The sequence below is a fragment of the Pinus tabuliformis genome, chromosome Q (assembly GCF_031772625.1).
Source record: "Pinus tabuliformis cultivar Carrire ecotype Pingquan chromosome Q, CPIR1, whole genome shotgun sequence".
Lineage (NCBI taxonomy): Eukaryota > Viridiplantae > Streptophyta > Pinopsida > Pinales > Pinaceae > Pinus > Pinus tabuliformis.
This window is the reverse complement of record NC_142296.1, coordinates 763,223,838-763,295,926: the sequence shown is the minus strand read 5'-3', so window position 1 is coordinate 763,295,926 and position 72,089 is coordinate 763,223,838. Positions and strand designations below refer to the sequence as shown.

General features: G+C 37.2%; 1 protein-coding gene across 2 annotated transcripts; it reads left to right on the top strand.

Moving 5' to 3' along the window:
- The first annotated feature begins 35,918 nt into the window (after window positions 1-35,918).
- LOC149221726 (uncharacterized) lies at window positions 35,919-42,221 on the top strand. Of its 2 annotated transcripts, none has more exons than XM_089385205.1 (5): window positions 35,919-36,550; window positions 40,175-40,273; window positions 40,466-40,591; window positions 40,793-40,880; window positions 40,980-42,221. In XM_089385205.1, exons 1-4 carry the CDS (start codon window positions 36,030-36,032, stop codon window positions 40,875-40,877), a joined length of 831 nt encoding a protein of 276 aa, XP_089241331.1. In that variant the 5' UTR covers window positions 35,919-36,029; the 3' UTR covers window positions 40,878-40,880; window positions 40,980-42,221. The 2 variants fall into 2 exon arrangements, with proteins under 2 accessions (XP_089241331.1, XP_089241332.1); XM_089385206.1 differs by having other exon boundaries at window positions 40,793-40,886.
- Window positions 42,222-72,089: the final 29,868 nt, after the last annotated feature.

Below are 72,089 nucleotides of genomic sequence, written 5' to 3'. Positions count from 1 at the left end.
ATGTCATAACTTCTTTAGTTTTCCACCAAATTGGATGCAAAAAGAGGCTAGATAGCCATTTTTGGACATTCTGGACTCATTGGAGCAAGTTTCAGAAGCATTTGAGCATTGTAAACACATATTTTTACACTTTTGAGCATAATAGAGAGGCCCAAGCCATTGGAAGCTAGACCAAGGAGACATAACCCAAGAGGGGTGAACTCCTTTATCATGTTCTGTTGTAATGTGTTTTTGATGATGTTTTGTACATGTTTATGATGTTGTTCAGTCTCTTATTTATGTTAAATTTCTCATAAAATTAACATAAAAACTCATCATTTCACTTGCAAAAATTTATGAATCCTTAAGCACAATGAAAGCATTTTGTTTCTAATTTGAGGAGGATCTTATCACAACAATCTAATATTCTAAATCAGATCATTTTGGTATCAGAGCACTAGGTTTGATTTGTGAAAGAAGGATTTAACTGTTTGCAAGTTTATGTCATGCTTACAAGGTTAAAACTCAAAAGAGGAGAAGGGAAGCTAGTTGGAAGCCTTGAAGTTGGGTCAAGGGGAAGGAGAGCAAGGTTGCCACAATATCCAACACCAGTTCAGCCTTGAGTTGCAATTGAGACTCCATAGATCATGTCTCATGAAGGAGAACCTACAAACATGACAGAAGATGAGAAGACCTTCAGAAAGACTTTCTTCGATATGACAGAGATGGTAAAGGTCCTATATGAAGAGAGGAATACCAGGTTAAAGGGGAAAGTTCCAAATATCTTAAAGGAGAAGGCTCTTGAAGAGGAGGTAATGGAAATGAAGACAAACTTCTACCCTCTCCACCATATTCTTCATCTTCTTCTTCACAAGCATCTTCACCCTCTTCCACTGACACAACCCTTACTCATACTCATCGTAATACTTCAAAAGGAACTCGTAAATCACCTTTTTAAAAACTTGATGCTAAATTTGAGCTGCCCATGTATAATGGTGAAGTGAATGCAAAGAATCTTGATAATTGGATTCATCAGTTTGAGGTCTATTGCAAGATTCAAAACTTTCAAGATGATGACATAAAGATTCAGTTAACTTCCTTGAGAATGGAGGGTGCAGCACTGGTATGGTGGGAATCAAAGACCCAAGAGGAGATTAAAAAGCATGGTAAGATCTCAATTTATTGGAATGATTTCATTGCTACAATCAAAATACAATTCTACCTTCTAGCTTATATGCAGAAAGCCATCAGGACTTCGCAGAACTTTAGACAGCTTAAAGGTCAAAATGTGCAAGATTACACCCAACAATTCAGAAAAAGGTCTTTGATGTTAGGTGTAGATTTGCAATCACAGGACACATTGTTGAAGTACATAAGGGTTTTACACAGTTACCTTAGGCATACTATCTTAATGTTTAATCCCAATAATCTAGATGGTGTGTGTGTGCAAGCCACTCATCTTGAGGCAAGAGGGAAAAACACCACAAAAGAAGGTAGTAAAAAGCCATTTAAGAGTAAAGGAAAGGAAAAGGCTTTCAAAGGGAAGGAAAATAAAAATGTGTCTATCAAAAAAGAAGGAGAGAAAGTTACATGCAAACATTGTTCTAGGGAGGGTCACGATGAAGCTCATTGTTGGAAGCTTCATCCCGAAATGAGACCAAAGAGAAACAACAACAAGGGAAAAAAAAGACAACTGCAACCACTCAATAGGATTTTGTATCTGATTCAGGTGATGAAACTAAAATCACAGCCATGGGGTTAAAATCAAAACAATCCATTGCTAGCACTAGTTCTTCAACTCACAAAATGAAACTCCAAATGAAAAGAGGAGAATAGAACTTGTTCACATAAGGGTGATCTCAAAACATAACAAGATTGATACGTTTTTTGATAGTGGCTTCCAAACCAATCTTATCTCTGGAAAAATTGTCAAAACTTTAAACTTGGAAACCATTCCACATCATAAACCATATCTACTTGGATGGGTATGTGACAATGCACAATTGCAGGTTACTAGAAAGTGTAAACTGAAATTCGCCATTACTGCAAATTTCATAGATGAAGTGGAGCTTGATGTTGTGTCGTTAGATATATGTGGCATAGTTTTGGGCAGCCCATACCTTTATGATAGAAAAGATATCTTCCATAGACATGAAAACAAATATCATTTATTCAAAGATGGAGTAGAATATATTGTGAGAGCTCATAGCAAGAAAATAAATCTTTCGCTTGTTAATGCATGGCAGATGAAAAGACTAGTGAATTCGAGCAAGAATTTTGTGCTTCTAATGATCAAACCCAAGAATGATGTTGATAATGAAGCTTTTAAAGGTTGCGATTCAAATTTGAAATCTGAATTGGTTGATGTAGTTAACCAATATGATGAGATGTTTCAGGAACCAAAGGGATTACCTCCCAAGAGAGGAATCCAACATGAGATACAGTTGCAGTAAGATTGTCCTCTTCCTAACATTTGCATGTACAGGATGTTAGTGATGGAAAGCGCAGAAATTAAGAAGAAAATTCAAGAGTTGTTGAATAAAGGGATCATCAGACCATCTTCCTTTCCATGTGGTTCACCTATTGTCTTGGTGCCAAAGAAGGATGGAACATGGCTCATGTGTGTGGACTTTCATGCATTGAACAAAATTACGATAAAGAACCACTACCCACTGCCTAAAATAGATCATTTACTTGATCAATTGAAAGATGCAAAGAATTTTACTAAGTTGGACATAAGAAGTGGCTACAATCAAATTAGAATAGATGAAGCAGACATTTGGAAGACAACATTCAAAACAAAACAAGGATTGCTTGAAAGGCTAGTTATGCCTTTTGGTTTGTGTAATGCTCCTACTACATTCATGTGTATGATGAATGATGTGTTGAGGTCATTTCTTGATGATTTTGTCATAGTATACTTAGATGACATCTTAACTTTCAGTAAATCTCGTGATGAACATGTCATGCATGTAAGAAAAGTACTTGATGTCTTGAAAAAAGAACAGTTGTATCTTAAGATGTCAAAGTGCAAGTTTGGAAAAACTTATTTAGTTTACTTGGGTCACATTGTTGGAGGAGGTGAGTTGAAAATAGATCCCTCCAAGGTTGATTCATTGTGAATTGGCCAAGGCCCAAGATAGTTACTGAGGTAAGAATTTTTTTGAGAGCAGCTCAATATTGGAGGAAATTCGTTGCTAATTTTTCTCTTATAGTCACTCCTTTGCATGTGTTGACAAGTGTGAAAAAGGTTTTTCAGTGGGGAGGCAAACAACAAAAGTCCTTTGATGCATCAAAGGAAAAGATTAGTACAACTCCAGTACTTGCACTTCCAGACTTGAGACAGTCATTTGAGATTCAGACTTATGCTAGTGACTACACCATGGATGCGGTCCTAATGCAACATGGTAAGCCTATATGTTTGCATTCAGAAACTTTTAGTGGTGCAGTGATTAATTATCCTCATGCAACATGATAAGCCTATATGTTTTCATTCAGAAACTGTTATGAAACCAGCTCAAGAAAAGATAGAAAAGATAAATCCACGCCTTAGAATTCAGCCTCTTCGAGGGGGCAACCTCCTTTACATTACATAAATGAACAATTCTTGGATGATACAAATGAAAAAACCTCCTTTCTATATATAGGAGTCTAAGGAGTCACAATATAATCCAGCCGACCTAACAATAATAATATAAAGCCACAAAAATAACAATAGAGGTATTCTAAGGGGCACAGAAATAACAATATGGGGGTAATAGGGGCACAACAATATAAATAAGGGTTATAAATACAAAAGTAATGGGGTAATCACTAGTATTATAGGGACCCAACATGCCCCTCTCCTTCAAAAAAGTGTTGTCCTCAACGCTTGAGTAGTTCTAGATACTTCTGCATAAAATTCTCATCCTCCCATGTGGAATCTTCAGCGGATAAGTTCTTCCACTTGATAAGATACTCTGAAATTGATCGATTTCGTAGCTGTCGAGTTCTTGTTTCTGTGACTGCTTCCGGTTCCAATATAATTTTTCCTTCCTCGTCAAGTTCTGGCAATATTGTTTGAACTGGGAGCTTGTCGCCTATAACCTTCTTTAAACATGAAACATGGAAAACTGGGTGCAATCGAGAAGCTGCAGGAAGCTCCAATTTGTATGCCATAGTACCAATCTTTTCCAACACCTTGTACGGACCATAATACTTTGGTGATAATTTATTATCCTTCTTAGCTTGCTTTAGGGACATTTGCTTATATGGTTGTAGCCGTAGGAATACCCAATCACCTACATCAAAACTTCTTTCACTGCGATGTTGATCTGCCTGTTGTTTCATTCTATTTTGTGCCAACACGAGGTTATCCTTTAAGAGTTGGAGGACTTGTTGTTGATGTTCGATGTGGTGTTCCACTGCCTGAACCTTAGAATTTTCTCTTAAATATGATGTGATTGATGGTGGTTGGTACCCATAAAGTGCCATAAATGGGGTCATTTTTGTTGCTGTATGGAAGGAAGTGTTATACCACCATTCAGCCAGAGGCAACCATTTGACCCATTGTGTATGTTTATCAGATACAAAGCAACGAAGATATCCTTCCAAACATTTGTTTACTATCTCAGTTTGCCCATCAGATTGAGGATGATAAGATGAGCTATGAGCTAACTGAGTACCAAGACAAGAAAATAATTCTGTCCAAAAATTTCCAGTGAAAATGGGATCTCTGTCACTTACAATAATCTTTGGGTTTCCATGTAGCTTTTGAACTGTTTCCATAAATGTAGTAGAAACTGTACTGGCTTTAAATGGATGTGATAAAGCACAAAAGTGTGCATACTTGGTAAGTCTGTCAACTACCACCATGATGACACTCTTTCCCTCGGACTTGGGTAAACCTGTGATAAAATCCATTGAAACCTCCTCCCAACGTTGGCTTGGAATGGATAAAGGTTGTAATAGACCCGGTGTCTTAATTATTTCAACTTTATTTTGTTGGCAAACCAAACATTCCGCCACAAACTTTTGAATATCTGATTTAAGGCCATCCCAAAAAAATTCCTTCTTAACCCTGTGGTAAGTTTTTAAAAATCCCGAGTGCCCTCCTAAGGGAGAAGTGTGCAATTCCATAAGAATCTTTTGTTTTAGCTGGGAATTCTTACAGAGGTACAAGCGATCTTTGTACCATAACGAATCATTTTGCCAGCTAAATGTATCAGAAGTACTGGAATCTTGTTGTAGCTTTTGAATAAGTGCCCACACTTCTTTGTCATTCTTCCATTCCTCCTTTGCTTCGTTTATCCAATCTGGTTGGATAATAGAGATGGCACACAACAATGCTTCCATATCCTCATCCTTTCTTGAGAGTGCATCTGCCACCACATTTTTCTTCCCTTTTTTGTAGATGATTTCAAAGTCATAACCCAACATCTTTGTGACCCACTTTTGTTGCTCTTCAGAGGATAATCTTTGTTCTAAAAAGTATTTAAGGCTATCATGATCCGTTTTTACCTTGAAGTGTCTTCCCATTAGGTAGGGTCGCCATTTCTTAAGTGCATGGAGTATTGCCAACATTTCCTTCTCATAAATAGCTTTGCTTAAAAACTTTCCCTTGATTGGATGACTTTCAAAAGCAATGGGTCTTTCATCTTGCATTAAAACAACACCAATTCCATTTCCTGAAGCATCACATTCCACAATAAAGGTTTTTGTGAAGTTCGGTGTAGCTAAGACCGGTGCTTGGCACATTGCCTCTTTAAGATGTTTAAAGGCCTTTGTTGCTTCCGGAGTCCATGAAAATGAATCTTTCTTCAATAATGTTGTTAGAGGTGCTGCTATTCTCCCATAATTCTTAACAAACTTGCGATAATACCCTGTCAACCCAAGAAATCCTCGCAGATGCTTTATGGATGTGGGAATTTTCCATTCCTTAATGGCTTTAATTTTGCTAGGGTCTACCTTAACTCCTTCATGAGATACAATATGACCCAAATATTCCACCTCCTGGACTCCAAAGAAACATTTGGATCTTTTTGCATATAATTGTTTCTCCTCCAATAGTTGTAGCACCTTGTCAACATGTTCAACATGATCCTTCCAAGACTTGCTGTAGATTAGTATATCATCAAAAAATACTAACACAAATTTTCTAAGGAATGGTTTGAAAATTGAATTCATCAAACCTTGAAATGTTGAAGGTGCATTGGTAAGGCCAAAAGGCATGACCAAAAATTCATAATGACCCTCATGAGTTCTAAATGCCGTTTTCGGAATGTCTTCAATCTTCATTCTGATTTGATGATATCCCGAATGAAGATCCAACTTGGTGAAGTAAATTGATCCATGCAATTCATCCAGTAATTCATCAATGACAGGAATGGGGAACTTATCTTTAATAGTGAGCTTGTTGAGCTCCCTATAATCTGGACACATGCGCCATGATCCATCCTTCTTGTGCACCAATACTACTGGAGCTGAGAAAGAACTTTGACTCGGTTGAATTATACCAACCTCTAGCATTTCTGCAACCATACGTTCAATTTCACTTTTTTGGACATATGGATATCTGTACGGCCTGATGTTTGGAGGCACACTTCCTGGAATCAGATGAATAGCATGATCATGATCACGCATAGGTGGGAGACCTTTGGGAGTCTCAAATACCTTGGAATGATTGTCCAGGACTTTTTGGAGATCTGGAGAAATAGATGATTCCAATGTGGAAACATCTAGCGAACATAATTGTGCAATGACACCTCTTTGCTCCTTTTTTAGAAGCTTTGTCATGCCATTAGAGCTGATTATCTTTCCTGGTTTCCCTGCAATACCCCTTAATTCAACTTCCTTTCCTTCCACAGAAAATTTCATGAAAAGTTCTTGAAAATTAAAAGCTATTGTACCCAAGGATTGTAGCCATTGGACTCCTAGTACAACATCATCACCTCCCATTGGAATGGAAAGCATTGGGCTAGTCAATACATATTCTCCCATGGATAGCTTGATATTATGGCACTTTCCAGAACAATTTATTGTTCCTCCATTTGCAATCATCACTTGACACTCTGGTGCTGGATATAGGAAGCAATTCATTTCTTTTGCTACCCTACAATGAATAAAATTGTGGGTGCTTCCTGAATCAATCAACACTATTACCTTTTTCTTCTTGATTTGTCCTTCTATCTTGATGGTTTGAGGAGTGGTAATTCTCGCCAATGCATTACAAGATATGGTCAGATTTATTTGTTCTTCATATAGGCTTTGTTCCTGGAATATATCCTCTTCTTTTGACCTTTCTTGCTCCTTTTCTTCTTCCTCTTCACAATCTATGTAGAATAATTTCTTCTCAGCACACTTATGACCTTTTGTGTATTTGCTATCACAATTGTAACAAAGCCCTTTTGCTCTTTTTTCTTCCAATTGTTGTGGTGTCAACCTTGTAGGTTGTGGAAGACTATGGGCAACAACACTTCCGTCTTTATAGTTGTGAATGGTATGCTTCCTAGTTGCCATAATTTTGCTTTCCATTTTTCTTGCTAACCTGAATGCCTTCTCTAATGAATCAGGTTCCCAAAGGTGCACATCATGTTGGATATTATCCTTTAAAGACCCTATGAACACATCAATCCTATGCTCCTCTGGAATATCTTTTACCCTTATGTTAAATTTTTGGAACTCCTCAATGTGCTCCATTATTGAACCCTTTTGTTTGAGACTTATCAATTGGCTAAAAAAAGTGTTGCTTTTTGTATCCTCATAATGTGCTATCAATTCTTCCGTAAAAATTTCCCAAGTGATAAATTGTTTACGAGAACAAAGCCATTGATACCATACAAACTGATTTGGTTCCAAATATAAAGTTGCCATACGTACCTTTTGTGTGTTTTGCACATTATTGAGATCGAAGAATTGCTCCATCTGTAATATCCATGTGGCGGGATCCTTGCCATCAAACTTCCTCATATCGATTTTTGGAACATGGTGAGTCTTCGATCCAAAATTAGCGTCTATGGTATCATGATTAACATTTCTTTTGTTCTCATCATGAGTTTCCTTTACTACCTTTTCACCATTAGTGACACTTTCTTGTAGCAACTTCTTCAATTCTTCCATATCTGTCTTCAAATCTATCTTCAAATATGCCATGTCTCTCTTCAAATCTGTCTTCGAATCATCCATCTTAGCTTCCATGCCCTTTATCTTAGATTCCACGCCACTTATCTTAGCTTCTGTTAGCTTTTGTGAGCGTGACATTTGTTGCACTTGTTCTTGTAATTTTGATATATCATGTAGCATTTATTCTTCTTCTTCATGAGTCATGCTAGAGCTTTCAGGTTCCTTACTAGGTGTTTGCATTTTCTTTCCTCGGGGCATCAGTTACCGATAATAATGCTTTACTATGCCCTTTGAATTCCGTTAAACCAAGCTTACACAAAAATTTAAAAAAAACTACACACCTTTTTTCACTTTATAGAAGCCTGATATTGAATCTGATGTATCTCTGTAATTTCAAATCATCCAGTTCTGAAATTGCTACCTGCAGTAGCCTTCTGTGTCCTCTTTCCAATGCCACAAGTCTGAGCCAAATTGGATTCTCCAAGGAAGAGTTATGTGAAATCTCCCACAGTGACTTGCTTTTAGGCTGGTTCAGTAGAGCGAACTTGTACGACGAGCCACGAGTCACTGTTTCAACCTTTGAATCTGAAACACACATACAAGAAACTACAGTCCGTCCTCTTTCTGTACCTTTTTACGAAATTTCAATCCGATCCTCAGAGAGAGAGTTATGACGATTTTCCCCAGGTCACCTGTTTTGAATGTAATTCAGGGGTCTACAAAAAGGCCAACTTCCTCAGATCATATCTCCGAAAATATCGCGCGAAAAGCTCTGAAATTCGGACCCAAGGTTCAGTGCCAATTCTTCTCAAATGGGTTTTTTTTGCGACTTCCGAAACGTCACAGAAAAAAAAGTTATAGTGAAAATGCCACGATGACCTGTTTGGAGCAGCGAAACCCTAGAATCCAAAGCTCTGATACCAAATGTTATGAAACCAGCTCAAGAAAAGATAGAAAAGATAAATCCACGCCTTAGAATTCAGCCTCTTCGAGGGGGCAACCTCCTTTACATTACATAAATGAACAATTCTTGGATGATACAAATGACAAAACCTCCTTTCTATATATAGGAGTCTAAGGAGTCACAATATAATCCAGCCGACCTAACAATAATAATATAAAGCCACAAAAATAACAATAGAGGGATTCTAAGGGGCACAGAAATAACAATATGGGGGTAATAGGGGCACAACAATATAAATAAGGGTTATAAATACAATAGTAATGGGGTAATCACTAGTATTATAGGGACCCAACAGAAACTTTTAATGGTGCAGTGATTAACTATCCTACATATGACAAGGAATTGTATGCATTGGTGCAAAGTGTGAAAAAATGGAAACACTACTTGATGGGTAAGGAAACAATCATTCACACTTATCATCAACCATTGCAATACTTGCAATCATAATCAAAGTTGTAGCAACCAAGGCACTTCTAATGGATGGGTTTTCTTCAATAATTCCACTTGGTAATCAGGTATAAGAAAGGTATCTACAATAAAGTTGTTGATATGCTTTCTAGGCCTATTGTTAGTGCAGCTACTTTACTCAAGCATAATTTTGTTTTACATGAAAGTTATATTGATCAATATTCATTAGATAATGACTTTCAAAAGGTTTATGCAAGCTTGAGTCAATGTAACCAAGTAGAGGAATTGGATTATCATTTGCATGATAACTTGTTGTACCATCTTGGCAAGCTTTGTATTCCACAGGGAGAAAGAGTTAACATCATAAGAGGGGCACATACTTCTCTTATTGTTGGTCATTTCGGTGTAAATAAGACGGTGGCACATCTATAGAGGTGTTGTTATTGGCTTTGTATGCTTGAAAGTGTATCTCAGTTTTTTAAAGGATGTTCTTTATGTGCAATCAATAATCCTAACAATAGGAATTTAGGATTGTACACACCACTTTCGGTTCCTTCACGACTGTGGGAGAGTGTTTCTATGGATTTTGTAGGAGGTATTCCATTGTCAACAAGAGGTCATGATTATTTGTATGTAGTTGTGGATAGGTTCAGCAAAATGTGTATTTTGATGCCATGTAAAAAGAAAGTTACAGCTGAACAAATTGCTCAGTTATTCTTTCAGAATGTTTGGGTGCATTTTGGATTGTCCATATCCATTGTTAGTGATCGAGATTCTTGCTTTGTTGGGAATTTCTGGTCAAGCTTGTGGGGATTCATGGATACCAAATTGAAAAAGAGTACAACTTTTCATCCACAAACAGATGATCAAACAGAAGTGGTGAACAGAACAATGATACATCTTCTCTGTGGGTATTGCAACAAGCATCCTAAGTTGTGGGATGAACATTTTCACTATATTCAACATGCTTACAACCGAGCCAAGCACTCTTCAACTCAAACTTTTCCATTTGAGGCATGCTTGGGATACTTGTGTAAATATCCTTTGGATTTTATTTTTGGCAAAGATGTTGTTATTGAAGGTCATAGCGACATAGACAAAGTAAGAAAGTTCATTGAACAAATCCAATTAGTACACCAAAAGGTTCAAGAACAACTTGAGAAAAGCCAAGGCAAGTACAAAGCAAGGCATGAAAAGCATCATCAAGATCACAAGTTCCAAGTTGGTGATGAAGTTTGGCTTCACATTAACAAAGAGAGGCTCCAAGGAGAAGGTAAAAAGCTAAAACCAATTAGATATGGTCCATTCAGAATTTTGGAAAAGATTGGTAACAATGCCTTCAGGTTGGATTTGCCTTCATATATGAAAATTTATGTTGTTGTTAATGTTGAGAATTTAAGGTTGTATGAGCCTCCTTTGATTGAAGATCAAGGAGAGAATATTCAAATTCCATCTATTGAAGACTTTTCTCCAGAATTCCTTGATGAGCTTCAGCAAGACACTATACTTGACAGAAGAACAAAGATATCAAAAGGGGGAAGTGTTGATTATCTTCAAGTAGGGCTCAAGGGTACAAATTCTTTAAAAGATAAATGGATAGAGGTTAGAAAGGTGAGGGAACTGTACCCTCACCTACTGGACAATTGAAAGTGATCTTTTTGGGTCCAAAAGGCTTCCAGTGGGGAGGAGTGATCAGGTGCTCAAAATTAGGCTCAAAATCAAAGTGGCAGAATCTCGATAAACTTAGCTTCAGATCAAAGTGCTCGTCATCCTGATTCCAACGGTGTGAACGACACTCGAATCCGAGCTCATATGAAGAAGTTAGAGCAAGTCAAAGTTCAGGTTTGACTTGGATAGATGGCAGGAGAAGATGACGTGGCAGGACTCTTTAGCGAATGGGGAAGCGCCAAGTGGCAGGCTGCCATTGGCCCTGCATTTCGCAAATCACATATCAGAGGTGGGTTGACGTTAAAGAATCGGCCCCAGAGCAAGCTAGGGTGTGATGCGATAATTGCAATCGCACATCGCAACAAGGAAGGCATTAAAGAGTTAGCCCCAAAGCAAGTCAGGGTTGCGATGCGATGATCGCAATCACACATCGCAAAAAGGATGTGTTACAGAATTGGCCCCGATAGGATCATGTTGCGATTACGATATCGCAAATTTCAAAGTCCCGTTATATGTATTACCATGGCTCCGCCGATTGCGATATAGTCTGGATGCGATACAGTTATACCGCAATTGATAGTTCCATCGGGTTCGTCACTTATCGCAATCGCATATCACCCACACCGCATTCACAAACCATAAGACCCGCTGGTTCCTGCCGATTGTGATTTGTGATGGAGGTACCAGTGTCAATAGCTTATGGCCGCCGTGCAGTGAAATTTTTGCCCAGTTATCGCTTTTTTGAGAGAAATTGTAGGATCATGCCGGAAATGGTGCAATTTGTGGAGCGAATATTGGGAAACTAGGAGAGATCATAACTTCTTCAGTTTTCCACCAAATTGGATGCAAAAAGAGGCTAGATAGCCATTTTTGGACATTATGGACTCATTGGAGCAATTTTTAGAAGCATTTGAGCATTGCAAACACATCTTTTTACACTTTTGAGCATAATAGAGAGGCCCAAGCCATTGGAAGCTGGACCAAGGAGTCGTAGCCTAGGAGGGGTGAACTCCTTTATCATGTTCCTACTGTAATGTGTTTTTGATGATGTTCTGTACATGTTTATGCTATTGTTCAATCTCTTATTTATGTTAAATAGCTCATAAAATTAACATAAAAACTCATCATTTCACTTGCAAAAATTTATGAATCCTTAAGAAAAATGAAAGCATTTTGTTTCTAATATGAGGAGGATCTTAGCACAACAACCTAATATTCTAAATCAGATCAACTATGCACTTACAAGTTCATTTAAAGATGAAAACACGTGGGTAATCGATAGTGGAGATTCAAGGCATATGACAAGTGAACGTGGACATCTCAAGAACCTATCTAAAGGAAGCTCTTCTCACAAAGTTAAACTTGGAGACAAAAATAGTTATTCAGTCAAAGGGATTAGATCTACTTCCATAAAGCTGGAACATGGTGGGAACATTCATCTCAACAACATCCTCTATGTTCCAAGTTTGAAAAATAATTTGCATTCTATTTCTTGTTTAGAAGATAAAGGAGACATGGTAGCATTTATTGATGGCAGAGTAATTGTTTGGGCTAAGGGATCTAGTATAAAATATGCAAGGACTATTGGGATTCATGAAGGGAGGTTGTATAGAATTATAACTCCTCCTCCTCAAGCTTTGGTACATATGGATATCAACCCATGTTAATTGTGGCATAGAAGGTATGGTCATCTCCATTACAAAATATTTCCATCCTTGAGTCAAATGGTTACAGGTATGCCCCAATTGAAAGAAGAACATGAAGGAGTTTGTAAAGGGCATGCTCTTGGAAAAAAAGCGAAGAAGCCATTTCCTAGCAGTGACTTGAGATCCAAATAAATCTTGGACCTAATCCACTCTGATGTTTGTGGGCCCATGTCGGAAAAGTCACTTGGTGGTCATCAATACTATGTAACATTTATTGATGATAATTCCATAAAGACTTCAATATATTTCTATAAAGTCTAAAGATGAAGTATTTGAAAAGTTCCAACAGTTCAAAGCAAAAGTTGAGAATATGACAAAAAATAAGATCAAGACCTTGAGATAAGATAATGGAGGCGAATATATATCTAAAGAACTTGTGGCCTTTCACAAAGAAGCTAAGATTAAGAGGGAGTTGATAGTTCCTTATAATCCTCAACAAAATGGAGTAGTTGAAAGAAATAATCAATCTATTGAAGAATGTGTAATGGCCATGCTATATGATCAAGATCTTCCCGAATCATTATGGGGAGAAGCCTCTATGACACCAGTCTACATTTAAAATAGAAGTCCTCAAAAAATTATTGACAACACGACTTCAGAAGAAGCATTTACTAGAAAGAAGCCTAATGTTGATCACCTCAAAATTTTTGGATGTCCTATCTACATACATATTCCCAAAAACAAGAGGAAGAAATTGGACCCTGCAGGTATGAAAGGAATCTTCACTGGTGCTAACACCTCATGCAAAGCATATAAAATCTACATTAAGGAACAACGTTGTATTGAAGTAAGCAGAGATGTCACATTCGATGAAATCATTACATATAAAAAGTCCAAGGATATCCCCATTGACTCCTATGAAGAAGACGAGCTTATCTTTTCCAATGAAGAGAGTCCAAGGCAAGTCAATTCTCTAGAACCTAAAATTGATCATCATCAAGAACAAGAAGGACCAACCGAACCTGTATAACCTGTCATCATTCCATAAACTCGAAAAAAAACCAACTTGGCTAAGATCAACTCTAGAATAAGTTGAAGGACATGCAACAACAAAGGTAACATTAAGAGAAAGCAAGAGACCCAAAAGATATTTTGGTTATGCAACATACATGACTAAAATCATCGAATCAGAACTTACTACTTATGAAAAGGCCACAAAACAACAAGTATGGAAGAATGAAATGTTAGAAGAATACCAATCAATAATGAAGAATGTTGTTTGAGAAATCATTCCTAGACCAAAGGACAAATAGGTTGTGACTTCCAAGTGGGTGTACAAAACCAAGCATGCAACTGGGAGTGTTGACAAATATAAGGAAATATTTGTGGCTAGAGGATTCTCTCAACAAGAAGGAATTGATTATGATAAAAAAAATTACTCCTACAACCAGGTACATAATGATTAGATCTCTCATCTCTATTACAACTTCTATGGGATGGAATATACATCAAATGGATGTAAAGACAACTTTTCTAAATGACACAATTGATGAAGAAGTCTACATTGAGAAACCTCAAGGATTTGAAGTGCATGGAAAAGAAACTCATGTTTGTAGGTTAAAGAAGGCTCTATATGGCTTAAAACAAGCCCTTAGAGCATGGTATGCCTGAATGGATGTTTATCTAATAAGACTTGGTTTCATCAAGAGTACTGCAGATCCAAACCTCTACATCAAGGTAGTAAAGAATGAGCCTGTGATCATATTTCTATATGTGGATGACTTCTTGATAACATGAGTGGAGCATTTTATTCGTCAATTCAAGAAGGAGCTAACAACTAAATTTGACATGAAATATCTTGGACTAATGCACTATTACCTGGGACTCGAAGTTTGGTAGAAACTTGGCGACATTTATCTTGGTTAAGGAAAATATGTGATCAAGTTTCTACATAATTTTGGAATGATGGATAGTAAACCCATGAGAACACCTATGATCACCAATATGAAGAAACTAAGGAGTTTGGATTCAAGTTTTGTTGATCCATCATCTTATCGACAACTAATTGGTTCTCTGATATATCTCATGACACCCGACCAGATATATGTTTTGTAGTAAATAACCTTAGCCAGTTTTAGATGGATCTTAGATATGATCATTGGATAACAACAAAACACATCTTAAGATATCTTCGTGGGACCATACATTGTTGTTTGAGATATGTTGCAGGAAGTAAGATTAAGTTATTAGGTTACACTAATTCAGTTTGGGCAGGCAGTGTTGAAGATGGGAAAAGTACTATTGGTGCAGGTTGTTTTTGTTTGGGATTTGTTATGGTTTCATGGATAAGCAAAAAACAAGACTCAGTTGCATTAAGTATTGTTGAAGTTGAATATATGGCAACCAATGAAGTTAGTTGTGAAGCAATTTGGCTCCATAAATTGCTAGCTTATTTGTTTGAAGGACCTTTGGATTCAACCATAATATGTTGTGATAATCAAAGTTGCATAAAGCTATCAGAGAACCCGGTTTATCATGCGAGGATGATGCACATTAATATCAAGTATCACTACATTAGAAGCATGGTGCATGATGGAGCCATGAAGCTACAAGATATCTCCACTGACGAACAAGTAGAAAATGTACTGACGAAGTCCATTCCTAACAAGAAGAATGAGTATCTTTGAGACAAGTTTGGGCTTCTGGATATCTCCTCCCCAGTTGAGAGGGAGTGAGGCTCTCCTTCTTGGCTGAGATGGAGTGAGGATGGACACCTTGTTCTCCATGTGTCACATACTATGGTTAGGACTAACAATCGTAAGCCTAGTGCATGAACATTGGTAGGGATAATGGTGTATTGGATAAGCATTAGGGACACACATTCTTGAGTCATGTATTGTGGTTGACTAGGATTAACATCCTAAGTTAGATACATGGACTTGGAAAATAATGGTCTAAAGGACGCACTTTTCCTTGGATTAGGAAATGGTCCTGTGAGGTCATACCTTGGGAACACCCAGGTGGGGTATGTGCCTTGAGAGGTGGTGGTGTCCAAATTTATGCCTCCCAACATTGTGCTCTAATCTAGTGGAGAGATAGAGCATACTTGTCAAGGCCTTGGTATTTTGACAATGTTGGTTATGATGATGTAATCATCATTGATGCTTATCAATCCAAATCCTTTCTTATATGAATATTTCAACTTGAGAATATCCTGTTGAGTCATTATGAATACCTCCCTAGTTAAGAGGGAGTGTTGAAATTGTAACTAGTGTCAGTCTTCATAATGTAATGTAATTTTATCGTTTATGTATTTATCATATTCATATTCATTATTATTATTTATTTTTTGGTCAAATCATGTTCTTCATGCTTATAGAGTCAAAAGAGTTAAAAATAATTTATTATGAGCAAGAAAGAAAATGTATTTGAGTCAAATCTCATTTAATATTTTGTAAGAAAAGAGTTTAAATTTTATTTTTGAGTAAAAAGTCAACACAAATACCAAGTCTACCCTCCTTGGACAAGTCGGCCTCTGTGGCACCTATTCAACCCTCCTGGACAACTATAAATAAGAGTCAATTTGACCTCTTAGAGAACCATTTATTCATCACATCATCATCTATCTATTTTTGTGATTAGTCAAGAAGAAAGAGAGCCGAAGTCAAAGGAGAGGGGACGATTAAAGGTTTTCTGCCCTAATTTTGTTCACACGTGCAAATTTTTCTTAGGTAATCTCTATGGTATTGCAAGGCCGAATTTTCCTCTATCGTAGGGCTAAAATCTGAAGTTTGACCAGATTTGGAGAAGATTGACCAATGTTGAATTTGAGTACTGGAGGAGACTTGAAGGAGGGTTTGACTTGGAATTTTTGTGGTTGTTTTGGTCTTTGTCTTGAGTCTTGTATATCTCATTTTGATTTGATTCTATAAGAGAAGTATTGTTGGGTTTCCCCCCTTGTGGGGTTTTCCCTTGGCTTGGAGCCTAATTTTTGGTGTTCTTTGTCTCTTTGTGATCTTTATTCTTTGAACATTTGTATAATTGTGTGATGAAGAGAACATAAAAGTAATACGAAGATATCTAAGATTCATAAGTAATTATCAAGAAAGAGAAATCAAGTATTAAACTATCTAGCACTTGCTTTCTCAACACCGCCTACCCTACAACATCAAGCCTTTCAACGATGAGGTATTGTATGATGTTGTTGCCCTTGAAGTTTGTGATGTTCTGTTTGGCCAACCATACTTGTGAAAGTGTCATGTTGTGTATGAGTCTAGACCTCATAGTGTTATTATTACTTTGGGAAAAAAACTATACAATATACTAGAGGTAGCCCTACCTATTTCCATTTCTTTGATCTTTGTTAGGCAATGTAGTAAGGTCATCTCCCATAATAGGAAAAATTTATTCTTCTTGATTCACTCTAAAAGTGAGGAGAAGATTGTGGCCACATCCATGGCCTCCACACAAGGATCCTCCATGCATCAAAGGTGAGTGGATAAGATCGTGGAAGAATATAGAGACATATTCTCCCCACCCACGAAGGTACCTCTACACTGTCAGGTCAAGCATTCAATCGATCTAACACTAGGCACACCTATACCTAATAAGCCAATCTATTGTTGCTCTCTTCTAGAAAATGAGGAAATCAAGTGGCAGATCCAAGATTTGCTACATAAACGGCACATCCGACCAAGTTCCTCACCCCGTGGAAGCCCAATTGTACTCGTGCAGAAGAAAGATGGGACTTGGAGACTCTACATTGATTATTGGGCTTTGAACAAAATCATAGTAAGGAACATACACCTAATTCCTCAGATTGATGACCTTCTTGACCAACTCAAGGGGTCCAAGTACTTTTGTAAGATTGATTTGAATTCTGGTGATCACCAAGTCTAATAGAACCAAATGATGTGTTGAAGACTTCTTTCTGTTAGAAAATTATATATTATAGAGCAATGGAACACATAAAATATATTGCAGAAATATAAACAAAGAAGACACATAAAACAAGAAAGACACAGATATACGTGGTTCACCCAATTCCATGGGAAACAGCCAGTCGTTCCTTTTATATTATCTAGCAAACTGAAGAGATACAACCTACAACAGATCCGCTGTAATTCCCTCTTCACTCTCACACAATCTCCTCTCTCTTTCTCACTCAGAATACAGATCTACATAGACACAATACAATTCCCTCATATATGGTGAGGGGTTGCCTTCTAGGGTAAAAAACCCTAAATTAAACATAACTTCTACCGTCAGATCTCCGCCTAATGAACGACCCAGATTGACTACGAAATTACAACATTTTACAAGGCAATTTTACATCTATTTTTAGCTTTAGGGGCGCTGCCCCACCCTGGACCCCCCTTGCACAAAGGTGGCGTTGCCACCACATTACAAACTGGGGTCCAATGCGGTGATATCTCTGAATAAAGAAGATAATCAGGCTCCACACCCAACAATCTCCCACTTGGAGACTGATTATAGCAACTCCACCGCTGCTTCATTTGTTGGACAATGACTCCACTTTGGACCTAGTTGTTTCTCATCTTCATCATCATACTTGAAGACCAATTGAAACCAAGCAAAATCTCAGTTTCTCCCTGGTTACAACTTTTGTTAACATATCTGTAGGATTCTGGATAGTGTGTATCTTTTCCAGCTTCAACTATCCATCTTCCAACACTGATCGTATGAAATGATACTTGATCTGTATATGTTTTGTCTTGGAATGAAATGCAGAGTTATTTGCAAGATGTATGGCACTCTGGCTGTCACTGTATAACTTGCCCAACTCCTGCTTCTTACCCAATTCATCCAGAAACCTTTGTAACCAAATCATTTCTTTACTAGCCTTTGTAGCAGCAACATACTCTGCTTCCGTTGTTGAGAGTGCAACAACACTTTGCAGTTTTGAAACCCAACTGACAGTTGTTCCACCTACAATAAACACATACCCTGTTGTGCTCCTCCTGTTATCTCTATCACCCGCCATATCTGCATCAACATATCCCTGTAGAGCGATGTTTGAACCACCAAAGCATAATGCTTGATTTGTGGTACCTCTCAAATACCTGAGAATCCACTTCACCACCATCCAATGTTCTTTTCCTGGATTATTCATGTACCTTCTTACAACTCCCATTGCATGTGCAATATCAGGCCTTGTGCAGACCATTGCATACATTAAGCTTCAAACTACTGATGCATATGGAACTTTAGACATATAAGTCATTTCTTCATGAGTCTTTGGACACACCTCCTTACTTAGCTTGAAATGGCTAGCCAAAGGTATACTAACTGTTTCTGTATTCTGCATATTAAATCTTTTCAACGCCTTTTCTATGTACTCACACTGAGATAATGTTAATTTCGATTCTTCTTGTCTCTAGTTATTCTCATACCAAGGATTTGTTTTGCAACACCCAAATCCTTTATTGCAAATGAGTTTTCTAGTTTTCTTTTGAGCACATTTATTTCCTGCATGTTAGAACATGCAACAAACATGTCATCTACATACAATAACAATGTAATATAACTGCTATCATTTTTCCTTTTTAGATAAACACAATGATCAGAGTGACATCTAGTATAACCTTGTTTAGACATAAAGCTGTCAAATTTTAGATACCACTGCCTTGGAGCCTGTTTTAAGCCATACAAGCTCTTCTTCAACTTGCACACTAGTTTCTCCTTCCCTTTTACCTCATATCCTTATGGCTGCTGCATATATATCTCTTCCTCCAAATCCCCATGGAGAAAGGTTGTCTTTACATCTAACTACTCAAGATGCAAATTTTTAGCTGCTACCAGACTTAAAATAGTTCTGATTGAAGTCATTTTAACAACAGGAGAAAATATATCATCAAAGTCTATACCCTTTTTCTATGCAAACCCCTTCACTACAGGTCTAGCTTTATACCTTTTTCTACCTCCATCTTCTTCCTTCAACCTATAAACCCATTTATTCTACAATGTTGTTTTACCCGCAGGAAACCTAACTAAGTCCCAAGTCTGGTTATGTGCTAAGGAGTCCATCTCTTCTTTCATGGCTTGCTCCCACTTCTTCCTGGTTTCTACCTACACTACTTCTTCATAACATTCCGGTTCACCAGAATCAATCAACAATACATAATATAATGAAGGAGACTATCGTTCAGGGGGCCTACTTATCCTAGTAGATCTTCTAACACCACTTTCAGGCGTTTGAGGTGCTTGTTGCTGTTGTGGTTGTTTTTTTGTTATGGCTGTTGATCATTATGATTTTCAAGCACCTTCACTTTTTTCTGTGATCTCATCAAGCATTGTGTATTCTCTATTTTCTTTTTCCTGTTTCTTTTCCTGCAGCTGATCCTTATACAAAACTTTTTCATTGAATATGACATCTTTTCTCCTAATGATTTTGTGTTTTTCATAATCATAAAAGTGATAACCAAAATCATTAACACCATATCCAATAAAGGTACATTTCTTTGATTTTGCCTCAAGCTTTGTTCTATTTTCTTTATTAATGTGGACAAAGGCTTCACAACCAAAAGCCTTTAAAAATGATTAGTTTACCTTTTTACCTATCCACGCCTCCTTTGGAATACCACCATCCAAGGAACTTGAAGGCCCTCTGTTTATTAGATAAACAACAGTATCTACAATGCCCAAAATTGTAAAGGTAGTCCTGCATGCAATCTCATGCACCTTGCACGCTCCATGATTGTCCTATTCATCATTTCTGACACACCATTTTCTTGTGGTGTTCCTGGAACTGCTTTCTCTCTACGAATTCCATTCTTTGAACAGTACCTATCAAACTTTTTGTTGCAATATTCACCTCCATTGTTTGATATGAGACACTTCAACCTTTTTCTTGACTCATTTTCAACCAAAGCTTTCCATTTCTTGAAAGTATCAAATACATAAGATTTATTTCGAATACAATAAATCCAGGTCTTTTGGTTGCATCATCAATAAAAGTAACATAATAACGAGAGCCACCAAGAGATGATACTTGAGCAGGTCCCCATACATCTGTATGCACAAGCTCTAATTTTTCTCTCTTCTTTTCTTTCCCAACTCTGAGGAATCTGACTCTCTTCTGTTTTCCATAAACACAATTCTCACATAATTTTAAATCAACATGCTTCAAACCTGGCAATAAATTTCTTGAGTGAAGAATCTGCATCCCCTTCTCACTCATGTGCCCAAGCCTATGATGCCACAATGTCGTATCTGCTCCTGTAAAGGTTAAAGCATTAACAGAATTAGAAATATCAGTGCATAAATACAATGTACCAACCTTTTCTCCTTTTGCTATTACCAAGGATCCTTTAGTGACCTTCCAAGTTTTATCTGTAAAAGTAGTTACATAGCCTTCACCTCCCAACTGCCCTGTTGAAATTAGATTTTTCTTCGGATCTGGAACATGCCTTACCTCCTTCAATAGCCATTGATTTCCATTCTGTTGTTTTATGAAAAATGTACCCATTCCAACGATTTTACAGGGTGTATCATCACCCAATCGAACCTGTCCAAAATCTCCTTGAACATAATCATGAAAATGTTTCCTATCAGGTGTGGCATGGAATGAGGCCCCTGAATCTACCACCCAGGCATCAATAATATTTTTTAATGAAAGAATCAAAGCATATTGCAACACATCACCTGTCACATTCGCTTCATGATTGTTTTCTTGTTGTGCGTTTCCTTCTTTTCCCTTCCGAGACTTGCAGTCTTGCTTCAGGTGTCCTTTCTTCGCGCATTTCTAGCACACTATCCTCGATCTGGACTTGGATCTGCCTTTCCTTGACTTACTGTGATATCTCAGGCTCTTTCCTCTTTCCATTTTTCTTCCTCTAGTCTCTGCAGTCAAAGCATTACCTGATGTCTCACCGGAGCTTTTCCGTCGCCTTTCCTCGCTAAGGATTTCACCGATAACATCATCAAACTTTAAAGTACTAGATCCAGAGACAGAGTTACTAATGGCCATAACTAAACCATTCCAACTTTATGGTAATGAGCATAGAAATAACAGAGCCCTAACTTCATCATCAAAAGTTACCCCTACAAAACTTAACTGACTGGTAATTGTATTAAATTCGTTTAAATGATCAGCGACAAATCCACCTTCTGACATCTTCATATTAAATAAACGCTTCATAAGAAATACCTTATTTGAGGCCGAGGGTTTTTCATATAGTTTGGCCAATGCCTTCATTAAACCCTCTGTTGTCGTTTCCTTTGAAATATTAAAGGCTACCGATGCCGCTAGGCACAACCGTATTGTTCCAAGTGCCTTTCTGTCGAGAATATCACATTCCGCGTCTATCATACTTGTCGACTTCTTTGTCTTTCCGCTCAATGGTAGGTACAGATCTTTCTGGTACAAATAATCTTCCATCTGCATCTTCTATCTTCTGCCATTGCTCCCACTTGAACCAGGAACCCTTCTCTCCTGCGAGTTTATCAGCCAAATAGACCTTCGGCTCTGATACCAGTTGTTAGAAAATTATATATTACAGAGCAATGGAACACATAAAATATATTGCAGAAATATAAACAAAGAAAACACATAAAACAAGAGAGACACGGATATATGTGGTTCACCCAATTTGGGCTACGTCCACGGGAAACAGCCAGTCCTTCCTTTTATATTATCTAGCAAACTGAAGAGATACAACCTACAGCAGATCCACTGTAATTCCCTCTTTGCTCTCACACAATCTCCTCTCTCTTTCTCACTCAGAATACAGATCTACATAGGCGCAATACAATTCCCTCATATATGATGAGGGGTTGCCTTCTAGGGCAAAAAACCCTAAATTAAACATAACTTCTACCATCAAATTTCCGCCTAATGAATGGCCCAGATTGACTACGAAATTACAACATTTTACAAGGCAATTTTACATCTATTTTTAGTTTCGGAGGTGCTACCCCCCCTTGGACCCCCCTTGCAGCGCAAATATTACGGGCGGCATTGCCACCACATTACGAAATGGGGTCCAATCTGGTGATACCTCTGAATAAAGAAGATAATCAGGCTCCACACCCAACACTTTCAAGTACAAGGAGAGTCTTTTTGAATGGTTGTTCATGCCCTTCGGTTTAACAAATGCCCCAACAACTTTCATGAGGATGATGGATGACATCTTGCCTCATTTCACCAACGCTTTCGTCATTGTATATCTAGATGATATCCTTGTCTTCAACAAGAGTTGGGAAAAGCACTTATAACATATTCAACAAGTCTTTCACGCTTCATGACAACACAAGCTATGTGTTAACTTAGAAAAATGCTCCTTCGGCATGGACAAGGTCCAATATCTAGGTTACATTATTGATGAGAAAAGTGTGCATGTGGATCTAGCCAAGATCTAAGTCATTCAACATTGGCCAACCCCAACGACTCTAACAAAGCTTCAAATCTTCTTGGGCCTTACTAATTTCTACCGAAGATTAGTGTCTGGGTTCTCTTATATCACTTCGCCCTTAAGTCAAGTGACTAAGGGTAGAGAAAAAACAATTTTTTTTTGGTATGAGTCACAATGAAAGGCATTTAATGAACTAAAACACTGCCTTTGCTCTACACTAATCCTCACCCTGAGCCATTTTATATTGAGACAGATGCCTTCGACTATCCTATTGGTGTAGACTTCATTCAACAATGACAAGTGGCCTATCACAATGAGACACCTTTTGATATCATCTGGAGATACCCCATCTATGATAAAGAGATGTATTTCATTGTGTAGGCCTGCTGGTAATGGAAATATTATATTATAGGGAAGGAGACAATCATCCACACATATCACAAGCCTCTTCAATTTATGCAGACACAAGGGAAGTTACAAAACGCTTGCCATAAAAAATGGTCCACATACCTGCAACAATTCCATTTGAACATCAAATACAAGAAGGCTAGCACCAATCATGTCGTAGACTACCTTAGTCGGTTAACGATTGTGGCACTGACCACAATTCTCAACTCTTGTGGGCATGAGACCTCTGGATGGCCGCATCTATACAACAATGACATAGAATTCATTGCCACATAACATATGTTGATGGCAAGCAAGCAAGTTCTCGACTTCCATCTCCAGGATGCACTGTTGTGCTACCTGGGACACCTTTATGTTCCTTCAAGCTAGCATGCCAAGATGATTTGGGAGGCACATTACAATTGGGTAATAGGGAACTTTGGTGTGGAGAAGACACTAACAGTCATGTAGAAGTATTTTTATTTGTCGAAACTTAGATAGGATGTTGACAAGTATATCAGGTCCTGCACCGACTACACCATTGCCAAACTAACCATTAAGATGAAAGGCCTGTACACCCCTTTGCCTACTCCTAATCGGCTTTGGGAATCCATTTCAATGGACTATATATCGGGCCTTCCTTCTACCAAGCATGGTAATGACTAGTGTTTGTGGTCATTGATAGAGTTTCTACGATGGTCATTCTAGCTGCTTGTGAGAAGAGTATCACAGTAGAAGCCACTACCAAGCTCTTCTTCAAATAAGTGTGGGCACATTTTGGGTTCCTGTATACCATCATATTAGATTGGGATAGCAGGTTCCTACACACATTCTAGTCAATCCTTTGGTCATTGTTGGACACCAATCTCACCAAATCAACCGCCTTCCACCCCCAAACTGATGACCATATAGAGGCCATCAACAGGAAAATAATGCACATTTTGCGCATGTACAACTCCAAGCATCCAAGCACATGGGATGAGAGTCTCCCCTATGTTCAACACGAATACAATAGAGCTATCCATGTTAGGGTCTCACCCTAACCCCCTTATTTATGTAGTGGGATCGAGTCATAGTAAAGAGTTAATAAAGCCCATATTAATAATTGTAAGTGGTTAACCCGCAATTAATGATGGGGCCACAGTTAGTTGCAAATGGGCCATGGTATTAGATAGATGGTATTAATAAAACCCATGGTATTGATCCATGGTATTGCATGTATGAGTCATATATAAAGGATAAAGACTCCCTGCGAGGAGTATCGTGTATTATTTTTGTATCGAGCTCTGCTCTATTGGAGGTTGCCCCCTCGAAGAGGCCAGTGAACATTGCTTTCTAAATAATAAAAAAAATTGTTGTTGTCTCTCACTATTCTATGTTCTGGGTATCTTTCTTCTCATATTCTGTATTTGGGTATCTTTTTGCAGGTTAAGAGCATAACAAGTGGTATCAGAGCACTTTCCGGGGCCAGTGGGACCTCCATTTCTTAGCAATTTTTTTTTGGCTAGAGACGTGTTCCGGCATCTTTAAACCACAGGATCTATCGTTGAGCGCATAAACCTGCAGATTTGGGGAGGCATGCACGCAGGAAATACAAGAGGTGGTCACGCTTGTTAGACTCCCTTGTAACGCCTGTGGGTACCCCTTCGAGTAGTAGCGCATTAGACAGAACCGCGTACGGACTGTCTTCCAAGTACCTTCTGGGTATATCGGAAGCCCCTTAGCTCCTTTGCAACCTCGCCATAGATAAACCGTCGGTCGTCTTGCTGCTACAGTACATCGAGAACAACACTCAGAGAGATTACTCGTCGGTACGATAGGGTAGTCGGGTTGTACGGCTAAGGGTACGGTTGATCCTCCTTAGTTAGAGCCCTGAAACATTGGGCCGAGTACTACTGTCAGACCCTTATGTATATTGCGATCTGTAGCACCTGACACTCCTGAGAGACCATAGTTCCCTTTTCTATCTTGGGATCACGCATCATCTCTACCAGATCCGCTCGCGCAAAGGGGTGCAACAGCAGCAGACATCAGTCCCACAGTTCCGACCAGCCATTACGATCTAGTAGATCCATCAGATCCGCAGCAGCAATCTGTTCCGCTGCTCAAAGCTATCTGATCCGCCATTCAGATCTCTCAGATCCATCGAATCTGAGTAGTTGTGTGGGGTTCCTATACCGGGGCATGATTTTCGCAGGACTTTTGGCAGCATTGACATTTTGAGGATTCGGTTACTGCAGTATTCCTAAGGAAGGAATAAAACTCTGTTAGGAGTTTTAAGAAAAAAAAATGGGGCGCTTATTGGTGATCTAGCCCATCAGAATCAGGGCGACGAGCTGAGCACGGTGGTACCATTCAATTCTTAGTGAAATTTTTTTTTTGGCAGTCCCAAATTTCAAGAACATCAGGTCGGTGCATGGTAGAAACTAGAGCTCAAGTTATGGCCAATGGGAGGATGGACAAACTAGAACAAACCTTGCAATCCCTCCAACTTCAGCTTGACAGACTAACTAGCATAATCTTGAAGGGCAAGGAGGAAGCCCATGAGGAGGCGTATATTGGCAATGGACACAGTGAGGGTGAGTCTAGCCACTCTCTTCACCTCTGGGGTCCGCACCAACAATCCCGTCCGCGACCTCCCAAGTTGGATATGCATAAATTTGATGGTTCTCACCCGGCAGCATGGATAGCACAAATGGAGCAGTATTTCAATCTGAATAACATCTTAGATAATGAGACTCAGCTTATGGTCGAGAGCATGTACTTGGACACTGAAAGGTGGCAATGGTGGGAATGGCATCAACGTTGCAATGGACCTTTTATGACTTGGACCACCTTCAAAAAAGCTCTTACAAACCGCTTTGACTAGGAATCTTCTTTTCTGGGTCGTCTTACTAAGCTCCGACAGACTAGCACAATGGATGAATATGTTACAGCCTTTGAAGCCTTAGCCTTCCACACTAGGGGTCTCTCAGATGTGTTCTACACGGAATGTTTTATCAGCGGTCTTAAAGAAGCCATAAAAGCCCACGTCCTACTACACCACCCTCCCACATGGACGGAGGCTTGCAAGGTAGCTCGTAACGTGGAACGTGCGTTAGAAGCCCAGTACAGTCGCCCAAATTTCATAGCTAAGGGTCGCCCCCCACAGGCTCACAACATGACTCAAACACTTAAGGTTCAAAAGGTGTCACCTGCAGAACTGGCCGAAAGAAGAAAGCAAGAATTATGTTACTACTGTGATGAAAAATACTCCCCAGGTCATAAATGCAAGGAGCCCAATTTTTTTCAAATTGATGCCATTGATTACAGCTCATCGGAGGAAGATCCACCACTGGAGGAACATGAGGCGGTAGAAGAGGACAACCAAAAGGACAATGTCCCTAACGAACCCGTTATTTCGCTGCATGCTTTGGCCGGGATTTCTTCACCTCAAACTCTCAAAATCAGAGGTTTTATTAAACATCGCCCAGTAGTAGTCTTGATTGATAGTGGAAGTACACATAATTTCATCCATCAAAAAGTCGTGGAAGCAGTGCATTGTTTTGTACGAGTAGTTTCTAACTTCCAAGTCCAAATTGCGGATGGGGGCACAATGAAATGTGAAGGCCGCTGTGAAAATGTCAAACTTCAAATGGGGGATTATCAGTTGAAGACCCACATGTTTTCCATACACATGGGAGGGTGCGACATTGTCCTCGGTGCTGAATGGCTTCGCACCCTTGGGCCAATCACAATGGATTTCCAGGAGTTATATATGAGTTTTAAGCAGAACAACTCCACACATACCCTCCGTGGACTCCAGGCGGGAGCTCCCTCTATCATCAGCTCGCATAGGATGGAAAAATTGCTAAAAAAGGGCCATCATGGAGTTATAGCTCAATTTAATGCCATCCAGGCAGTCGAAACCAAGTCTCTGCCGATTCATCCTGAGATGCAACAAATTTTAAATAACCATCTGCCGGTCTTTGACAAGCCTCATGAGCTTCCACCCTCGAGAGGGGAACATGATCATAGCATCACCTTGGTTCCAGGGACCCAACCCCCAAATGTGCGCCCATACAGATATCCATTCACCCAAAAGAATGAAATAGAAAAAATAATCAAGGAACTTTTGGAAGCAGGTGTCATTCGTCCCAGCATTAGTCCTTATTCATCACCGGTGGTCATGGTGCTCAAGAAAGATGGGGAGTGGCGGATGTGTCCAGACTTCAGGACCCTCAATAAGTTGACAGTCAAAGATAAATTTCCCATCCCATTGGTTGATGATTTGCTAGATGAACTCAATGGGGCTCAATTCTTCACTAAGCTGGATCTTCACTCAGGCTACCACCAAATTCGCATGAAGGAAGTCGACATTCCAAAGACTGCTTTCCGAACTCATGAAGGCCATTATGAGTTCCTGGTCATGCCATTCGGTCTTTGTAATGCCCCATCTACCTTTTAGAGCCTTATGAACCACCTTCTCAAACCATATCTCAGGAAATTTGTCCTTGTCTTCTTCGATGACATCCTCATCTATAGTTGCACTTGGGCCGCACATCTTCAGCATGTAGATCTACTCTTGCAACTGCTCCGCAAGCATAAATTATTTGTTAAGATGTCCAAGTGTTCGTTTGGCATGGAAGAAGTTGAGTATTTGGGCCACATTGTGGGGCGTGAAGGTGTCAAGGTGGACCCCAAAAAGATCCAGGCAATGCAGGATTGACCTCAGCCTGAGACCTTGAAGAGCCTGAGAGGATTTTTGGGTCTCACAGGCTATTATCGCAAATTTGTTCGCAATTATGGTCGCATAGCGAAGCCCCTCACTCAACTCCTGAAGAAAAATTCATTCTTCTGGAATGAGGACGCACAACAGGCATTTACAGCTCTCAAAAATGCCATGTGTTCCACTCCAGTCTGAGCACTCCATGACTTCACCAAATCTTTTGTCATTGAATGTGATGCTTCGGGTACGGGTATTGGGGCGGTCTTAATGCAGGAAGGGCAACCTTTGGCCTTCACAAGCCAACAACTAAGTGGGAAGAATCTTGGCCAATCTACCTATGAGAAAGAAATGATGGCCATTTTACATGCAGTAGAGACCTGGCGACCTTACTTATTGGGGCGACGTTTCCAAATCCGCACAGACCATCACAGTCTTAAATATTTTTTGGAGCAACGCCTATCCTCCCCACAACAAAATAAATGGCTCGCCAAAATGCTGGGATATGATTATGAGATCATTTACAAGAAAGGACAAGAAAATAGTGTAGCAGATGCATTATCTCGCCAATTTGAGGAGGGAAGTACCCTGTTAGCAATTTCCCTTCCCATTCCAGAATGGATTGAAGAGGCTCGCAGGGAATGGTTTTCACATCCCGGGCTCTCCCAACTCATTTCTCAATTGCAGGCGGATCCAAATTCCACCAAGGGCTACTCGTGGCAGGATGAGATTCTTCGCTACAGGGACAAAGTCATAATATCACCAACATCCACCCTCAAAAGTCGCATTTTGGCAGAATTGCACTCATCCCCCATTGCAGGACATTCAGGCTTTCAGAAGATGTATGCTCGCACCAGAAGATCATTTTTTTGGACAGGCATGAAAAAGGACATCCTTACTTTTGTAGCAGAATGCGATGTCTGTCAACGCCACAAAGGGGAGACCGTCAAAGCACCAGGCACATTACAACCGTTGCCTATCCCGGCAACAATATGGACGGAGGTTTCTATGGATTTCATTACAGGTCTTCCAAAGTCAGGAAACAAGTCAGTCATCATGGTGGTTGTGGACAGAATTTCGAAGTATGCTCATTTCTGCGCCCTACCCCACCCGTTTACACCGAATTTGGTCGCTCAATCTTTCATGGATCAGATCTTCAAATTGCATGGCATGCCCACTTCTATTGTGTCCGATCGTGACCTGATCTTCACCAATAATTTTTGGCAGGAACTCTTCAGGCTACAAGGTACCCAACTAAAACTTAGTACTTCTTATCATCCACAAACAGATGGTCAAACTGAAGCCGTCAACAAAAGTCTGGAAACCTACCTTAGGTGTTTCACTTCAGAAAATCAACATCTTTGGGTACAGTGGTTACCTCTGGCTGAATGGTGGTATAACACCAACTATCATGCCACCACCAAAATGACTCCCTATGAAGCAGTATATGGTCAACTCCCTCCTTCTCCTACTTCTTATATCAAGGGGTGCTCAAAGGTACAAGCAGTGGATCAACTCCTACAAAACCGTGCAACCATGCTCGCCCATCTTAGAGAGAATCTTCATCAAGCTCAAAACCGCATGAAGCAACAGGTAGACCAGCATCGCTCAGAGCACCAATTTCAAGAAGGGGATCAGGTCTTTTTGAGGCTGCAACCATATAAGAAAACATCACTCAAAGACAAGGGTTGTCAGAAACTATCTCCAAAATTCTATGGACCATATCATGTACTTCAGCACATTGGAGAAGTAGCCTACAAGCTGGCTTTGCCGCCTACTGCAAAAATCCATCCAGTTTTCCATGTCTCATGCCTCAAGAAAGTGATTGGGAACAATTGCAGAATTCAAACCAGTCTACCTGAATTGGACGAGGAAGGGTCAATCTGGCTCCAACCTGAACAGGTCCTAGACACACGAGAAAGGCACCTGCGTGGCCGCATGATTAGGGAAGTTCTCGTCAAGTGGAAAGACACCTCTCCGGAAGATGCAACTTGGGAACCAACCACTATTCTTCAGCAGTTTCCACAGCTTCAGCCTTGAGGACAAGGCTATTCTTAAGGGGGAGGGCATGTTAGGGTCCCACCCTAACCCCCTTATTTATGTAGTGGGATTGAGTCATAGTAAAGAGTCAATAAAGCCCATATTAATAATTATAAGTGGTTAACCCGCAATTAATGACGGGACCACAGTTAGTTGCAAATGGGCCATGGTATTAGATAGATGGTATTAATAAAACCCATGGTATTGATCCATGGTATTGCATGTATGAGTCATATATAAAGGATAGAGACTCCCTGCGAGGAGCATCGTGTCTTATTTTTGTATCGAGCTCTGCTCTATTGGAGGTTGCCCCCTCGAAGAGGCCAGTGAACATTGCTTTCTGAATAATAAAAATATTTGCTGTTGTCTCTCACTATTCTATGTTCTGGGTATCTTTCTTCGCATATTCTGCATTTGGGTATCTTTTTGCAGGTTAAGAGCATAACAATCCATATCTTAAATGGCCACAACCCCTTTCAGGTGGGCTTGGGATTTCAACCATTAGGTCCCATTGATGTCGCACTGCCCCTTGCAACTACACAGGCATAATCTACACATGTTCATTCTGAAACCGACAAAGCTACCAAGTTTATTAAACTAATTCAAAGATCTGCCAACAAGTCCATGATATCTTGCTGAAAGCCAATACTAAGTATAAGAAACACCATGGTCAACATCAGGTGTCGCAACAGTTTCAAGTGGGGGACAAGGTTTGGTTGCATTTGTAAAAGGAACACCTTGCAGGGGCCCATAAGAAGGTTTGGCCACTCCATTATGGACCTTACAACATCACCAAGGTTGTGGGTAACAATGATTTTAAACTAAGTATCACCCCCTTCCTTAGCCTGCATCTAGTGTTCAATGTGGACCACCTTCGACCATACTTTCCAGCATTGCTGAACACATATAAATCACAAAGCAACTAACACCAACAGAGCTCAACCCAGATTGCACTGAACATGCCAAAACTGATTATATCATGGACACATAGATTAAGAGCACTTGCCAATAGAGGATCCAACTGTATCGGGTTGTCAAAGCAGACCAACTCTTGCACCAAGGCAAGTAGCTCACCATAGGCCAAGTTCAACAAAAGTGTTCCCATCTCATGGAGGAACTTAGCGTAATGGAGACGGGAGGAATGATTTATATGGATATCAGTGGCCACCCACCTATTCCACTGGCTCACAATGTAATTTTCCTATTTCGGTAGCTTTCTATTTTTGACAATTTTTAGGTCTTGAACTTTTAGAGCTGTTTTGAGGCCCTAAACGACATTTTTTGGGGAAATGAGTCGATGATGGTCAACAACTATTGTTGATAGTTGAAAAATGTACTCCTCAGATAAACCTTTCCAACGGGCTATTGCGCACGCCAAATGGATATCGTATGCGAAAGTTACGACCCCAGGAAGTTGACATTCCAACTTACCCCATCGAGGCCCATAAGCCTTTGACGCTTCATCTCCTAGGTTTATGTTTTTTGATGCTTATGATTTCTCATTGCTTCTTCATGATAAAAAGACCTCCAAGCCTCATTGTAACATAATTCAGGAAGGCACGTAACCATCACATCTCTTCTTAGACATAAGTTAGCACCATTCAAGCTAGTTTGCTTTCATTATGCATGTATACAGTTTCAACACTTTCCATTTATTAATTGAAGTCATGTTTCATGGTATCTCTATGTTTTGGTTATAAATCTATATTTAATTTCATCCCCTTCATAAATTTATATCATGTTCCACTTGGTTAACCCATCTCATTGGATCAAAATCACGAAACTTGTTCATTTTGACTTTTGCAAAGCGGTGCCTCGAGTTGCTATCCTGAAAGGGTGGTCCGTTACTATGATGATCATGAAAGAGTGGATGCTTTATCATCCCCCATTGAGAAAGTTTCCCATTTTTTACTACTTTGATAGGTCCAATTGAAGTGATTTTCCCTTTTAAATTGCCTTAAGGTGCTTTTTGATTGCTCTAAAAATATCAAGTTTTTGTTTGATTGCATGAACATCAAATGAGAGGATATTAACCTTGGTGTTTAGACCTTCAAGTTTTTTCATATTGGAGTTTAGTTGTTCTACCAAGCTTTCCAACTTGTTGCTTGAGAGTTATAAGTGGATGCCATAAGTCTTGAGGTTCACCCAAAAGAAGTTATGTTTCCTATTTTGCAGTTGCTAGGATTTGCAAGGTCCTCTATAGGTTCATCCAAAAAAAGTTTATGTCATTTGTTTTGCAATTGCTAGGATTTGCAAGGTTCAAATAGATTTCTATTTAATGGAGGTCCTTTATGCAGCTAGGGTTTTGAAGCAACAATTTTGAAATGATCACAACTCCCTCAATATTAATCAAAATCTCTATTATGGCCCCAATAATGAAATGCCACATCTACTTTGCATTAATAACATTTGTTTGGGAGAAGTTTGGACACTTTGTCAAAATATATCTGTTATGCAAGTTGCTTGGTTGTCAATTGAAAAAAATTAAAAAATCACTGATTTGAAATCAATGATATCTTCACTTTCTGGACTCCATTTGGGACACTTTTTTTTTCTTTTCTCTGAATTTGGGTATCCTTTGAAAGAAATTCATATTTGAATCTAGTTTCTTCAGATTCCCAACTGGAGTTTCAAAAATTGATCTGAATTTCATCACCCTATCTTTCTCTAGAAAATTTGGAGAGAGTGAGAGAGTTTTTCTTCCACTTTTTGCCACCAGAAAATTGACATACTACTTGTAGTGATCCTTAACCCTTGAAATTGAATCACGAACAAGATTTTAAAAGAAATGCAAGCGTAGAAGAAAAAATGCAAGAGACAATAAACGAAAGAGAACCTTTGTATTGATGATTTCCAAAAGAGAAAGCAATGCTCACATACACTTTAGGTAGACAACCTCTTAATGAGTGAGGCTTCAACTACAACAACAATACTTAAGAAACATTTAATATCCTTCTACCTTTATAAATAGATTATTGACAACAAAACTTTGATTACTTGTGGTCCCATCATTAATGAGTACCAACTACTAGTGAACCTTATTTCATAAAGAAGAACCTTTTACATTAAATAATTATCCATAACTATCTACCTGACCTTATTAAAAAAAATGGCCACAAACATCAATTCATTAACTCCCAAAAATCGTAAAATAAGGAAATTAATGTAAAACTATAACTAAAAATATGTTAAATCCATAAAAGAAAACTATGATTACAAAGGAATACACGTCTTATATCATACAACACGTTGTAATACATACTTGCATGTTGTAATACATAATTTGATTATGACTAATTACTAAATTGATTTTAATATCAAAATTAAATTCTTTATTAAATTCATCAAAATAATCACATATTATAAGAACATTAAAAAAAGAATTCACCCAAAATCCTTTATCAAAACACATAATAAAATAGGATTAGAAAGTGTGTTAGTTTAGGTGGAAAAGTTATACAAAGGAAGAAAACAAAGAATCCTAAATTAGCTTGGCCATGGATCTAAATTTTTTTCCAACTTTGGCTTTGCGTGTTGTCATGTGCATAATCTAACTTACTTATAAATGATATAAATAAAAATAAGATCGAACAAAACCTTAAAACCTTTTAAATCCTTGAGAGCTTACAACCTTTTAGATCCTTGAGAGCTGCTTACACGTTATTACAACAACTGAATTCAAGATAAATTTTCTTTTTTATATGTTCGATCATCATTACGACATGAACATCCAAAAACAACACAGACTCCTCATTTGTTTTTTTTTTTTGAAGTATGTTACTATAATTAAAATTATTCATTCTAATGAAGAGAAATAAATATGTGACTGTTTAAAAATAATTTTAAAACACAATAAAATAAGTATGTATTTTATATATACAAAAATATAGTTTGAGTGGTTTTAATGGCGAAGAGCATGTGTTTTTTCCTTTGAAAACACTCTTAAAACGTAACATGTTTAAAACCAGAGGGTGTTTGAGTATGTATGTCTTCGTAAATTTAGTAGTCAAATCGCTGTGCGGAGGTGGGTCTCTTGTTCCTCAAACAAAGGAGTCTCATACACCAATTTGGTGACGTTAAAATTAGATAATAATAATATTTAATGAATACAATTATTTTTTGTTTGTTTGTTGAGTTATGTGAATTCTGGCATGCTTAACTTGTGACCTTAAAATTGGATAATAATAATATTTAATGAATAGAATTATTTTTTGTTTATTTGTTGAGTTATGTGAATTCTGGCATGATTAAGAGTCGCTGTGATATAAGAGCATCTAAGCCGTCAAAACGTGCAAAGATCAAACAAGTCACACAAACAAGTCACACAAGCGACCTTTACACTATGGAGCGTATTAATAGAACACTCTATCACCATCTGCTCTATGCCCAGTAGGCTCAATAAAATTAATTATAAATATATTAAAAACTAAAATAAAAAATATCATCGGAGGTGGGTTCCTTGTTCCCCAAACAAGGGGGCCTCATACACCAATTTGGTGTATGGCACTGGATAATAATGATATTTAATGAATAAAATTAATTTTTGTTTGTTTGTTGAGTTACATGAATTCTGGTATGCTTAACTTGTAACCTTAAAATTGGATAATAATAATATTTAATGAATAAAATTATTTTTTGTTTGTTTGTTCACTCATGTGAATTTTGGCATGCTTAACTTGTGGTTTGAGTAGCTGTGATATAAGAGCATCTAAGTCGTCAAATTATGCAAAAATCGAACAAATCACATGAGTGACCTTTACACTACGTAATTAATAGAACATTCTATCACCATCTGTAATAGGCTCAATAAAATTAATTATAAATATACTAAAAACTAAAATAAAAAATATCATATAACCTATTAATCATCTCGAAAATAAACCACATTCGCTACTTCCTAACACATCAATAATCGATAAATTTTATATGATAATTCGAAACATATTTCTAAATAACTTTACTCACAAAAATCGCATAACCAAACAAACTATTATATATATAATTACTTTATAAATCACATAACCCATCAAACTATTATAATTGTATAATAACTTTAAAATTATATACCATATCATAAATGTCCCTTTTCACCCTTTATTCTCTAAATAAATTTATTATATATTATACATATATAGTTACTTTGTAAATCCCTGTGAAAAAAAATAGTTACTTTGTAAATCACATAACCCATCAAATTATTATATTTGTATAATAACTTTAAAATTAGATACCATATCATAAATGTCCCTTTTCACCATTTATTCTTTAAATAAATTTATTATAAACCTTAGGAGAAGAACCAAATAAAAAAATATCATACAACCAGTAAACTATTACATATAAGACACATCCTCATGTTTCATGTTTTTCCACCAACATAAATGTCAAGCTATGGAATGGAAGAAAAAGAAATAGGTAAGGGGGGAAATTTTGGTCCAAGCACGTTATTTTTATTTTTACATAACCTTTCCCACTAATAAAAGTAGCTTATCGATTAAGCACGGCAAATTAGGATCCCCTAAGTATCATTGTAAAGGTCGGTCCCTCTAACCGTCATTAGAAACCAGAAACCACATCCCAAAACCACTTATTGTGAGGCTTATGGCTCAACTTGATAATATTGCTATAAATCCAAAAGGCCAACAGTAAAACCTTGAATCTGTGTTGTATCTGCGAACTACGAGGCTTTGAGGGTTTCAGTGGAAGGTTTCTGTGGGTTCATTTTCGTGGTTTAGTACATAATTTTTTGGTTTCTGGTAATGGCGACGACGGAAAATTCATCAAAGGTCACAAAAGAATGGAAGAAATTGAAGATCCAGGAGCTGCGTGATGAACTTTCTAAGAGGGATTCGAACCCCAGCGTCCCCGGTCCTTCGTCGAATGAATGCCCGGAAAATTCTTCAGATCTGCCGGAGAATGCCGTAGGCGAGTGCCCTGAGTCGCATGAAAAGCAGGCCGCTCCTCCGTCAGAAGATACACCAGAAAAATCTGAGGCAGTTAACGTGGAACCGCCTTCCGGAGACGAAGCATCCCAACTCAACAGTGTCACCAAGAAGTGCGAAGATTCGTTAATGGGACAGTCGGTGGACCCCGTCGAGGCCGTCACGGCCGTCGTGGCATCCGTGGAGAAGCCGTCAAATGAGGGGGAAGATAACGGAGTTGCTAGCGTTGCAGGGCCTTTACAGTTGTCGGACTTGGAAAAGAAGCACCGGCGTGCCGAGAGGTTTGGCTTGGCGTTACAGTTGTCAGAGGAAGAGAAGCGCAATTCGCGAGCAGCAAGGTGAGAGTCAAGATTTTGTAGGCAACTGCTGGTTAATTTTATGTTAGGGTTTTTGGAGTGAACGAGGGGTATTCACTTTCGTTTTCTTCAGTATTAGTCCTCTGTTTCAGTTCGCTTTAGAATATCGAGGGCTTGCATGTTGAATTTACAGTTGAGAATTTACTTTTCAGAATGTGGGTGGCACGATGTGTGTGTGTAGAGTCCTATAAATGTGAATTCTCAAAATAACGGGTTCAAGAAATACGTTTTTCTTCCTTTTCAAATCAATGAGATTTAAACCTGAAATTTTCAGGGCTTTATATGTGGCCTTCTGTGGTTTCAAGGTAAATTTTAACCTTCTATTATTAGAAATATAATCATCTTCTTCCCGCTCGACTTTGCTTCCACTGGTGATCGCCTTGTGGGGAAGAAAATTTGCTTTTTACCTCCTTTGTTAATAATAGCCTAATCACCTAATGATATTTTTAGTTATCGTACAAAATGGACGGTTAAGATATGCTTTTATCCAACAATATTTTAATATGTTATCATTTTTGCAAACTCTGTTTTTTCGACTGTTCCAGAGTAGTGACTTTAATGAATTTATCCTAGTAAATTTTGAAAAATTTCAGTCGAAGATATTGCTGTTTGCCTTGTCACTAAACATGCACATTTATAGCTTTCTGTCTGCTTCTATTATGTCACATTTTCCCCAAACTTGCTATATAAGTAAATAAGTTGACATTGAAGTCTCTAGCCTCCTAAAGGCCATAAACTTCTCATCATTCAAATTTGTAGAGGATTATTAAATGCCTACATACACCAGTCGGCAAAATTTCACTTGCTTGGATACGTATAATATGTTAAGACTCACAAAAACTAAATAGTCTCCTACTATGTGAAACATTTGTTGTTAAATCACAGTATTACAAGGTGGGGACAAATATTAGAGAGTAAAATATACGATAGAGAATTGCAGTGCTTTGGAAATAAAGTGCATGAGTCAACCTTACATTATCTGGAATTCTCCAACACTTACAGACTGTGACTACAATTTATCTATTCAAGTTGTTGCCTGATTATCATGCTGTCTTCTCTATTGCATTCTCCTCTGTCTGTCTTTTTTTGTGACAGTTTTTGTTGCCTCATTATATATTTTTTTTATTGTTTAATTAAATGTATTCAATACTGCTCTATAGATAAAGGCTAAAATGATTTTTTTCTTCCTAAAGGGCTATTCATAAAGCAAGGGTCAGTTAACCTTCCTAAAGTACTATTCACCTGTCCTTACATAGACAGTAAGACAAAACCTTGCTTTCTAGGAGATGCAAGTCCAGAGGATATGTGAAGATTAACAAAAAATCTAACACTCAGTATATTTATCTTGCTTGTTTTAGTTGATTTATTTCCTACATTTGCTATCCCTGATAAACATGATTAGTTGTTTGCCTCTTGTTAGAAAGGAGTAATTCAGGGATAATTGCTGCACAAGGCCTTGGGCTAACTTGGAATGTTTGTTACTCAATTTAAAATTTTGCTGTTGTTAACTCAATGTAGCTTTTAGTGTTACTGCCACCTGATTCAAGAAAAAAACGAAGTTGGATAAATAAGCTTAGAGTGTATTGTCTGAAGATTCAAGGCTCAAATTATTTGTTGAAGCCTGAATTTTATATTACCATGTATTGACTGAAAATATAGAAATATATGGTAGTGTTTTTTTCCCTGAGCTTTACTGTGTTATAAAAAGGCCCTATTTCTTTTCAACTTGTATGGATGTCTGGGGCTTGGCATAGTTTTTTGGCTGGATGTTTACACAGCAGTGCTGTGAAGGCAAAACACTCTTCTGCTTTATATTTGTTGTAACTTGTTTTATGGTGCATCTATAGGCTGCAATAGTCAGTGCACAAAAAATCTGGAAGCAAGTCAATTATTTACACAGCAGAAACTTGAACAACACAGACGATGCCATAATGCCACTACACAACATATGCCCAAGAGCCAGTAAGACATGTTTCCTTTCTAATTTATCGCAAACTATACTTTAGGAACTATTGAAACTGTAGAAAACTTTGGAACATTAAGAAGGCATTCAACAGTTGAATAAGCCACCTTTGATGCAATACATGAGCTTCCAGTGTTGGTTGGCAGTTTGACTTAGATTAATCCTCCAGACAAAACACCTTTGATGCTATTTATGAGCTTCCAGTGGTGGTTGGCAGTTTGACTTATATATTATCATTCTGCAGCAAATGTGGATCAGTGATTCAGACCTTGATTCCATGTTGACCCATTTCAATTCCCAAATAAAAATGTTTTTGTAATCGTGGCAGCCCAAATTAACTTAGGCATTGTTTACGAAGGTACCATGCGGTGATTGTGAATCCAACCTCCACTTCAATGACTTATTCATTTGTGAGGTCCCAACATTAATCCTAGACTGTTTCTCTTTTTCCAAGGTAATGGTTATCAGAGTCTAGTGACTATCAGTAATACAAAGTGTTGGAGTTGATATTATTCCCTTGAGAGGTCACAGCATGAATCCTGGACCATTTATCTTCCTCCATGGTAATGGTTATCAGACATGTGGATCGTCAACCGAACAGTAAAGGCTACAAATCACAATTGTTGACAGAATGTAATCCAATTCAAAATGTGATGCAAACCCTGGAAGTGTTTTACAAAACCAGAATTCAATACAGGGTATGATCTCTATAACTAAATCCTGATCACAACATAAATTCTGAGCTCAGTTAAGATCAGTGAAGAATCTATCAATATCTTATAATCATCAGCCTTTTCCGAGTACCAGACCATGGTTGCTGGATGACCAATGGATGTGTTTGGATGTGTCTCTTACCGCCGGTGGGCGTGCCCCTAACCAATGTGTGCTTCTTTGGTTTTGGTGATGTGTTTCGTATACTAAGGCTCTTATCTCGCTCAGGGCTGCTTGGAAGAAGAGTAAAAAACAGGCGGTTGACCTCATTATGCTACAGTAGAAGGCCAAGACGGATCGTCTCTACTGGAAACAAATTTTGTTTTTGGTTGTGAGGATTGCCCATGAACCAGTGAGGCTCCTGTATCATTTTGCATACCATAAAAATCCTGATTACATTGGTTCTGCTGTCAGAGGACAACATCTCATGTGTGACAGATCATTCTCGAGACTCGTACTGGTACTGCAGCTAGCAGGAAGGGTTGGTCTGCGAAGGCATGGAGTGCAGTGGATAATTCCTGTATATAAAATGACCCTATAAATGATGACATTTTGTTCTGGCACTAATTGCTACTGCAGACCTGGAATGCCACCCTTTGGAATGGTGGAAAAATCTCGTTTTATGATTTAGGTTGTAGGGATTCTAGCATTTTTTAAGGTTTATGTTTGTTTAGCTTAATTGTTCAGTATATCTGTTAAATATATGCTGTATTTTATTTTAAACTCTGTTTGGCCATAATGGTGTTTTTTAGGTTTGATGGACAGTGTCAGTTCTGGTGCTACTGGACTTTGCTCTAGTCTTTAAAGTGATTAATTGCTATGGAAGTAATTTCTGTATTGAATAGTCAGTGCACATGGTTCCCAATCTTATCAGTCAATATGTTTCATCTCTTAATTGACAGAAATTATCTTTGGGTATGTTTGATTGACAGATTTGGTGAGTCAGCAAATGGTACTCCAAAGCCTACCTCTCCTGGTCTAGGAGAAACAAAAATATCAGAAGAAGAAAAGAGGAAAGCGAGGGCTGAGAGGTCTTTTCTTTGAAAATTCAGGAATTTATTTTCTGTCTTCAGATTCCTGAGATTATGATGCTATTTTCCTTATCTTGTCTGTGTCTAATTTAGTGTCAGCTTAATTTGTGTAATATTTTTATCCAAAATTATGATACACATATGTTTTACTTCAGAATAATTGGAATCTGACAATGCCCAAATTATTAACAGGTTTGGACTTGCCTTGCGCTCATCTGCTGATGATGAAGCAAAGAAGAAAGCTCGTTTGGCTAGATTTGGAGTGGATGTGAAATCTGCTTCCTTGGAAGATGACAAGAAAAAGGCAAGGGCTGCAAGGTAAACTCCTATTTCAATGATTGTGTCTGAAAGTATTATTTGTTTGCTTTATATGTTATGATGAAGATCACATCTGTTTCTTGCCTTTGTGCTTTTCATAAATCAAGCTTTAATTGAAACTTTATTTTATATGGAAGCATACCTGAGGGCATTCCTTGTGTAATATTGAAAAAATGATTGTAAATTGTCTGTTTGTCTCAGGTTTGCCTCGGCATTGGATGAAAGCACTTCAGAGGTAAACAAAAAACTAAAACCAGACCTGGCAGAGACTGTGGCATCAACATGAATGGTGAGTGTAAGTTCCTTTGATCTCTTAAATCCTAATTTGGTTTGATTTTTGTAGCATGATACAAAGAAACACATCTCTGATTACTTTATTATGATCCAGGTTTGGGATTCTAAGGCAAAGATGCTGTCCCTGTTGCAGCACAGCACAATCAGGCAACATTAGATACTGGATATGATAAAAAATAGGCTAGTGGGGCTACAAATCGCATTAAATTTTGGTTGAGGATTAATCCCATTTTGGTAAAATCATTAATTAGTTTTGCTTTTATGTTTTTTCTAGCTTTCTTGTTTCTGGTGTCTTTCTTCGCTACATTTTGATTTGTTGTTAGCCTTCCCATTTACCCTTTTTATAGCCTTCTCCGTTATCATTCTTGTTTAACTTTACTCTTTTTCGCCCCCTCTGAATTTAATATTTGCAGTGCTTACATTTACATGGAGTCTTACTTGTGTTTGAAACTTTTTTTTTATTATTGTTGTGGTCGCGTAGGCTTTTACCATCCATTTTACAGGTTTAAAATTTCTCTCATCTGCAAGGTCAAATTGTCTTTGGTTTTGCTTTGAATTGCTCATCTTTCCACCCTCTGCTGGACTTTCTTGAAATGCCCTAACCAGATTGGGAATGTCAATTAACAAGCAAAACTTATATGATACAGAGGATTTGAAACGGAGCATGTGAACTTCGAAATTGATGTTTTGCTGGTCACTTAATTTCTGTGGTGCTTCACATTTTCTGACTGGTGCTTCTAAATTCTGCTAATTTTCGCTGTTGAAATCTGCTGAAATTTTATCATCGGTTATTTCACTTTTCATCAGTTATACTCAATTTCTCCTCCTATTTTTCTTTTCCTCTATATCTGTTAGGTTCCCCTACTTTTCTTTGTCTCTTTGTGTCCTTTTTTTTCAATTGATTCTCTTTTATTTGAAGAGTAGCATCCAGTGCCTTCATGTCTTTTTGGTCCTTTTGACCCCAAAGCATTTCGTTGTGGTTGCTGCATTTTCTTGGCTGATGGTAGGATTTTGGGATTAGTTTAATATTTTACTAGGCTTGCTAATAGTATTTTAGGAATGAAGCTCATTTGACCGGCATAGACATGCAGTTTTGTGTTTTACTTAAAATGGCAGGGATGCAAATTCCTAATCTTATGATCTAGTTGGACGGCTTATTTGGTCAAGGGGGCCAGGCAGTCTTCCTTTTGGTTGGCAAATGACAAAATGCAATTTCCTATTTTTGACCTAGGTGAATGATTCATTTGCTCAAGGTGGCCATGTGCTGTATAGATTTATAATTGTAAATGGGCGACTTAATTGTATATGATATTTTGATAAAGCTTATGTTCATCTCGATCTGGGTTAGACTGTGATGCAGTATATTTTGCCTTTTTGTGAACCTTTAAAATGTGGACTAGCTGTCAACTTTGACCTGAATATAGTTGGCCAAATCTATCTCATGTATACAACATACTGTGCTGACTATGAAAAATGCAAAATTTATAGGGTTCTGTTATACAAAATAAAAACACATGTATGCTTTGGGAATTTGATTTTGTGGTAAAATTCTGATTTGAAGGTAATTTTGTTCTCTCGTTCTCTAAGAATTGGGAGATTTGTAGATCATGCATTGTGGGTGAAAAACACAGAAATTCAACGATCGAGTGAAATTGAATTATGCAACTTGCACGACGTTGTGTAGATCTTATGATCTAGTTGGGCGGCTTATTTGGTCAAGGAGGCCAGGCAGTCTTCGTTTTCCTTGGCAAATGACAAAATGCAATTTCCTATTTTTGACCTAGGTTCAGTGAATGTCAAAGCCAAACTTCAAACTTGAACCCGAACCTGATCCAAATCGAATTACAAGTTCAACCTGAAGCTGAACTGGATCGAACCTGAACCAGATCCGAATTGAATCACAATTCAAATCTGAGGCCGAACCGGATCAAACCTACCCAAATGAAAACACAAATTTTAAAGAAAAAAAATTAGGTTCAATGAGGTTCGTAAAAGGTCTGGGTTTTTTCGGCACAAAAACACTTTTCTACCCAGGTGCGACATTGCTTTGGCATTGCTGTGGTTTGCTATCTACCAGCATGCATAATGTAACTACTTTTTCCTACTCAAATGAAATAATAATTTTGTGAGTGAAAAAGAAATCCTAAGCAATTTAACTATACTATTGTACATATGCATCATCTATCTAATTGGTGCTCTGTTCTGGGCTGCAGCTTTTGCAAGCTTTGGACTCCTCTCAGCTCTCAGCAGATAAAAAATACATTAGTGTCATCCAGGTTTGTGAAGAAAACCAGTTCTATCCTTGTGGTGAAGCTTCCCCCTCGATTTTTCATTTAAAATTCTTCGCTCTAGCTGAATACGGTCTAATTGCCCAATTTTCCGCTTTATGCCCTTATGCTAGACCAATCGATTGCAAAAAATTGGAAGGCAATGGTTCGAGGAAACATGTCCTATTTACTTCTGCAGTCGTTATTCTTATGCTTTACCCCATCTGAACTTTAGTCACCGAACCCGAACTAGAACCTGAACCATGTGACTTAGGTGAGTGAGGAGATGAATGATGACACTATGTTTCCACTGAGAAAATATGAAATTGCCTAGGCCTTATCTTTTAACGAAGGCCTTATTATCTTCTTAGGCCTAGTATCAATGTTACGGTGCGAACAGAGCCAATGATTGCCTCAGGGTTTTGTTTACTTCCTAAGGATTTGGAAAAAATCATGTTAGTTTCTCCAACACGCTCAAAGGCTATCAAGTCGATTTTAATTTTGAAGATTATCAGGGATAGGTCTTTTAACATCAAATTGTATCGAGTGCAACTTAAATTCTTCTTTTAGCACACACTCTCAACGGCTCCAGTCGCTCGCTTGAATATTCAAGAAATGAGACTTTAAACACCTTTTTGATATAGTGTTCGCTTCCAATTGCTGGCTTGATGATTAAATAAATGACTGACTATCTAAATACAACTTTTACGTAGTGTTTGGTTGGCTTTTTGAACACCTTTATTACCCAGGGGTTGGTTGAGTACTGGGCCGAGTTTTACAGAGATCTGTCATTACAAGTACTATAAACGATCACCATAGGATGTGCTTGGTGCACTCGAAGGGGTAATATACAAAGTTTTGCGAGTCAAGATTCCTGAAGGGATTGATACCCAATTAGATCTCTTTTAACAATATAAATTTGAAGAATACTATTCCAATGCTCAACCTCCTTGCCCGTATGCATCAGACCGAATGATCCCAAGGACATTGGAATCCATGGGCAGATAGCACATGCTCTAATTGATATGGTCAAAGCCCTCCTGGCCTTAAATATTTCCCTAATGGAAGTCAGGCGAGGCTTGAAACACAAATGGCATGAGCTTGGGCCATTCTATCACGGTTTGAGATAGCAAATGGTTTCAATTGCAATAATGCACAACACTGGAGCAAGTGGCCATTCCTTCTGTACTGGTTTTTATTTTTTAACACATGGATAAATTTTATATTGATAGAAGTTGCAGCCTTACTAATTAGCGTTTCAAGGCACATATTGTGAAGACCTATTTTGAAGAGAAATTAGCCCTCAGCATGCCACACAATGTTTTAAGGCACATATTGCGAAAACCTATTTTGAAGAGAAACTCTCACAGCATGTCACACTCAATTTTTGAAGGGAAACTCTCACAGCATGTCACACTCAATTTTTGAAGTGAAACTCTCACAGCATGTCACACTCGATTTTAGGAGTTTGCAATTTTTGAAGAGAAACCCTCACAGCATGTCACACTCAATTTTAGGGGTTTGTATTTGCTTGCTTTGTTGTAGAAGCATCTGCATTAGTAGAGCATGTGCCTAATATTTAACTGTACTCTGGTAATTTAGAATTTAGATATGATAGAAGTTTTATTTTCAAATATGAGATTCCCGTATCTCAATTTTGCTCAAGTGACAAATACCCATCCACCTAGAATCTTAACCAAGTAACACTAAATACCCATCATTTAGAACCTTATCCAAATAAAATTAGGCAACTCTGAGCACTACTACCCCCACACTCTTCCTTGACCAAAAGGCAAATAAGCTCGCTTAATTCATATATGAACAGGATGCAGTCAGAGCCCCTAAAAACATTGTCAAACTGTTTTGATAATGTTTTTCGGATTAATCACATTTCAAGTACCCGAGAATGAACCACAAAATGAAACATATTAGGGCAAATAAGCTCGCGTAATTCATATATGAACAGGATGCAGTCAGAGCCCCTAAAAACACTGTCAAACTGTTTTGATAATGTTTTTAGGATTAATCACATTTTAAGTACCCGAGAATGAACCACAAAATGAAACATATTAGATGGTTTAAAACGTTGACCAACAATTTATGATGTGATTAATCTGGAAAACATTATCAAAATTAATATCAAATCAGTGTCAAATAGTGTCAATATATAGGACATTTAGATTACTTGTTACTTCCCGCACACTCTGCATCGACTAAAACAAAGACCAAAATATATGAAAAGGGTACATTTGAATACTGCCCAGTCAGAGACATTCGAATAGTGTTAACATATAAAAATATATTGCCAGTATCCTTCTTTTTTTTAGGTATTCGAATAGTGTTAACATATAAAAATATATTGCCAGTATTCCATTTTTTTAATTTAATATCAACCCTACTTGGTGAAACAGTAAAAACACTAACATCTACTTTGCGAAACATTAAAAACAGTATGTAAAACATTAAAAACGCCATGTAAAACGTTAAAAATACTAGTATTTGTTAGGACTTTAATTTCCCCACTTGTCGTACTTTTAAATTCGCCGATTGTCGCACAATATTGCGAAGACCTATTTTGAAGAGAAACTAACTCTCTCAGCATGTCACACAATTTTAATAGTTTGTATTACTTTCTTTGTTGTAGAATCATCTCTATTAGTAGAGCAGTTTGTATTAATTGCTTTGTTGTAAAACCATGTCCATTAGTAGAGCATGTTCCTTCCTCATTCTGGGTTAACTAATATAATTTAGATGTGATAGAGAGAATAACAACGTTTTATTGTCAAGTATGAGATTCTCATGCCTCCATGTGGCTCAAATGACAAATACCCCACCCATTATCTTATTCAAATAACACAACTCTTTCCACACGCTCATGACTGACTAAAACCAGAGACCTGAAGGCAAATAAGCTTGCCTAATTCACACAGGGAGAGGATACGGTTAAGAGGCAATGATTGACAAAATTGATTACAGGGAGAGGATACAGTTAGAGGCCATGATTGCCCAAATTGATTATGACATGCAGACTTCCTAGGGAGATTGTCTCCCTTAAATCATACTACAGATCCAATTCTAATTCAAAACCCACTTCATTTTTTAGAATTATATTTCAAAATATCAGAGGGAGAAGATCAAGCGTTGGTAGTCCTTACGAGGAGACCCAGCAAAATGGGAAAAACATCCACAAAAGCAAAATGAATAGAAACATCCGTTCTCCGAGCCTACCAAGTAGACGCAAACCTCGAATAACTACAGTGTAGACGAGCCTCTCGCCAACGCTTCACTACCATTTTTAACAACTTTTATTATCTCCACTATACGTAGCCTTAGCTCCTTCCATACTTGAGAAGGTCCGGTACACGTAGACTTATTTCCTTCCATACAAATGGGCCGGTTCACATCGATGATTTCATGTTGCCTTGTTTTGCAATACCTCGAAAATGTGCCATTGTTTTAAAAAACCATTAAATTAAACTTTGAATAATGGGTACCTTTGCTCTTGAGAGTTCAATTAGACAAGATGTTCACTTAGTTAAGTGATTAGCAGGCTTACCATGAGATGGAATGGATTCCCTTTCTTTCCATAAGATGGAGTTAGCTCAAATATTATAATATTTTCAATTTTTTTTGGAAGATTATTATTTTAATTTTTAAAATAACGAGAGTGTGGTTTGATTTGATTTGATTATTAAATATCATATATCTTATTTTATTTCAAATTTACCAAGTGATTCTAGATCTACCAAGTGTTAAAAGGGGTCAAATCAATCAAATATCATAAATCCTATTTAATTTCAAATTTATTCCAAATCTATTGAGTGATTCCAGATCTACCAAAGTGTTGAAAGGGGTCAAATCTCTTAATATGTAAACATCTTTTTGAGTACAAAATCTGAAGAAAGATTTAAGTTTCAAGAGATTTGATTCCTTTGAACTTTTGGTACATCTAGAATGAGAATAATTTATGTTTTAACACACTATTAAAATGTTTTAACTATATGAATTTTTTTATTTTAATGTATAATAATATATAGTTGACATTGAAATGATCTATTTATGATTCAAATCAAGAAATATAAAACATATGTTTATATGATATATACTCTTTCAAAATATATTATTATAATTATTACATATCAACACACATTATATACATAGACACATTGAATAGTTTTGTTATTAATATTTTTTCTTGTATACGTACATTTAGTTGTCTTTATTATTATATATTTTTGAAATGTTATATCAAATTCACACACATTATAAAGAAGACACACATTGAAGTGTTGTCACTAATAAATTTTCTTGTATACATGCATTGAATTGTTTTTATTATTATATTTTTTTGAAATGTTTAATTGTTTTTATTATTATATTTTTTTGAAATGTTACATATTGTCGTGAGTACTTCCATGAATAACTTGTTTTCTTTTCATTAGATAGCATATGAGGTACATTTAGAATGAGAATAATTTATGTTTTAACACACTAATAAAATGTTTTAACTATATGAATTTTTTTATTTTAATGTATAATAATATATAGTTGACATTGAAATGATCTATTTATGATTCAAATCAAGAAATATAAAACATATGTTTATATGATATATACTCTTTCAAAATATATTTATTATAATTATTACATATCAACACACATTATATACATAGACACACACATTGAATAGTTTTGTTATTAATATTTTTTCTTGTATACGTACATTTAGTTGTCTTTATTATTATATATTTTTGAAATGTTATATCAAATTCACACACATTATAAAGAAGACACACATTGAAGTGTTGTCACTAATAAATTTTCTTGTATACATGCATTGAATTGTTTTTATTATTATATTTTTTGAAATGTTTAATTGTTTTTATTATTATATTTTTTTGAAATGTTACATATTGTCGTGAGTACTTCCATGAATAACTTGTTTTCTTTTCATTAAGATAGCATATGACAATATATAAGGAGATGGAGATTATTGGGTTTCATCTCTTGGTGTTTTGTCGTCTTTCAATTTTTATTTTTACTATTTACAATATTAACTAGTTTATCTAATCTTAAAGATTAGGTGTCAACATTCTTCCCTTTATCTGAAGGGATGTCGGTGAGTCCAAGCATTATTATGAATCTTTCAAACTTTTCCCTTCTAAGCGCTGTGGTGAAGATGTCCGTAATTTGCGCATTTGTGGAATAATGTTGTAGGTGGATTGTTTTGGCTTCGGCTTCAACATGATGTTGAATCAGATGGTATTTTGTATTGATGTGGTTTGTTTGATCATGAAACTTTGGGTTCTTGGCCAGCGTTATTGCAAAAATGTTGTCAATCAAAAGAAGAGTTGAATGCGCTTGTTTTTCTTGTAAATTTTCCAGAATTTTCACGCGCTGCACAATTTCCTTCGTTGTTTTAGTGACTGCGACATATTTTGACTCAGTTGTGGAATTTGCTAGAATTGATTGTTTGCGTGACCTCCAGGAGACAACTCCTGATCTGATACTCAAAACATAACTTGAAGTAGATATTCCAGTTTCTTTATCTCCATTGAAATCTGAATAAGAGTATTCAATCAAGCTGAAGTCATCTATCTGTGTATACTTGAGTCCAAAGTTTTGAGTTCTCTTTCAAGACTTTTGCATAAAGTTGGAGAGAATTCCAACAACAAATTAAATGTTTACTCTGGTAGTAGTCAGGTAGTTGAGACTTCCTACGAGTTGTAGTTGAGACTTCCTACGAGTTGTCTATATTTCTTTGCATCCTCAAATTCTTTTCTTTCAGTGAATGTGAGCTTTAAGTTTGTTCTATTGGAGTAGTCAAAGGATTGCACTCAACCATGCCAAACCTGTTAAATAGATCTCCAATGTAGTTTTTTTGAGAGAAGAATATAAACTTCAGTGGTTGAGTTATTTCAATACCATGATAATAGTGAATATAGCCCAATGCTGTCATTTCAATACCTTTCCTTATTTTTTCTTTATGGATACAATGTAGCTTTCATTGTTTTCTGTGATTAGAAGATCATCTACATACACCACAAGATATCAATTGTTTTGCCAACTTTATTGACAAAGTTGGATCATCAAGATCATAATGTTTGAAGTCGAGTTTCAGAAGATGCCTAGTGAATATCTTGTACTAGGCTCGTGGTGCTTGCTTGAGGCCATACAAGGATTTTACAAGGTTGCATACTATGTGTTTCTGACCTTTCACAACAAATCCTTATGGTTGTGACTGTTAGCTCTGCTATTTATTTCAACTTTTGAAGGTTAAATGCAGGCCTGATTGGGTTGTCTATGATCAAAAAGGGATTTGCAGCAGCCATCCCGCCCATTCCCCTTCACTCTGCTTACGCTCTTATAAACTCTGCTACCTTCGTTTTGCCTCTAAAACCCTGTATGAGCCCTTTTTCTCGTCAAGCCCTTCAGCGCTAAGGTTTTAAACCCATATAAACGCGCGCCTTCGCAAAAAGCGCTACCCGCGAAGTCCTTCCCTGTCACATCAGTCAAAAACAGTGACATAAAAACATTCACTTTTAAATCTCCATTCAAGAAAGCAATTTTTACATCCATTTGATGGATTTTTTAACCATTTTGAGTTGCCAAGGCAAAGAGTGTCCGGATGGTACCCTATTTTGCTGTGGGGGCAAAAGTTTCCTCATAGTCGACCCCTTCCCTTTATTCCAAACCTTTTGCTACAAAATTGACTTTATGCTTGTCAAGAGTGAGTCATCTGGTTTATACTTGTTCTTGAAGACCCACTTGCAGCCAATTGGTTTGGTTCCCAATAGAGGATTAACCAGCGTCCAGGTGCTATTTTTTTTATCAAAGCATCATATTCTTTCTGCATCGTTTCTTTCCATTCATCATGAGAAGCCACTTCTTTGAAGGAAGTTGGTTCGAAATCTGTAGACAAATTCAGTTCACAATCTTAAAAAACATCCATATCAATAGGTGAGTCAGGATTGTCTACATCATTTCTATTCTGTTTGGTTGAGCTTCTTGTCCCCGTCTTTCTAACCTCATTAGGATGAGCACATTCAAGTGTCTTTTTTCATCCATTTTGGAGGACTTTTTTGAAATGGCCCAGGCTGCTCAGTTGACTGAGATGGGACTAAATCAAAATTTAGTCTCCCAATTATGTCAATCACATAAGTGTTATTAATCGCTAGAGCTTCAAGTAAGGGAGAGAATGCTTCAGAAGAAGATTCCACAGATTGATCCAGTATAGGGATCCCTCTTTCAAGATGTGGAATTTCATTATCAAACTCTTGAAAAGACTCTGCATGTCCAAATTTATCCAAGCGATCAAGCTGCCGCTCAACACCATTGAGTATAGGAAGATTCAAGAAAGATCACATCTCTAGATATTATAAACTTTTTATTCACCTCATCATAGAGACATTATGCTTTCCAGGTATTTGAGTACCTCAAGAAGATACATTTGCGACTCTTTGCATAGAGTTTGTTTCTCTCTTCCTTAGGTGTCAAGCCATAGCAGGTGGAATAAAAAACCCTAAGATGTCTCACCAAAAGAATGTGGACATACAAAATTTCATAGGGAGTTTTGTTTTTGATAACATTAGATGGACATGTATTCTTTATATTCACACACATAGAATTGCATCAGCGCAAAACATCAACTTAACAATCTTGAAAAACATCATGAAACATACCATATTTAAGATTGTTATGTTTATTCTTTCAACTACTCTGTTCTGTTGGGGATTATAGGGCAAAATTGTTTGATGTTTGATCCTATGCCGGTGAAGGTAATTTTCAAATTCATTTGAAGTGTATTATTTTCCATTATCAGTGCAAATAGAATGAATGTGATTGTGCATCATTTTCAATCCATGCATAAAAGTTATTGAATGTTTGAAAAACTTTAGATTTGTTCTTCAATAAATAAACCCAATACATTCTGATGTAGTTATCAATAAATGTCGTCATATATTTATTACTATTCGCAGAAGGAATAGACATTGGGCCACATAAATTAGAATGAATGAGTTCAAGTTTCTATGTGCTCATGGAATGAGAATCATGAAAATACTATTTGCTGTGCTTTCCTAAGATGCAATCATCACATTGCTTAAGTTTTCTAGGAATTGTAGGCAAACCAGTAACACCATTTTTCTTCAACAAACGAAGGTTGTCATAGTTCAAGTGTCCAAATCTAGCATGCCGTAAAAGACTTGATGAAACTGTATGAAAAGTTCTGTGCACAAGCAAAGGTTTCTTGCAACTTTAGAAGTATTTCTTCCTCTATCCCAGTAATGACAAATGAGTGATCTAATGCTTTTCTGGCCTAAGGACAACAAGTTTCTTTTCAACATGTAGCATAATGTTTGGAAGACTAGACAATTGAACATGATGGTGCCAAATTTTGATGGCTTGAGTTTTGACTTGTCTGCCAAATATACTGCTCCATCAACATTGTCAAAGAATTCTTCAAAAAAATCTCTCCTGAAAGTCATGTGGCAAATTGCTTCTGAATCAAGCAACCAAACATCTTTCCATGAAGCAAGTGAAGCATTGAATAAGTCTTTAGTTATTCCAATGTTGCAATGTCCCACAACATAATGAGCAAACTCGAGGGCTTTACCTTTCCCTTTGACATGTGTTTTACCTTTTCCTTCATTTCTTTCCTACTCGATTTTGTCCCAATTAGCTTACATGTGGAAGCATCATGTCCATCTCTATTGAATCACATGCAATAAAGATCAGAACTTTCTCCTTGGAACCGTCTACCCCCCTTGCCTCTCAAATTCTTCCTTCCTCTTCCTTTTCGGCCACCCCTTCCTCTTCCTCTTTGGCCACCCCTTCCTCTAGAAGAATCATGTGTATGATTCTTTTCTTTTTGTGCAAGATACAACTTCTTCAGTGGACCGAGGAGCTGTCTTCTTCCAAAGGCCTCTCTCTCAGCGAATTTCTTCTCAATGAAGTCAAAAATAATCTCCTTAAGGTTGCCACTTGCTTGCAATGACTCAAGATAACGTGAATAAGTGGGATATAGTGTCTTGACATAAGCTATGAGAGGAATATCTATTTCAACACTAGTGGCTTTTATGTCATACATAATGCATCTTAATTATGATGTAAAAGCAAGATGGTCATCATTTTTCAATTCAAAATTGAACAACTTGATAATTAATTGAACAACTTCAAGTTCAAAGTGTGAGTCATACAATTCTTTCAACTTCTTTAAGGCTTCAAAGACATTTTAAAATGGAGAAATATGGCGACTCACCTCTTCATTTACGGACGCTTCAATCAAGACATAGGGTTTGTTGTTCTTGTTTTCCCAAATGATATTCTCCTTGCCTGAAGTGAGTTTTCTGGTGCATTGTCTCATTCTCTTTCACAAACCCTTTTCACAGCGCATTGAAAATCAATGTGTGTTTTATTTTCTGAGACCACTCATGATAGTTTCCTTTGCTAAAAAAAACTATTCCCACAATGGAGATGAGTGAATACATTCCCAAAAACTCTTCGCTTTTGAAAAAAACTTCACTCTTTACCGTGCATATGAATAGTCACACCATCATATAATATACAATTTCATTACCCAATTTTAATGCACAACCAACATGGTCCACCATTCCAGACATGTTATCATACAAATTTCCTCACAACTACAACAAATACAATGAACAATCATCGACCAGGAAACAACGAACGGAACATCCACACTCACTACACCATTGCACGGTCATGCATACACGGCCAACACACAACATTTAACCACAAAACTATTCAACGCCATCTCACAACATAGTTCATTCACCTTACGGCAACCCTCCAAACTCATTCACCAATGGACAACACATAGCATTTACGATATTCCAACAATATGCAACAAAGTCTCAGTGCACGCTCATAAAAAATTCAGTGTCATAAAAATCGACGCAGGATTCAACGCCATGTAATGATACAACTTCCACATACAATGCAATACCATTTACAACATTCAACGATTCAACACACAACACTATTCAACGCATTAACGCATCAAAGTATTCAACGCAGCAAGTGTATAGAGACAATGAATAGAGGAATAAATAATATGGCAGAAAATGCAGGATTTACGGGCCAAAAAATGCTAAAATTGGGGGGCTGACTCTGATACCATGATATCATGTCAGGCTAGGAGTAACTCCACGAATAACTTGTTGCCTTTTCATTAAAATAGCACATGAATATATGTAAAGAGGGGGAGACTCTTGGGTTTCAACTCCCAATGTCTCTTCGTCTTCCAACTTTTTTTTAGTTTTACTATTTACAATATTTACATCTGTTTACTTAATCTCAAAGATTAGGTGTAACACATATCAAATTTATATTAAACAAGCTCCCTTATACCATAAGATTTTTCTCTCTCTCTTTCTATATGTTTGATGTTAAAATCTTTTACTCAACAAGCATATTGAAATATTTGATTTATTATTGACATTAAACTTTTCTTTTTATTAATATTTTTAAAATCTTATATATAAACTCCATCTTAAGAAATAAATTAGACATCTTTCTAGCAATGAGAAATGGAAATATAATATTTTGTTTTGTTAATTTAATTTTTTTTTTTGATATGGACATTAAAATATTTCACTTATTACTATGAGATGTTTCACTTATTACTAACAAAAAAATATCTTTTATTATTAATGTTTTTTTGTTTTAAATATTACATGTAATTGAACAAAAAATAATTACATAATAAAATATCAATAATATTATTTGTGTCAACTCCATGTTAAATAGTGAAAAAGTAACATATCTCTTTCGTACTAAAAAATGTTTTTTACTATTTATATATTTTTTACGGGAATTGAAACATTTATTACTCAAAACATGTTTACATTGAATTTCCAGAGAGCTCCCTCATGGGTTTGCTCTTCTTTCTCCAAATTTTGTATAGTCGATAGACTAGAATCTAAGACCAACATGAGAAAACTAGAGGAGGAAAACTCAATTAGAGAATGTGCCTAAGCTGACTCCAATATGATCACAAGCTTCCATTACATTCTTAGACTGGAATTACAAAAACATAAGATAGAAACATTGTGATACCATTGTAAATACATCAGATACAAACACAATGACAAAACAAGGCCTTAGCTTCCTATCCAAATGACGCCAACTGTCACACCAAAAACATGTTAGGGAAGGCCCAAAATAAACCACAAATTGACCATCATGGTAAAAAAAATAATACCCAAAGTATGAAGACACTAGACTTTTGCCAAGACCGGACAACACAAGGCCAACAAATTTGAAGTCACATGCCATGAAATGGCACTGATGAGCCAGAGGCAAAACACCATAGTTCTTACCATCATGCCTAAAGACACTGACAAAAAAACTTAGCCATTGAAGCCATCTTGCAAGCTTCACTGGTCATTGTCAGAGGAGGAGATATTCACAGGGACCCTTGCATTGGAACTTGGGGGTCCAAGTCTCCATGTCTAAGTTGTAGACGATATGATTTTCTATGTGTGCTAGTCAAGAATCAAACCTATTCAAACAAAACCTTTGATCCCTATGCATATTTTTGATGTCTTCTAGGTAGGAAGATACATTATGTCTTTCAACTTGTTTGTCTATCAACACCAGACCCAAGAGGGTCTTCATTTGGTAGTGCAGAGCCACCAAATTTAAATATTGATTCTTCTTGGCCCTAGTATGACTAGGGTTAGGAACCCATGTTGACATATCTCCCATAAACTCTGAATCTAAATGAGATTGATGTTCAATCCCAACCCGAGCCTCCATCTTGTGGATTTCTTTCCTGGTCTCTAACATAATCACATAGAAATAGGTGGCAGTTGAGTCATGGGCAAAGAGTCTAGCTCCTCATTGGCCTTGGGGAGCGTTGTCACCTCCCCCTCATTTGCATCTCATCCTTTTCCTTAGCGGCATGGATACCACCACAGGAGCACACTTGGGGCAACTACTATAAACGCCACTACCTACAAAGAAACAAGAGAACGAGCCAAGCTCTCCAAAAACAAAACCATGATGCCACCTAACATGGTCGTCCAAACAACTAAAGGCACAAGCACCCAACTCACCATAAACCCCCTCAAAAGAAGACGTAGGCACACCTATCTCGAGACACAAAACAAGCCCCACTACCATTAAATTTAGACGAAGACCTAGATAAACCTACTTTAACATAGGAGCCAACAAAATGAGCATAGCCTCTTGACACAACTTTGAATTGAAGAATTAGCAGACTTGACATAACTCTCTCCGCAATCCACCACGAGAGGCCTTTGACTTGAATTGGGCGAACATCGTAAGCTTCGAGTCTCAATACACATACAATTAAAGCCCCCTCAACTTGCAACCCGACCTGCAACCATCTAGACCAACCCAAAGCCAACGACGCAAAGGCCTCAAGACTGGGATTTGATCTTGAACTAAAGACCCACAACTAAAATCAATGATATAAGAGACCCTTGCTTTGCGGCTTGGTTAGATGCCTAAATACAAGAATTCTAAAACACTAGACTCGAATTCCACCCAAATTAAGAGAAGACACACCAAAATAAATGCGTAGTGAGAGAACACAACCTGAGACGTTGGAAAGGAGGACTCCACAATGTCTGCCTTACTTGTCGCCTTCCACGGATTGTTGAGCTAATCTCTTAGGAAAAGAGGCCAAGCCTTCCATCACCTTTGCACGCCTTCAGAAGGATTTTTAATGCCAGACAAAATACAATGCTTGCTTACAACGAGAGCTTGAGGGTTTACCCTCACCATACAAACCCTCAACATTGCGAACCAAGACTGTGATGCTCACACTGTTAATGAACTAGTACACTTGTATACCTTGCATGACCATGCACGCACTAACATGTCACATTGTCAGAGTTATAAATGTATGTCCATCACTCTAATGAGATATTTATGTTTTCAATGTTAACACTTCTATTAGAAATATTTTTTTTTTAACTTTCAATTATTTTATTTCTCTATGTAAAATTATGTAAAATTAAAATAGAAATTAAATTGTTTTATTTATGACTTTTTGTTATTAATATTTTTAATTTATTAATATAAATTTTATTTTACTATTTTAAATATAATATTACATTATGAAAAAGTTCATAACACAATCATGAGAATAATTTCTATAAAAATTTTGATTTGATTATTAGTAATTAAATCTAACCCTTTCAAAAATAAAAATAACTATGCGTTTCCATTAAAATAGATAAAAAAATTCTACAAGTGACACCCCTAATCTTTGTCTTATTCGTTTTAAAAAGACCAAATGCGATTTCACCCTACGCCAATGAATAGTGTTAGTAAATGAGAACACTAATTGAGTATATAAAAAATGCGATTTTCACCTTTATACCAGTGAATAGTGTTAGTAAATGTGAACATTGATTAAACAGCTAACCTAGGGACCATTTTATTTATCCAAAATTTCATGTGAGACCTTTGATTTTTAAAATTTTTGTTATAAAATATGCGTGCCTCTTTGAGTTTAGGATTGTTAAAAAATATGTGTGCTTCTTGGAGATTGCCTTTACCTCTCGATGGAAACACTAGTCATGTTTGTTTCTAGTTGTGATCGCAGGTTAGGACTAGTAAGTTATGTTTGTAATTTTTCTTTTATTATTCTTATTTCAATTGGAATTTAATTATATATACTTTTACGGGTTAAGTAAAGTGGATTAAATATTTAATAAATTTAGATTTATTATAGATTAAGTATATAAGTTTATAGATATTAGTAGAAATTTTTTCATAAATTTCATTATAATAATTTAGTGAGGACTTTGAAATTAAGGTGGGATTATGAAGAGTTTTACATGAGGATATTGTAAATCTAATTTTTATTCCATGTTTTTAATAAATAAATATTTACAGGTTTTAAAGTTATTAACATTTTAATTGAAGTGTTGAATAAAAAGTATATCAATGTGAAGTATTACTATGATCAAAGTTGTATGTTGACATTAAAGTATCATCACTAAAGATGTTATTGGCTACCCACCAAAATATAAGTGTTTGGAAAAAATGTTGAATATAAAATGATGTAACTTAGCTTCCTTACAACAATAATTTACCAAATTTGCTAAAATAAAACTACCAATTATGTGAAGACATCAATATATAGTTATACTGTAAATGGAATTTAGTGAATGCCTCAATGAAAGCTAAGAAGCAATCTATTGTATAGAGCTTAGTTATCATCTTATAGAAACAAATAAATAGTGTGCCATGGTTTTCGATAAATATTTACATGACCTAAATATTATGTCAAACCAAAATACCAAGGAGAGGTAAAAAAACAAGAATACCAAAATTTGGACGTTTTATTCTTATTGTGTAGGCATTACTAAAAGGATGTCTCAATGTTCATTCTAAGTTGAAATCAAGCTACTAATCAAACAAGAAGCTAAGTATCGATTTGATCATTTTAGGTGCTTAACCTCCTTTCTTGAGTTATAATATATCAAGATGACAATTGGAAAAGGTATGGCCATACCTATTATCTAAAAAATTGTTCTCCTTCAAGACTATGGAATTGACAAAAAGGTGATTATAAAGTGAAATTTATCATATCAAGTGCAAAACACCAACCATGGGAGGTTTTAGGGAAAAAGCACCATAAAAGCAATGATTACAACTTTTTGTTGTGCTAAAAGGAAAGTTAGTGATCACTAGAGAACAAGTACAAGCACAATGCTTGCAACAATATTAGAATATTGACCATGATGCTTAGGGTGAAATCACCTTTGTCTAATCTAGTGACCAACTAGTATTGCCCATCATGTAGAGGAATTAAAAATAGAGTTAGGGTGAAGCATGTTCATATTACTACATGTGCTCATGCTAAAAGAGTATGTGAAGATAAGGCATAAAGTAACGATCACACAATTATACTTGTTTCTTAAAGAAAATTAGCCACTGATAACTTTCTTTTTATTGCAAGCACAAGTGTAGAGCTCCCACCTCATTTGAATGCACTTTTTATTATATCATTTTGCATCTTCTTAGTTTCACTATAAGCAAAGCATTGCCTAACATAGGATTTTGTGGAGGTTTATTGTTTACAAGATGGAACAAAGTTACCAAAACCACCTCTACCTAAAACCTTTGCTATTGGTATTTGACTTTTTAACAAATGTTCACCATAATTAAAAATCAAAGGTCACAAGAGGTTCCAACAATTTTTGTTTTTTTTTGAATGTCCTTATATCCTTAAGGCACATTGTTTCATCCATAATTAATACAAGGTTGTGTATTATATTTGTTACCGGTGCATATTATATGATAAGGAACCAAGGCATATTACACATTTTGAAAGAGTTGATGCATATTATATATATAAATACCAATACATATATCCTTATTTGTAATTTAAAGCTTGGTAATGGTGATGATAGCGCTAATGACAACACTAATGATATTGTCGAAGAAAATAGTGTTAATTTTATCATTAGGAGCATCGATGCATTTGCACTTGTAAGAGCAATGCATTGGTGAGTCAAATGAATACACTACATCAATATGTTTTAGGACTGATTTTTGCATATTGTATGAACATTAATTTTTTCATTTCTTTTTTAAGTCAAATTTTACTTAATCTTTACAATATATATATATATATATATTTAAAATAATAATATTGATTTTTATATTTTAATTATTGCAGTAAATATTGTACCATTTAAATAAATATACTATTTGAATACACATTTATTGTAATAATAGAAGTAATCCATATACTTAATCAACAATATAATGTTTACAACATTGAACATTACTATATATTAATAAATTCATCTTCCATATGAATAAGAGAGCTTTTGGTAAAACATAAAAGTCTAGAACAATCTAAATGCTAATAAATACTTGTTACTATTATTAATACAATGCCATCATGTAATTGGGAGAATATGTCCACATTAAATAAAACACTTAATTTTTACTAATAAACATTTCATAATATATTTGTAAACATTTAATTTTGATAATCGTCATTCATCTCTTGAAATTGTTGTCATTGTTCAATTGTTGTCATTGTTGAAAGTGCAGTGAGTATAATTACATTCATAGTATAAAATACGTAATTGCATAAATAAAAGAACATACCATATCCATAAGTGATCACAAACAATAAACATTCTTTCATAGCCTTTGCTCTTGTAGTCTTTCAACAAGTCGTGTTAGTTCCACTCCATATTTTGTTTCTTGCTCTTTTATACATCATGACAAATAATAGATGTTATTAAAGGTTTCTTTTTGTTTCATTCATTATAAAATAAGAGAAGTAAAACAACACATTTACTTACAATTTTTTCAATTAACCGTTGATACTCCAACATAATGACAACCTATAGTTAATCGAATGACAAATAAATGTTCATATAACTCTTTGTATGGTAGCACTTGTATGAAAACATACAAAGAGTTATACAAACATTTAATTGAAATATATTCATCCGAAAATTTATGTCAAACAATTTTCTATCTTGCTCTTCAATTTTATTTGATGATTAAATCTCTAATTACACACAAAAAATCGATGACTAGATACATTTGATGCACATTGTTGTTGGATTAGTTCATGTGATTCAATTATGTTCATTTCATCAACCATCTCTTTATACACTTTTCTAGACAATCTTACCTACTCACATGTTTCAAATATCCTGCCATTTATTTATTGTAATTTTCTCAATCCTTTCAAAAAAATGAAAACTCAATAAAAAGTCCAATAATACTTATGTGAAAGCAAATATAGCAAAAATATTAATGTGGCAACATTTTGTATTAGTATATTCATATTATAAAAAAATATGTTTAGTAATAATACTTTTTAAATGATTATTTTTTGTTGTTATATATTTTTACTATTGCAGTTTTATAGGTCTCATTGTGTATTGCTAAATACAATTTCATTATTGGATTTATTAAATTAGTATTCTTTCCACTATATTTCTCATAGTTTCATAAATTCCCTCCACCTTCCATTAGCTTCTAGCATCAATCTAAATAAATTAAGGACAAATTTATCATCATTTACAAAATTCATAATTTTTATAGGAGTGTCTTCCATCTTTTCACTTTCAATTTGAAACATGTTAGCTATTATTGTTAAGAAGTACACTATTAGTAGAAGTTCAAATAAAAACTTCATATTGATCACCTTTCGATCCACCTAATTTCTTTCTTTGCAATATTTTCACGAGGCTTCTATGTTCTTTTCTACTTAGATTGTAAATAACTTTATTGAGTGTTTTTTCTTCTTCAAGTTATTGCACCACATGACACATTACTAATATACATCATTTAAACCTACATATGTTTCAAATGTATTACTTTTATATAAAAACTTCAGATAATTGACCATGTTTTTTTATCTTGAGATTTTCTTCCCTTGTGCTCTTGCTATAAGTTTTCCCTTCAATATTATATTAACCATATTCAATCAATCAAAGTTTTGCACAATGAAATATAAAAACTCTAAAATATGTTTTACAGAGAAAGAATTTCAAAGTAAAACTTCTTTCAAGTTAGGTAGTGTCCTTTATATGGTGATATATATTGGTGCATGTTTATTGCATAACACAATGTTAAAATTGAGAGTGTTTTTGGAAATTAAGGCATAGTCATGTGGTACTATACACTTAAAAAATCACAAGTGTGTTTTTATTACATAATGTGCTCTACAAAATCCAAAATGTTAAAAAAAATTAAAAAATAGAAACATAATTGTTGTGCTCCATAATAAACAATGCACCAAGTATGTTTACTATAATATCCACTAGAAAACCCAAACTCATTTTTTTCTTTTCAAATATGACAATGACAAGTTATGGGGTTCAGGGAAACAAGTAGTTGTAATTCAACAAATAACTAAATGTCCGAATATAAATACTCAAATCCACCTACAAAAGCCTCATTGTGAAAAGGTAGACAAATTCCCTGTCTACCACTACCATGGTTTGAAGCAACATAAAACAAAATTGATGTGACAAGAAAGATAGGGTTTACAACATAGGTGAGTTCCACAACCCTTTATTTTTTTGAAAATGTATTATGAATGTTATAAGAACAAATTAAAAAATTGAGAAATTTTGAATTAATTGAGAAAAATTTGAGAGGAAGAGAATGAAGTTATATATATGAAATTTGTGCTCTGTAGATTTGAATGTAATCCATATTGATTCCTTACAAACTTGGCTCATTCTAAAAATCTCCCCACTCTAATATCTTCCATGTGTCACACTTTGGCACACCACTAGAGGAAACTATAACGTACTATTCTGCATTAGCTAATCTTATATATCATAATACTATGTGCTAGACATTCTCCTACAACTTAGCGCACTTTCTGGTTGTAGTTGACACTTGTATTATAACTTGTATTCTAAGTGTCACAAAGCTACGTTTTAACTATCACACTTAGAAATAAGTGTTGCTTTGCTATCATTTCAAGGTATGCATGTGGATTTTGAGTACTGTGCATTCTCTTGGCTTGTGTTTGATGGTATACATGTGTGTGAACCTGTTTTGGAAATTGTTTATATCTATGTTCTCTTTTATTCCATTGATCCAACACTTCCATTTTGGAGATCCCCCTTGTCCTCATACCTTGCACACCTAAAATTCTAGCTACTGGATGAGCACATTGAAAATTCTTAGCCAGCAAGGATGCATCCCTTACCCATTACAACTGTTCCCTGTGCCATCCTAAGGGAAACCTCTTTCACAAACACATTGTGCAATCCTAAAGCATAGTCTCTCAAGTCTCTCTTGCTTACACTTGATCACTCTGCCCAAGATTGACTCCTTCTCTCCATTACACATGGCATAGTTCTAGTGGAAAATGAGTCATATGGAGACCCTTGTAATGACAAACTATGCAGTAGAAAGATTCTCTCCGCCTCATGATGAAGTGAGCATCCTCAAGGCAAAGTGACCTAACCTTCTTCTACTTACCTCAACTAACTACAAAATCCCTTGACTAAATGAGCCTGTTACTGCACATTACAAAGTTCTAGTGGATAGTAGGTCCCTCTCTAGGCCACTATATCCATAAACTATGCAATCCTGGAGTTTACTCCTCAATTGTTGCACATTGCGCAATTATAGTGGATAGTCTTGTTCCTCCTACTCTCTAAAACCCCTCACTGCACAATATCTTGTCCTGTCTTTCCTCCTACTGTGCATTTCATAGTTCCACTAGAAAATTGGGTCATCCATCATTCCTTGTGAAGCTCAAATACAAAATCCATTCCTCCTCTTCCCTGAGCAATGCACATTGCATAGTCAGAGTTAGCAAGCTCATTGCCCTGACTCCTAGACTTCCCCACTACGCAAAACCTTGATAAAGCTTCCCTAATTTCCCATTGAGTAATTCCAAAGGACACTGTGGTCATCCCTGGGTCCCTATAGTCCTCAATTGTGAAATTATTAGCTTCTTTCTCTCAAATCCCTTGCACATTTCCCTATCATACTCAACATCTTCCATGAGCAAGAAAAGCTAGAATAGGTGGTTTTTGGACTAATGTTGGCTTGTCATGAGTGGAATTCATTTGTAGGTGTTATCATCTCAAAATGATAGGGTAATTCTCAAGGGAGGTTATCACGGTGAGGCTACAAGAAGGCACCCATGAAGAAGAATCAGAAGGAGAAACCATCATGAAGGACATACAAAACCTTGGACCAAGAAAAAGAGATGACAACTTGATCTAAATGTTAGCTCAAAGCATGGAAATCAAGGAAAATTTCTTGAGAAGAAGACTTTAAGACAGTTGATTAAACACAAGATAGATGCATAACAGAAGTGAAAACAGTAAAAACAAAATGATACCAGACATAAAATTGATTACGGAGTTCGTACCTGATGGACTACGTCTCTGGTTCCACTTTTAAGATGGGTGACCGCTTTATTAGGATTGAAACATATGAGGTTGATTACACAGAGATTTGATCAGTCTGAATGTGTACGCAGGCACTTCTGATCACTATCATCAGATAGCCCTTTGAACCAGCTTTCTAATGCCTGTCATGGTTCCTAATTCCGACTCCGGATGCTCTTGTTACACTAAAAACAAAAGTACATATGACCTCCAGAATCTGCAAACAAAAGTCATAACCACTCTCCTCCTGATCAATGAAGAAAATCCGCTTCTTATAGGCCTGTAGGTACATAAAAACCACCTTTGGTTAAGTTCGAGGTGAATTGGGTTGCTTCTGGATAGTTTAAGAGTTCGGTCTTGTTGGAATTTGACACCTAGGGTAGATGCATGGTCATCAAATTAATTTATTTAAAAAAAACTTCAACAAACACCCAAAAATACCATAGGATAAGCCTAAAACCATTTATGGTCAGCTAACTAGGCGGAGGTTGGACAAATCTGTAGAAATTTTGAATAATAAACACTTATTCAACAGAGATTATCCCGATTATACACTATTGCGGAATACATGCATAATACATAACCTCCTCTACGTTGATCATCAATTTAGCAGCATAAAAAACAATGAAACATCAATAGCATGTACACATTAACACAATATGTAACCCGGGGAAAGCTTACAGCTGAAAACCCCACACTATCTATATATTAATGATTGAGAACATGTAACAATACATAGTACAATACTCCTCTCAAGTACTCAGTACTATGTCCACCTGTTACACACAAAACTAGCTCAGATCCGAACAAGTCACAGGTTCAAATCTTCTCCACTGCTTTGCCTGCCTCTATTGCACAATACCAAGTGAAAATCACTCACCCTAGAAATCACATGAGCACAAGCTATTTCATTGGGCATATACTGAGCAATCCTCATGGGCATACTCAATCCATTGATTGTGCAAGATCTCATGCACAACTATAGTCACAACTGATAGCAATCTCAACCTCTAACACCTGTCTCCACTGAACTGTACATGCACTGAGTTAACTGATGCATTCTTCAGTTGCATTATGAGTTAATAATTAGTGAATTAATTTAATCAATTAATTCACATCACTCATCACTAGTCTATTTGCAGTTAGACTAATTACAACTAGTTTAACCAAGTCAAACTGAACACAACTCCATCAACTCCACATCCAACTCCACAGAAATCACATGAGTTCTAACTGATGTCATGCATGCAATAGCTCAACTGACCCACAAGAAAGGCGTATTTCCTTCTGACAACTGCATGTGCCACATCTGTAGCTCAAACTGAAGTGCTCCAAGAGGATAAGATAATGTTTATAGTCTAAATATTATTATGAGACAATAATATTTGACTTTTCTATTTTTAGCCCGACAGTCTAAAAATAGACTTTGATCACTCCTGCTGTGAACCAGAAATAGAATTCCATCTATTTTTCCCAACATGACCAATCATCCATAAATAGTATCGTGCAACTCATAGACCATGATCCATATGTCTAAAAATAGACATAGTCTAAAAATAGACTGCGCCAAAAATACCATGCGGGCCCACTTAGTGAAGGCGACTCCTTTCCACCAAGCTCCATCATCTTGTTGCATTCTCAACACTCCCTCTCAAAAAGATATGGATTATCAGCAACCCCTATCCTACCTCGGTGGTATTCGAATTTGCTCTTGGTGAGCGCCTTCATCAAGATATCAGCATCCTGATCCTCCGTTGGAATATATGAAAGTAACATGATTCTCCGCTGCACACAATCTCTGATATGATGGTACCTGATGTCAATGTGCTTAGATCTATCATGAAATACTAGATTAGCCGAGAGTTTAATGCAACTCTGGTTATCACAGTAGGATCCAAGTGAGAACTGAACAAACTGACCAGAATCTTCCTCATCCATATAGCCTCGCATGTAGCTAAACTTGTTGCCATATACTCGGCCTCTGCTGAACTGAGTGCCACGGATCTCTGCTTCCTGCTGTACCAAGAAACTGATGTCGACCCGATACTGAAGACCCCTCTTGATGTGCTCTTTCTGTCCGTTGGGCTCCTTGCCCAATCTGCATCCGTGAAGCCACATAACTTCACCTCATCCTCCTATCTGTACCACAAACCATATCCCGATGTGCCTCTCAAATAACGCAATACATGCTTGCCCGCCTTCCAGAAGAGCTTGGTTGGCTTAACCATAGCTTGTGAAAGCTAGTTAACAGCATAGCATATATTGGGTCGTGTATTGACCAGATACATAAGCGACCCCACCAACTGTCGATAAACAGTGGCATCCACTTCTTCTCCTGAAGTGGAATCCTCCTTCCTCCAACCTCCAGGAAGAGGAGTATCAACAGGCTTGCAGCCATGCATGTTGAACTTCTCCAGTATCTCCCGAGCATATTTACCCTGAGAAACAAATAGTCCATCACTGCGCTGCCAAATTTCCAATCCCAGGAAATAATGAAGGAGGCCCAAGTCCTTCATTTCAAACTCCTTAGCAAGATCATCCTTGCATGAAAGTATCAACAACTCATCACCCGTTAGAATCAAATCATCTAAATAAAGTACAATGATAAGCAACTTACCCTCCACCACAATCTGGTATAGGTTAGGATCCGCCTCACTCTTGGAGAATCCAAGTCCGGTGAAATAACTGTCTATCCGAGTGTACCAAGCACGTGGTGCTTGTTTCAACCCATACATCGCTCTCTTGAGCCTGCACACATGCGACTCTCTTCTGAAGATCTCAAAACCTTCGGGCTGTTCTATGTACATCTCCTCCTCAATGACTCCGTTGAGGAGCACAGTCTTCACATCCATCTGATGAATTTGCCATCCCATCTGCGCTGAGAGAGAAAGAATCGTCCGTATGGAAGAATACCTTGTGACAGGTGCAAAGGTCTCCTCATAATCGATCCCCTCTATCTGTGAAAAGCCTCAGGCAACAAATCTTGCCTTGTACTTCTCCACACTCTCGTCAGCTGCCTGCTTAACTTTGTAGATCCATCTCGAACCCACCACTGATTTCCCTTCCAGTCTAGGAACAATCTCCCATGCACTATTTCTGACAATCGAATCATACTCTTCCACCATGGCGTCTACCCATGCGGGATCCTCCACAGCTTCCTCGAAAGAGGATGGCTCAGTCACAACACATTTGCTCACAAGAGCCATGTATCTAGTGTACCGATCAGGTGACTGTCTTTGCCTGGGTTGGGCTGTTGGTGGTCCTACAACTTTCTCTGCATCTTGAGCCTGTCGCTCAGCTTTTGTCAAGCGCTTTCGCCCTCTGATGGTTGGCGCTGCATGAGTGGTCTCTTCCACTCCATGAACCTCGTTCTGTGGCTGATCCACGTCCTGAAGCTCATCCTTAGGAACTAATAGCTACTCATCTGCATGCAAGAGTGGCTCCCTCTCAAGCGAACACTTCATGGCTTTCTCCTCCTGAAATTTTATATCCCGTCGCACAACAGTCTTACCACTATCTGGCAAATACACACGATAGTTGTGGGGTGTATCAGTGTACCCCACAAATATCCCAACCTCTATGGTCGGCTCCAACTTCTTCCTGGCATCCTTCGTCACATGCATGTCAACGTTAGCACCAAAAATCCTCAAATGAGAGAGATCAGGCTTCTTACCAGAATAAGCCTCCTCGGGTGTACTCATGCCAAGTATCCTGTGAGGACAACGGTTCTGCACATAAACGGCTATATTGCATGCTTCCACCCACAAGTGAAGGGGTAGGCCCTGATCATGCAACATCGCCCGTGTAGCACCCACGATCGTTCTGTTCTTCCGCTCAGCAACCTTGTTCTACTGTGGGTTATGGGGAGCTATGAGCTTTCTTCGAATCCCTCCTGCTTTGCAGAAATCCTTGAACTCATCAAAGATGTATTCACCACCATTGTCTCTCCTAAGAGCCTTCACCTTCTTCCCTGACTCCTTCTCGACCAGTGCTTTGAACTCACAGAACTTTGAGTATGTCTCGCTCTTCTTCTGCATGAAGAATATCCAACACTTACGAGAGAAATCATCAACAAAAATCACATAATACCTGTGTTTTGCTGTCGAAGCTACTGAGAAAGGTCCACACACGTTTGTGTGAATTCTCTCAAGGATCGTCGTGGCACGATTATCCTTCTCATGAAAGGTGGCTTTCACAAACTTTCCCAAAGTACACCCCTTGCACTGATCTAACCGCGCAAGAGTGCCTTTAGGAAGCCCTGTAGTGATCTGCTGCAGTATCTTCAAGGCTCCATGGTGAAGGTGATCCAATCTCCTGTGCTACAACTCGCCATCATCCTGGCTCACCAATCCTTCTACCTTGCATGCCATTGCTGCGCATCCATCTACATGCAATTGATAAAGGTTCCTCACTCGAATCCCTATCTTCCGGGTTTCTCCAGTTGTCTTGCTGCGCAGGAAAGCCTTTCCCTCGTTGAAAACAACATCATATCCCTTGTCTTCTAACATCGCCACAGACATAAGATTCTTCTTCAATCCTGGAACATGCATCACTTCCTTCAATACGAAGGGTTTACCAGACTCCCTCTCAAAGGAAATGGTACCGATACTGGTCGCACTGTATCTACCATCATCGCCCATCTCGATGTGCACTCCAAGATCTTTCTCCTCTAGTCAGAAAACAAATCTCGATCTCCTGTCATGTGAAAAGATGCACCACTGTCCAAGAACCACACCAATCCCATCACACTTGAAACCAATCATGCAATCAATGAAAAATCAAGCTCAAACTGCGAGGATAGAGCCTCTCCTACTGCAGATCCAGTAGCTTGCTTGTTCTTCTTCTTCTGCGGACAATTAGTGGCATAGTGTCCGTGCTGGTGACAGTGAAAGCACTTCACCTTGGACATGTCCTGCTTTTTTCCTTTTGCACCAGACTGAGAAGCTTTCTTGCTCTTCCCCTTCTTTGCTTTGGCAGCCAAAGCGCAATTTTCTTCATCAGTTCCCTTTGATGAAGATCCGTCCCTGGTATTCTGCCTGATCTCCTCCTGCACAAGATCTGACCAAAGTCTCTCCCATCCTGGCAATTTCTCCTGACCATTGACAGAGTCCTAATAGGAATGCAAACTCTTCGGAAGACCAAGGAGAGCCAAACTCACCAAGTCCTCATCATCGACAGTCACCCCCACACTTCCCAGCTCATCCCTGCACTGAGTGAACTTCATGAGATACATGGGCATACTGTCTCCCTTCTCACATTTGATGTTTCTGAGTTTATCCTTGAGCGCCAGCTTCCTCTGATCACTCTTGCTTTGGAATAGATCTGTCAATTCTTTCCACATCAAGTATGGAGAAGCCTTTCCATGCAGGCTAGACACAATGTGATCCTTCACGCCCTCCAACAGAATCCTTCGACACTTTGCTGTATTCTTTTGCCAAGCATCAACCTGCGTAGCATCAGTAGGCTTTGGGACATCAGCCTCTATGAAATCCTTCAGCCCATTATCATCCAACACTACCTCCATCCTATCCTTCCATGCAATATAGTTTGATCTGCCCTCAAGAGCATACTCCAATCGCAATCTGTTGAAGGACATTGCCACGTTGATACCAAGAAAACACTCAGCTGCAAATTCAAATTTCACCAGCTCCAAACTCAACCGCCTCTGATCTAGAATTCGTGAGAACAAAGTATTTCTCGTACAGAGATTGACTGTATGGGCTTTTACCGGATATCTCACCTTCCAAAGGAAGGATGAATCCAGAGGCTACCTGGCCCGATTACAAACTCTGCCTGAAGAAATAGAATGTAAACACTTCCTGAATAGTAGATCTGATGATCAACAACTCTGATACCATGTAGAAATTTTGAATAATAAACACTTATTCAATAGAGATTATCCCGATTATACATTATTGCGGAATACATGCATAATACATAACCTCCTCTACGTTGATCATCAATTTAGCAGCATCAAAAACAATGAAACATCAATAGCATGCACACATTAACACAATATGTAACCTGGGGAAAGCTTACAGCTGAAAACCCCACACTATCTATATATTAATGATTGAGAACATGTAACAATACATAGTACAATACTCCTCTCAAGTACTCAGTACTATCTCCACCTGTTACACACAAAACTAGCTCAGATCCGAACAAGTCACAGGTTCAAATCTTCTCCACTGCTTTGCCTGCCTCTATTGCACAATACCAAGTGAAAATCACTCACCCTGGAAATCACGTGAGCACAGGCTATTTCACTGGGCATATACTGAGCAATCCTCATGGGCATACTCAATCCATTGATTGTGCAAGATCTCATGCACAACTATAGTCACAACTGATAGCAATCTCAACCTCTAACACCTGTCTCCACTGAACTGTACATGCACTGAGTTAATTGATGTATTCTTCAGTTGCATTATGAGTTAATAATTAGTGAATTAATTTAATCAATTAATTCACATCACTCATCACTAGTCTATTTGCAGTTAGACTAATTACAACTAGTTTAACCAAGTCAAACTGAACACAACTCCATCAACTCCACATCCAACTCCACAGAACTCAACCACATGAGTTCTAACTCATGTCTTGCATGAAATAGCTCAACTGACCCACAAGAAAAGTGTATTTCCTTTTGACAGTTGCATGTGCCACATCTGTAGCTCAAACTGAAGTGCTCCAAGAGGATAAGATAATGTTTATAGTCTAAATATTATTATGAGACAATAATATTTGACTTTTCTATTTTTAGCCTGGCAGTCTAAAAATAGACTCTGATCACTCCTGCTGTGAACCAGAAATAGAAGTCCATCTACTTTTCCCAACATGACCAATCATCCATAAATAACATCCTGCAACTCATAGACCATGATCCATATGTCTAAAAATAGACTTTGTGCCAAAAATACCATGCGGGCCCACTTAGTGAAGGCGACTCCTTTCCACTAAGCTCCATCACCTTGTTGCATTCTCAACAAAATCATGTGAGCGGTAACCGAACCCGCGGTTTGAGTTCTGACGGTTCCGCTATTGGTTTGCTAACCCTGACGGTTTAGTACACACTTGGTCACATGACCTCCGATGTGGTCAGACTACCCGCGCGGTTAGGTGATGGTTTATGACTTGTGTAATGGTTTTTTACAATGTTTTTGTATGTATTTCATATGTCGAGGGTTAATACCAAGGTTTTGGTCTTAGGTTTAGGACTTATACATAGAACTTAGGTTTATATGTAATAGTTTTAATGCGATGGTTTGTTATAGCATAGGTTTAGGGTTTTAGCATTAGGGAATGGTGTTTTTTTTATTGCATTTGGAATGTAACATATTAGGTTAGGGTTTTTAGGACTTCTCATCAAAATAAATAAACAAACCCATTTGTCCCCAAATGTCACAAAGCGACATTAGAGACCAAATGCACGTCATCGACCCAAGTGGCATTTGCAACGACAACTTAATGTTGAACCATATCGAACCTCTGCAACGGGCGACACACCCATGTCGATGATCAACCTTCGAATGGATGACAAAAACCATGTCGACACCAAATCCTGCGAGGTGAATGACAAGACACATGTCGTTGACCAATCTTGGCGGAACTGTCGATGAACACAAGTCAGCAGCCAGACACAAACCCATGTCAACTGAATGCCATGCAAAACCATAAACATTACTTGAACAACCTGATCCATAATCGACATTGTTGAAATTGTCAAAACTGAACTGAATTGACGGCAACACTGAACACTGACGATGACCTGTGCAATTGATCTAACAAGATCCTCCTGGATCAATCCTCTCCACTTGAAAGCTTTTGGATCACAAAAGTTTGACTAAAAAAATAGTCGATGAGGGTAGAACTCCCTCTCTTTCCACCTTGACCTGATGATGTACCAATACATTCGATCAATCACCTGCAAGTGATGACCCTGATGATGCTGACCATGGCACTTTTTGATTCGGTGACCTGTTCCATCCATCTGCAGTATGAACAACTTGCGACAATGGGAAAACAACCTGTTATGAACATGGCAATTGATTTCTTTCCACGAAGAACCATGAGTTAGTGATTCATAATCATCTTTGAAAACAGTCTCTACTGGATATTGTTCAATACCATCAACATGTATTAACAATCTATTTTGCAGAATAAGAGAGACAATCAAAGATATTATTGACATCAAACCAACTACTTGTTTTAACATACTTTCCTGCTTCCTGATTACTAAGTGAACTTGCTGCAATGAACCCATCAAACTGTAAGATGAAAATTGCTTCAACTTAGTTTGTCCTTGAAAGTGTTGAATTAGCTGTTGATTCGTAATCACTTTTTCTTCATTTATTAAATGATGTTTTCATTTATTAGCACTTTCCCCTGATGCATAAGTTTCCTTAGGTACTTTGACACTAATTTAGAAAAGGCTTTGATATGAAAACAAATAGGTTTCCTCTCCACTTGAAAAGAGGTTTCCAAACTGTTTGAAACATGAACTAATGACACAATACAAGAGAAATTGAACAATGACTTTCCCCAATATTGACCTGTATCCCTGTATCTATTAATTTCGAAACTTGAACTGATTTGATTCATTCTGACATTAGGAAGAAGAGTTTTAGGCACAAACTGTAATTCATGTTGTATTCCCTGCTTATGAGTAAGATGTTTGGTTTTACATAAAGCTGGAATAGTTTCTATCTCTTTAATCAAACCATCTTTAAGCTGAGTCTCATAACTTAAACAAGCATCATGTCGATTGTTATGTTGTCCTTTCACACACATGATTACAAATCTTTTAGTTGAACTTATTAATCACTTCATCTGATTAACATTAACTGAATTCAAGTGATTTTTGTTTTGATGTGCCTTGACAATAAATTCAACCCCATCTTTCTTAAGGTGATATTTATGTTCTCTCTTGTAAAATACTACATTACAATCATAAAGATAAGGACTTCCTAAGACAACTCCACATGTCTACTGGAACCACATCTAATTCCACTTCATCGATGTAATTACCTGTAA

Bases quoted from the DNA above. Each gene is read 5' to 3' on its own strand.
- LOC149221726 (XM_089385205.1), top strand. From the start codon at position 36,030: ATGGCGACGACGGAAAATTCATCAAAGGTCACAAAAGAATGGAAGAAA. The intron at 36,551-40,174 runs GTGAGAGTCAAG...TTTGATTGACAG, and splicing joins CGCAATTCGCGAGCAGCAAG to ATTTGGTGAGTCAGCAAATG. The intron at 40,592-40,792 runs GTAAACTCCTAT...TGTTTGTCTCAG, and splicing joins AAAAAGGCAAGGGCTGCAAG to GTTTGCCTCGGCATTGGATG.